The 69,692-nt window shown below is 35.3% G+C and overlaps 7 protein-coding genes and 5 pseudogenes across 21 annotated transcripts; 5 read left to right on the top strand and 7 right to left on the bottom strand.

Moving 5' to 3' along the window:
• The first annotated feature begins 12,220 nt into the window (after nt 1-12,220).
• Nucleotides 12,221-18,223, top strand: LOC148589763 (uncharacterized; annotated as a pseudogene).
• A 132-nt stretch (nt 18,224-18,355) lies between these two features.
• On the top strand, nt 18,356-22,199 carry LOC148589762 (uncharacterized; annotated as a pseudogene).
• Nucleotides 22,200-25,399: 3,200 nt separating this feature from the next.
• On the bottom strand, nt 25,400-29,617 carry LOC132171809 (uncharacterized). Of its 8 annotated transcripts, XM_088510526.1 has the most exons (6): nt 28,661-29,617; nt 27,225-27,453; nt 26,897-27,126; nt 26,201-26,444; nt 25,728-25,758; nt 25,401-25,623 (listed from the first exon to the last, which is right to left on the bottom strand). In XM_088510526.1, the coding sequence occupies exons 1-3, from the start codon at nt 29,377-29,379 to the stop codon at nt 27,115-27,117; spliced, it is 960 nt and encodes a 319-aa protein (XP_088366652.1). In that variant the 5' UTR covers nt 29,380-29,617; the 3' UTR covers nt 25,401-25,623; nt 25,728-25,758; nt 26,201-26,444; nt 26,897-27,114. The 8 variants fall into 8 exon arrangements, with proteins under 8 accessions (XP_088366654.1, XP_088366652.1, XP_088366646.1 ...); XM_088510528.1 differs by lacking the exon at nt 26,201-26,444 and having other exon boundaries at nt 25,400-25,623; XM_088510520.1 differs by having other exon boundaries at nt 25,401-25,758.
• A 7,930-nt stretch (nt 29,618-37,547) lies between these two features.
• LOC148589761 (pentatricopeptide repeat-containing protein At2g35130-like) lies at nt 37,548-39,151 on the bottom strand. The gene is made up of 4 exons (XM_088515578.1): nt 39,038-39,151; nt 38,314-38,490; nt 37,840-37,870; nt 37,548-37,735 (listed from the first exon to the last, which is right to left on the bottom strand). Exons 2-4 carry the CDS (start codon nt 38,462-38,464, stop codon nt 37,687-37,689), a joined length of 231 nt encoding a protein of 76 aa, XP_088371704.1. The 5' UTR covers nt 38,465-38,490; nt 39,038-39,151; the 3' UTR covers nt 37,548-37,686.
• Nucleotides 38,219-41,723, bottom strand: LOC148589760 (uncharacterized). Of its 3 annotated transcripts, XR_015911897.1 has the most exons (4): nt 40,765-41,723; nt 39,348-39,568; nt 39,012-39,241; nt 38,219-38,557 (listed from the first exon to the last, which is right to left on the bottom strand). XR_015911897.1 is itself a non-coding variant. In XM_088515518.1 (3 exons), exons 1-3 carry the CDS (start codon nt 41,481-41,483, stop codon nt 39,156-39,158), a joined length of 1,026 nt encoding a protein of 341 aa, XP_088371644.1. In that variant the 5' UTR covers nt 41,484-41,723; the 3' UTR covers nt 38,219-39,155. The 3 variants fall into 3 exon arrangements, 2 of the variants coding, with proteins under 2 accessions (XP_088371644.1, XP_088371671.1); XM_088515518.1 differs by having other exon boundaries at nt 38,219-39,241; XM_088515545.1 differs by lacking the exon at nt 38,219-38,557 and having other exon boundaries at nt 39,148-39,241; nt 39,340-39,568.
• A 2,078-nt stretch (nt 41,724-43,801) lies between these two features.
• LOC148589759 (uncharacterized) lies at nt 43,802-44,549 on the top strand (annotated as a pseudogene).
• A 4,974-nt stretch (nt 44,550-49,523) lies between these two features.
• On the bottom strand, nt 49,524-51,197 carry LOC148589758 (pentatricopeptide repeat-containing protein At2g35130-like). The gene is made up of 4 exons (XM_088513068.1): nt 51,084-51,197; nt 50,360-50,536; nt 49,886-49,916; nt 49,524-49,781 (listed from the first exon to the last, which is right to left on the bottom strand). The coding sequence occupies exons 2-4, from the start codon at nt 50,508-50,510 to the stop codon at nt 49,733-49,735; spliced, it is 231 nt and encodes a 76-aa protein (XP_088369194.1). The 5' UTR covers nt 50,511-50,536; nt 51,084-51,197; the 3' UTR covers nt 49,524-49,732.
• LOC148589757 (uncharacterized) lies at nt 49,524-53,770 on the bottom strand. Of its 3 annotated transcripts, XR_015911392.1 has the most exons (4): nt 52,812-53,770; nt 51,394-51,614; nt 51,058-51,287; nt 49,524-50,603 (listed from the first exon to the last, which is right to left on the bottom strand). XR_015911392.1 is itself a non-coding variant. In XM_088512984.1 (3 exons), the coding sequence occupies exons 1-3, from the start codon at nt 53,528-53,530 to the stop codon at nt 51,202-51,204; spliced, it is 1,026 nt and encodes a 341-aa protein (XP_088369110.1). In that variant the 5' UTR covers nt 53,531-53,770; the 3' UTR covers nt 49,524-51,201. The 3 variants fall into 3 exon arrangements, 2 of the variants coding, with proteins under 2 accessions (XP_088369110.1, XP_088369176.1); XM_088512984.1 differs by having other exon boundaries at nt 49,524-51,287; XM_088513050.1 differs by lacking the exon at nt 49,524-50,603 and having other exon boundaries at nt 51,194-51,287; nt 51,386-51,614.
• Nucleotides 53,771-55,848: 2,078 nt separating this feature from the next.
• On the top strand, nt 55,849-56,596 carry LOC148589756 (uncharacterized; annotated as a pseudogene).
• A 4,971-nt stretch (nt 56,597-61,567) lies between these two features.
• On the bottom strand, nt 61,568-62,554 carry LOC148589755 (pentatricopeptide repeat-containing protein At2g35130-like). Its single transcript, XM_088516695.1, has 3 exons — nt 62,404-62,554; nt 61,930-61,960; nt 61,568-61,825 (listed from the first exon to the last, which is right to left on the bottom strand). Exons 1-3 carry the CDS (start codon nt 62,552-62,554, stop codon nt 61,777-61,779), a joined length of 231 nt encoding a protein of 76 aa, XP_088372821.1. The 3' UTR covers nt 61,568-61,776.
• Nucleotides 61,568-65,814, bottom strand: LOC148589754 (uncharacterized). 4 transcript variants are annotated; one of them, XR_015912131.1, is made up of 4 exons: nt 64,856-65,814; nt 63,438-63,658; nt 63,102-63,331; nt 61,568-62,580 (listed from the first exon to the last, which is right to left on the bottom strand). XR_015912131.1 is itself a non-coding variant. In XM_088516664.1 (3 exons), exons 1-3 carry the CDS (start codon nt 65,572-65,574, stop codon nt 63,320-63,322), a joined length of 960 nt encoding a protein of 319 aa, XP_088372790.1. In that variant the 5' UTR covers nt 65,575-65,814; the 3' UTR covers nt 63,238-63,319. The 4 variants fall into 4 exon arrangements, 1 of the variants encoding a protein (XP_088372790.1); XR_015912132.1 differs by having other exon boundaries at nt 63,128-63,331; XR_015912136.1 differs by lacking the exon at nt 61,568-62,580 and adding an exon at nt 62,628-62,647 and having other exon boundaries at nt 63,128-63,331.
• Nucleotides 65,815-67,892: 2,078 nt separating this feature from the next.
• Nucleotides 67,893-68,640, top strand: LOC148589753 (uncharacterized; annotated as a pseudogene).
• Nucleotides 68,641-69,692: the final 1,052 nt, after the last annotated feature.

Genomic DNA, 69,692 nt, shown 5'->3' with positions numbered 1-69,692 from the left:
ATCATTACCTTTGTGGGGCGCAAATCCAGAGGTCGACGCGAGCATGGCTTCAAGCTGGCAGAAACGGGCCTCAAAGATGGCATCTTTCTCTGCTATTTGAGCTTTTTATTCTTCAATCTGCTTGGCCATCTCATCCATCGCACGTCTTTGTTGTGCCCGCTCCTCTTCAAATTCTCTAATCCTATCTGTCATCTGTGAGAACGAGGAGCTCCCAGGATTCTGAAACCGTGCTTGGGACGGTGTATAGTACGAATGTATGCTGCCCCACACTGGCAGAACATTCAGACCCACCTGTCGGACCCTGCCAGCGTACTCCGGCTTATTTCCGTGCGCCTGAGCATACACATTATTAGGTGTCCACCATACCGTCCCTTCAGTCACGCTCGACGTCAATGCCGAGTCAGTGGTTATCAATTCCTTCATCCTCTCCTGTACGTTAAATAACAAGTTAGTATCTCATATAAGAAAGGTTAATCACAAATAATTTATTAAAATATATATCAGTGAGTACTTACACATCTCTCCCTGACCACTTCATTTGGACAGCAACCATCCTTCTTCGTGTGTGTCGAGATGTAATTTTGCGCTCGAGTCGGAGTTGTGCCCAATGATAAGATCTACATTAATATATATATATATATATATATATATATATATATATATGTGTGTGTGTGTGTGTGTGTGGTAAATAAGACAAATACCTCTTGATATGTCACCCTAGCAAAGCTCATCGACCCAGTGCATTGAGGTGTGTTATTTTTTGCTTGCAATGCCTTCATGTAGGCAGCATACTCCTACACAAATACCACAATTAATATGTCAACCCTAACATAATTACAATTAATGAAACTACACAATTACAATTAACGAAACTACACTCGTGACCTACCTATTCTTGGGGTCACACCATTTAGCCAACAACACATTCAAGTCGTCGGCGTTGTGTTGCAAAACAGCATCTTGACCCATTCTTGCCTTTACTGTATCAGGAATATCGTCCGACTTAATTTTTAAGGCGTCTTTCACTACGTGCCTCCAACTCTTTAGCTTCATGCTCATGTCTCTAAACGCGTCCTTTTTAATCGCCTCGAGATTGTACTCAGGTGGGATGTAGAAGTCAGCCTGCACAAGGTGAAAAAGTTAGGCGTATAATTAACCCATTAACAACGTTTAAAATAATGAAATGCACATGCTAAAATAGAAGAAAGAGTTTAACCATACCATCAAAGAGTCCCATATATCCTCCTTCGTATGGGGCGGTACATCCTTCCACTCGTCCCGCAGTCTAATATAATTTTCGCTCCTTATGACTTTGCCGATCATCTTTCGGAATTTCATCTCGCTAAATCCTACGGGCTGCCACGCCTTATTGTACTCGCACACGACCTTTTGCCCGGTGGGGACATCCCACATCTTGTTCGATGGTGGGATGGTCACCACCTGAATATGGATGTGCCCGTCTCGCCCAAAGCCTAACACATTAATAATTGCAAATGTTAGATTTATATAGAATTTAATAGTAAGTACATAAATTATATACGTATTTAATATTGGTATTTGAAGCATATATACTTATTGTCTGGAGCTGGAGATTGCCATCGCCATGTGCACACATCCCTAACTCACTCATCGTAGACAGCAGAGTAAGGGGATCATATGGGTGCTCCGTGTCGTACGGAACCACCTTTGACTGATAGGACTGAGACCCTTCCACATGCTCAGGAAGTACTGGTCTATACCCCTCGTCCTCTACATGTGCGGACCTCCGTCCTCTACTCTTCCCCCTAGTACTCATCTGAACCTGTGAAACACATAACGCACCCAATTAATTATGTATACAATAGATAAAATATGCATCACAATAACCAATCAATGTAGAAAGAAATAACAGAAAACAAGTCAATTAATATGAACTACATATATTATTAGAGCAAATTGTTTTTTAACCACATACGATTATATTGAATCTAAGTCTTGTTGGACGTAGTCAATGTCATCATGTGGATCCACTTCATTATTGCTGGTTAATAGGAGCAGCTCACACTCGTGGTAGTTGGCACATTCAACATCAGGACCTTCACCTTGACCAACGTCGTATACATTTCCAGATTTAGTCCTGACAACGCAAGCCGAATCAGGGTCCCTTTCATCTTCGACGTAAAAGACTTGGTCAACTTGTGACGTTAGCACATACGGTTCATCAGTAATTTCCTAGCCCCGGTGGACATGGTTTTTTAAGCTTACAAGCATCATGCCATACTCGTCTACCTTGTACCCCCTGTCCCTCGTGTTATCCTCTCAATCGTACTTGAACAAAATGTACTTGGTCCTGTCAAAGTACTCCACCTCAATTATTTCCGTCAACTTTCCATAGTACATTTCGCTATTAACAGTCGGCATGCACACGCCGTTGTTCAGCGTCCTCTTTCCAACATCGAATGCAGGAGTGCGAAACAGCTTCCCGTTAACCACATATTTGTTATATCTGGTAGCTGTCTCCTTCGGCCCTTTACAATGCATAACCAGTTTGTCACCTATTTCCTTCCTGCGTCGATCGTCCAATCGATCGACCTGCGAGTATATTATGTACAAATGACCATAAAGAAGTTAGTTTTGTTAGTTGTTATGAACCAATAAATAAATATAATCGGACTGTAATAGTTAAATATCACGGTAGTCTTACATAATCACGGTACCAATCGCAGAATAGCCCATGATGTTGGGTTTGCAACTGATCTTCTGTTGTTCGCCCCCTATCGCATGATCGTCTAAGTGTATCTATGTGCACCCTATAATATGAAATTTAAATTCTATTATAATTCACAACTAAGGGTGCAAGGTGATGTTGAAGTTGCATAGACTACGAATACGACTTACGTCCGTAGTTGAAGGAACTCGTCTGAGTTAAACATAATGTATCAGTGAATTTGTGTCAATGTGACACGGTCGAGGATGACTCGTGTTCCCGCTCCTTTGAACCATCCGGGTTTCTTTGAGCCCTATTGTGAAATGTTGGTGCATTGTCTAAATACCTCGAGCAGAATGCCACCAACTCAGTTGATATGTAGCCCTCTGCAATGCAGCCCTTAGGAGCCACTTTATTGCGAATATTAGATTTGAACCCCCCAAGGCTCCTACATATGAACATAATTCATTCATTATAGTTAGTGACGGTTTTATAATGGAGGAAAAATAATTTGATGAATAATCGAAAAGTTATTTTACCTCTTTACCGGATACATTCACCTATACTATACCGGTTCACCGAGTCGGCATTCATGGACAAGATGCACGACCAAGTGAACCATTATGGTAAAAAAACTTGGGGGGAAGACCTGTTCCATTTGGCACAAAGTGATATAAATGTCACCCTCTAGTAGGTCCATATCCTCTTGTGTCAATGTCGTTGAACATAGGCCCCTAAAGAATGCAGGCATCCCGACAAGTGGTCTAATCACGTTACCTAGCAATGATCCACGCAATGCAATAGGGTGAAGTTGTTGCATAATGACGTGACTGTCATGGCTCTTCAAACCAGATATCGTACGATCACTAAGTCGTACACATCGGGAAATGTTCGAGGCATATCCGTCTGGCACCCTTACATTTCGAAGCACTTTCAAAAAATGTGTTTTCTCGTCCTTAGACATCGTGTGGCAAGCTGCGGGTATATATGTTTGACCATCCTTGGCCGCGTATGGATGAAGTGTATGTCTCAACCCCATTTCTTGCAAGTCTGTGCGGGCTTGGAGGTTGTCCTTCGTTTTTCCTGAATTGTCCAGTATTGTGCCAAGTATGTTGTCCATCACATTTTTATCAATGTGCATGACATCAAGGTTGTGCCGCAATAGATTATCTTTCCAATATGGCAACCTAAAGAAAACACTTTTCTTCTTCCACAATACGTTAGCAGTCTCACCTCCTCTTTCTGTAGGCCCACTCTTCTTCCGTTTCTTGTCTTTTTTCTAAGTATCCGTCCTTGCCTTACAGGCATTCTCATCCCCAAATGCCATATCTTCTAATTGTCCAAGGATTTCATCTCCACTTGGCACATCGGGGGCACATTCTAATTCTTGCTTGCCGTCAAATGTTCGTTTGTTCCTCCTCCATGGATGATCCATGGGCAAGTATCACATGTGCCCCATATAACAATATTTTTTGCCATGTTTTGACCTTCTGGACCTTGTCGAGTACATACAGCAAAGACATGCCTTCTCACCCCTGTTAGGCGACCTGGACAAATCTGCGTATGCCGGGAAGTCATTAATTATCCACGTCAATTGCGCTCGCAACACAAAGTTCTTTTTCTTGGAGACGTCAAATGTGCGTACACCTACAGTCCATAGTTCCTATAACTCCTCAATTAAGGGTCGAAGGTAGACATCTATATCCATTCCAGGTGACTTTGGGCCCGGGATTATCAGGGATAGTATAAATGACATTTGTTTCATGCACGTCCAAGGAGGCAAGTTGTATGGTACAAGCATTACAGGCCAAGTGCTGTGGGATGTGCTCATGTTCCCAAATGGATTAAATCCATCCGAGGTTAGTCCAAGCCTGACGTTCCTGCTATCTGCTGAGAAGTCTGGATGTAAATTGTCGAATGCCCTCCATACTTCACCATCGGCTGGATGCTTCAATACACTGTCCTTAATCTAGCCTTCTGCATGCCACCTCATATAGGGGGCAGTATGCTCTGACATAAACAGTCTCCATAGTCGTGGTATAAGTGGAAACCACCGTAACACCTTGACCGGGCGTTTCTTAGTCGATGATATGGGTTGACCATCCTCATCCAAATGAATTTCATCCTTCCACTTAGATACTCCGCAAATAGTACATGTATCCAAATCCTTATTGTTCTTCCAGAATAACATACAATCATTACTACATGCCGGCATCTTCTCATACCCGAGGCCCATGTCCCTTAGAAACTTTTTCGCCATATATGTATTAACCGGCAAAGCTTCATCACTCGAAGGCAGCAACTGATTGATGAACTCAAGGAAAAATGAAAATATTACGTTACTAAGTCCGCCAACACACTTCAAGTTGTACAGATGTACAGTAGCACTAAGCTTGCTATGTTTGGTCCCATCATGAAGTGGCTTCTCTGCCTTCTTAAGCAAGTTGTAGTACTTTAGTATGTCACCATCGTTGGCTTCTTCATTCACAGTTTCTTCATTCCTCTGCACCACCACTTCTGGCTCACAATTGTCTTCCATGACACCGTGCATGCCGAATAGATCACGCAACATTAACTGCATGTTTTCACCTTGTGTTGTGCTTATACCCTCATCTGTGATCGTGGTAGTCGAAGTAGAGATTGCAACAGGAGACTGGACAGGCTTTTCACCGTGATAATACCAGTTTCTGTATGCAGTCATTATTCCTTTACCCCCTGTCAAGTGTTCAAATACGAAACTCAGCGGGTGGCGCTGCTTATTACGACACGCCTTATAGAGATAGTGAAGTTTTCCATCAGGGATTGTACAGTTCTTAACTACGAACTCCACGAACAATCTACACCCGTCTCTGTATTCCCTCGTACCTCTAGACTTTGTCATCCAACTCTTGTCGATAGCTTTAGTTACTGGAACCCTAATTGAATAAAATAAATCTTAGTTAGTTAAATGTTATTTTTTTTAGTGTATTTATTTAATTACATCGTTTCAATTTTTTGTTTATTTTTAACAAATAAACACATACATTTAGTGTTAATTATAACATCTACATAATATAAGTTTGCAAAACCTAAACAAAATTAAGGTCCAAATTTAAATACATTTGTTATACATGGGGACCCTAGATAAAATAGATGTAGCTATCTTATTTGTTGTAATTTTTTTGTTTTCGTTTTTTATGACATTTACATAATCTAAATTTGTGAGACCTAAATTAATTTTTTTTATATGGGGACCCTAGATAAATTAGATATAGCTAGCTAGATTAAATGTTGATTTTTGTTTTTTCCGTTTATTATAACATTTATGCATTTGTTATATATGGGGACCGTAGATAAAATAAATCCAACTAACTATGTTATTTGTTTTCTTTTGTTTTTTACTTTGTTTTTCGTTCTTAACATTTACATACTTATTCTAAATTTTCAAAATCTAAACATAAATTAACGACCAAAATGGATATGCATTTGTTATTTGTTTTGTTTTTTTGTTTTTTTTGTTTTTTTTTTTCGGTTTAAGCAAGTTTTATGGTTTTTTGGTTCTGATAATGTGCAAAGCAAAACCTACACAAAATATGGGTCTAAATCTACATGCAAAAATCTGCACAAAAAAACCTAATTTCAAAAAATTAGCGTACATAATTTTGCCTGCATGCAAATACATTAAACAATATTCTCACCATACAAAACATATATGTCAAACAAATAATACAATACATATATCTCAAACAAATAAATTAATTAGCTAACATGTAAAATTAATTTGCTAATATAACTACATCAATAATATATAATAATATACACTGTAAATTATATATTTATATAATTTATTTATTTATATAATAGATAAATAAATAAATCAATTAGTATATATATATAATCTATTTAATAACCCACTGTGTATATATATATACATGATTTTCAAGAGCCGGAGAACGCGTGAGAGGCCGTCGGAGTTTGAGCTCGTGCTTGCCGGAGGGAGCAGCGACGGTGATGGTCGGTGAGAGAGAGAGAGAGCCACTGAGAGAGAGAGAACGTGAAAAAGAGAACGGCCGGTAGCGAGCTATGTACGTAGTGCAAGAGAGAACGCGGGTAAGAGAAATGTGGAGGGGAGGGCTGTGTGAAAAACGGCCGGCCGGAGCTGAAAAAAAAACTAGCAGAGGGGAGGGTCTAGTAGCGTGGGGGAGAGAAAGAAAGAGAGGAAAAAAAAAAAAAAAAAGGTGGGGGAGGGGGGGGGGTGGGAAGGCGCTACCAGCTGGAGTTGCGCCTTCCCGAGGAGCTTCTTGATGTGTCAATACAGACACGTCAAGAAGCTCTTGATGTGCCACATGGCACATCAAGAATTATACTGAAAATTAAAATGAATTAATGAAAAATCCTCTTGATTTTTTAAATTGGACATTAACACAATTATAAATTAGAAGAATATTAACAATAAAATAGTAATTTGTAAAAGTATGTGTACTTTTTCCAAGAATATAGTACATGGCACGTCAAGAATTATACTGAAAATTAAAATGAATTAATGAAAAATCCTCTTGATTTTTTAAATTGGACATTAACACAATTATAAATTAGAAGAATATTAACAATAAAATAGTAATTTGTAAAAGTATGTGTACTTTTTCCAAGAATATAGTAGTGCATTATAATTTTGAACCTCCTTTTTCTTTACCCTAGCTCAATATTTCGCAATCTATACAATTAATTATCTGAAAATAGATGTGGATTAGGTAGAACAAAAACTGATAGTAGTGGTGCAGGACTATGAGGGCTTTAGTTATTGCTACTTAATATTATAATATTTCTCAATGAACATTAAAATAGTGATCTGTTTGCTTGGAGTAGGAATCAATTAATGCACTAAAGATCTTTGCTTCTTTAGACAATTTTTTTTTTTTTTTTTTGCTTCTTTAGACAATTAACACCAAGGCTTTTGACAATTAACACCAATTCTTCAAGATATACATTGACACCAAGGCTTTTGACAATTAACAGATTGTCTTCTATATTTAGTTCTTAATTAATTTGATTCCATAAAGTAAAGGAAAAAAAAAAAAAAAAAAAAAAAACATCATCCCTTCTGTCTGTAATAAGCTATGGCTAGGTTTAGGTGGTCACATGGAGGATTAGAGAACCTTTTATTTATTTTACTTAATGAACTTAGTTTGCCTTCGAATAACACATACAAAGCACCCAATCATGTTATTGCTAATTAAGTAATTGATTAATTAGCTATGTTTGCAGGTCCACAGGGCCAACCTGCCAAGCCTGCTACAACTAAAAAGGTTCTCTTTGCATCAATGGAAAGTTGACAATCCTCACGTTGCATGGCACTCTAGTAGATTAGGATATATACTTTCCATTTTCTCTTATATAACACATCATACATACAATATACTTAAAACTAATTAAAGAATAAATAAATTAATATTCTAGATGTATAGATAATAAAATTCATTTTTTCATGAGGGCTCAATAATCCACTCATCGAATATTGTATTTTGTGTTGGCCGAGTTCATGTGAGGTTTGCGGGTCATATAAAATAAATGTATTATGTATGTCCTATATATTTTTAAAAAATTAATATGGCTATCACATTAATATTACTAGAATGATTCATGCATGATAATATCATATCATATTAATGAAATGTTTGATTCATATGCATGTGATAATATTAATTGTACAATAGTATGATTATGATACTAGCTAATTGGCATGCATGTGATATATACGTATATACTAATTAATTTATACTAATATGATAAAATTAATTTTTCATACCAATTCAAATTAATTTACTACATAATTAATTTTAATTAATTATAATTTTTGACGTGTCATAACGCCACGTCAAAAAATTTTGACGTGTCTAAACCCAACACATCAATAAATTGTTTCTTGACGTGTTTATTTAGACATGTCAAAAAGTATTGACGTGGCAAACTTCAGTTACTGTTTGCCACGTCAATAATGTGTAAGTTTTTTGTAGTGATACAATATTACTTTTAAAAAAAAAAAGAAAACTACAGGAAGCATTCCGTGCGATTTTTTTTTTTTTTTTTTAATTTTTAACTTTCTTTTGTATCTTTTCTCCACAAATAGAGTATATGTAATGTGTATACTAATATTTGTTTGGTTTTTATTGAATATCTTGAAGAATCCTTATGCAAGACTTTTATGATAACAGGCTATCACAGGGATTGCACTTCTTGAAAGAAAAAGCTTTACACAGGCAGCAGTGATAGAATAGTTCGGATTTGAGATTGTCATACAAGACAGTGTGCTCGTGTCATTGAACTTGGTGTCGATATAGGATCAATGATTAGTGAATGTGTTTGGGTGCTCATTGGCATTCCAAATGTTGTTAAAGTAAGCTCTGCCCTCAATATGTTTTGCTTTGTTATTGTTAATATTTTGTATGATTGTTCAATATGTATGCTCCATTTAGCATTTTTGATGATGTTGCAGGCATTGAACACTAAGTCAGGTGCCAAATACGATCTCAATGGAAAGCAATTGAGACTATCATGATTGTGTTTCTTCACTTGATTAATTGAGTTTCACTATGGAAATATTTGCAAAATATTTTGATAAAGCTATTTGACTTAATGTCAATATAAGTAGTTGCTTCACTGTTTCTTTTATCATTCTTCATATTATCTCTATTTCGTGTTACAGGTTTGGGATCATAAAACTTTAGAGTGTGTTATGACACTCTGGTTCTTTGGACCGCACAATAAAGGCTTGGGCTCTGAGTGAAGGGGGTAATTTGAAAGTAATCTATACACACAATGAAGAAGACGTAAGTTATTTAAGGATTGTGGTGCTTGAATAACTTACGTGTTCTTCATTGTGTGTATAGATTGCTTCCAACTTAACCCCCTTCACTAAGAGCCCATGCCTTTACTGTGTGGTCCAAAGAATCAGATAATAGAAACTCATTCCAGCAGATAAGAGACGTCACAGTATCAGCATGAGCATCCAGTGTCATAACACATCTCTGCATAAATATTATTCACTGCCAACTGGAAAAAGAAGAAAGGTGATGTGCATTTGCTGTGTCTTTCTTGTTTGAACAATTAGTCATTAGTGAATTAAATGTACAATTCATTTACAATATCGTAACAAATTTTGTAATAACCCTTATACGATGTATTTCTTCGTTAATAGAAAAGAATGATTCACAGGAATAATTATATGATTTAACTCCTGTATTTTTCTTCTTCTATTTAGTCATTCAGTTTATTATCCATTTAACCATCAATGCACGTGAGGGAAGATATATATATTCTAAAGAAACTATCAATGGCCTGACTTTTTAATATTTATGTTAGAAAAATTATACATTATTGGAGATTGATATTAAATGGCCTTATAAGGGTATGACTGGCCATCATACCCTTTTTTTCTCTTCTTTTATTATTATTATTATTTGCACTTTGTAACGTTAGGATCCAGAAAAAAAAAAAAATGTATATTTAGGATTTTAAAATACCTTTTTTTTTTTAAATAATTAAAAAAAAAAAATCTGATTTGTGAATTTGCAAAATAGCTCAACAATTTGCATTTGCTTTTTTTTTTTTTTGCGATTGTTCATTGTCATTCTATATTTAGATTAATTTAGATTTTATATTTACATTGTTTTTTTAAATTAATTATTTATGAATATAAATTTTTGTTACATATTTTAAGGGTATAAAATATATAATTGTAGTTAATAAGATATCGAAAACAACAATGTTTCTATTGAGTTTCAATCAAATTATAAACAAGCTTGTACTGAGATAAATTTTGCAAATCTGCCAATAGATCATTTCTTAAGAAAAAAAAAATTATGATTACTTTCATAGCGATAGAGATCAAATCCGAAGAGTATATTTATACAAACGACATTGTCAACTAGTTAACCATGATTTTCCACAAACACAATTTGAAAAACATGGTATCGTTTTAATCCAACATAGTTTAAAGAATATCCTGATTGGTTGGAATACATCATTTTAAAAGATGTATATTACTTAAAGCATTTACAATGGAAGAGTCAAATGATACTTTTATATAAAATGGCTAATCAGATTTGTAAAAAAAGCCAATTTTGGATTAGCCAAAAAAGTGCAAAATGGATATTTGATTGGATTAGCGAAAAAAAAAAAAAAAAAAACCATACATATAACAGCATTTTTCAAGGGAGCCATTTTTGCTTCTACAATCGACAAACTATTATGCTCAAACTATTGTTCGATATTTTACAAATATTGAGTTTAAATCATTCAATGAATCCACCAATTTTTACAAATCACAACAAATATCCGATTTGAAATTAAATCATCCTATGTATCCGTTTGGTTAACGAATCACAACGGATATCCGATTTCAATCAAATGATTTGATGTATCCGAAGGATGAAACACATCAAATATCCAACTCCAACACATAAAAGTTCATAACATTCAATTAAAAGAGATGAATCAACCAATTGAATGGAAAACTACAACATTCTTATTCAAAGTCAGAATTGTATGAACAAAATACAAGAATATATGATTTTGTCAATGATGAAGCTTCATCTTCAACCTTAGTTGAAGGATTTAGCCTCTCATGACTAAACGCAACATCATGAATTCAATTGAAAGCATAAAATTAATCACACTTACAAAAGAACGCAAAATAGGAGCTTGAAAAGTGTGAAATTTTGACAATAGTCAGAGAACGACGCCCCCCATCATCTTTTACAAGAGAAAAATGCGTTATTTATAACCTAAACCAGGGTTTCGGCGCTGTCAGGTCAGCCTGGGTGCACTCGGTCACACCTTAGGTGCGCTCGAGCGCAATCAGGATTTCATCAGATCTTCCATGGTGCAGGCGTGCGCTCGAGCGTGCCTTGCGTGGGCTCGAGCGCTCAATCGCTCTTCCAGAGGACTTCAACTTCCTTGCAATTTCCAACTTCAAACTGCAGTTTTCTCTCAATGACTTGCAAAACACTAAAACACCAAAACTATCAAAAAAATCAAAAAATAACAAGGCTAAGAGCTTAACAAATACAAGTTAAAGAGCTCAAATATACAATATTTAGCACTCATCAATTATCTTGGGGTAGAGACTCGGTCTTTGGCTTTGTTTTGGTACTCTTTAATATTTGTCCTGCTGTTGTGCATTGCTATTGTGATTGAGAGAGGTCTCTCCTTTACAGTTGTGGTTATTAGATTCTCTAACAGTAAAATTATCCATGCTGTCATCACGTGTCTCTCGTCTGCCGCTACCTTTAGTGAAGCCCAAACTGCATTTCAAGCTGTTCAAGATTGTACTTTTGTAGCTTCAAGCATTTGGTTTTGTCTCCAAATGCAAGATTACATTACCTTCTTTTCTAAAACGCTAGGAGATTCACCTTCCGTTTAGGAAACCAAGTGGTATTTAACTTCCGCTCTCTCTAGTAGAGTATCTCTGAACCTCTGGTTTCCTTCTAGGTTCTCTTCTTTTCCTTTCTCTCCTTGATTATATCTCTTCTTGCTTCCTGTTACTCCACCTTAGTCATGGAGAATACTATCCCTGACTTAGTAGATTTGATCAATCATACTGCAGCTCTTGATTGGTTTGATACTCCACCCACCCGAACCATTCCCACTGTCAACCCTGGTCCGTCCCCTTTTTTCATTCTCGTGGGAAAGATTCTCTCGTCCCAACCTCTCTAAAAAATTATTATCAAGAATAATATCTTGCAAACCTGGAAATTTTTAAAGTCCCTAGTTTCTGAAGATAGAGGGGATAATATGATGGTTTTTATGTTTGAAAATTTAGATGAGCTTAACAGAGCGTTGGATTACTCTCTGTGGAACATCAAAGGGGCTCCTCTTAAGAGGTGGTCTGATGAGGATGCTATTGAAGATTTGGATTTTACCAAGGCTACTTATTGGGTGCAAATTCACAATCTTCCGTTAGAGCTGATGACGGTTGAAAATGTAAGGAATATTGATGCAAGTCTAGGAGAGCTATTGGAAGTTGATACTTTTGATAATCTCAAACTTGCTAGGAAAGGTTTTCTTCGGTTTAGGGTGGTTATTAATCTTTTGAATCCCCTCACTCCAGGCTTCACTCACCATAGGCCTCCAAAGGCTCTACTATGGATCCAATATATGTATGAAAGGCTCTCTGATTACTGTTACACTTATGGAAGAATAGGGCATCTTTCTTATGCATGTATCGTTGAACCTCGTCCCCTTGATCATGGGAGGTATGGTGACAAGCTGAAGGCTAGTTCTCCAAAAGCTAGCAGGGTTGTTCAGCTTATTCTGCCAAGGAGTCAGATTTCTAATGCTCTTGCCATAGTTTCAGTTCATAACAGGTCCTTCCCTAACTCAACTCAGTCGAGTTCTTCCAACTCAACTCAGCCGATTTCTCCGAGATATTTCCCAAGCTCCCCAGGTAACAGTCACATCCCTTTGAGCCCCTCTGTTACTACTCCTGCATTAATAGAAAAGTCTTCATTTGTCAAAAATCAGCTGCACCACATTAACTCGTCCTTATTGCTTACCAACATTGAGAAGTTAAACTCCCTTAAACTTCACTTCCCAAAAAATACGTGGCCTGCCTTTGTCAATTCCTCCTTGGAAATTGGTTCCTCTAGCTCTTTATTGGCTACTCCTAACTCCAAGTTGGATTCTGAGCAATTTAGTTCTACCTCAACTATTTTACTAACTAACCTTTTCCTTCCTTCCACGTGTCCTCTTGTTTCAAACAATCCTTCCACCTCCTCGTTACCTCCTATCTTTTCCTCCAATCTGTCCCCCATTGAAACTCCTTCTTTTTCCAACTTGAAACCTCCCCGCCCTCCAAACAGCCCTTCTTCTAGGAAAAGGTTTCATCCTTAGACCAAAGCCCTTCACACTAAAAAACCAAAAACCAATTTTCGGCATTCCAGTAATATGATTGAAGATGATGATGGTCAAGATGATATTGTGCAGAGTGGTTCTGAGTTATGCAAGACAGCAAGGGTTGAAGGTTTTAATTTCCCCCCACTAGACCAATGAAAATTCTGGCATGGAATTGTAGGGGGTTGGCTCGAGGCCCTACAATTCGAGCTCTTCAGGCTTTGATTAGAGCTCATCATCTTGATCTTCTGTTTTTATCTAAGACTAAAGTGTTGTCTTCTCGTTTTCAGCCTTCTTTGTTTGGATTGGGTTTCTCAGCTTGGTTAGAAGTTCCTCCTTCTGGTCTTCAAGGTGGTCTCTACATGGCTTGGAAGCAAGGTGTGGATATTGAACCTGTCCGTATTAACAAGAATTGTATTTCTTGTTTAGTTTTTTATGAACCTTCTAGTAGTCCTTGGTTGTTCTCTGATGTGTATACTCCTCATAACAGTCCAAGACGAATTGAATTTTGGTCTTTTTTGTCTAATTTGTGGAACTCCTTTTGAGGTGCCTGGTTGTTGTTTCGAGATTTTAACTCCATTTTGTCCTCTTCTGAGAAGAGTGGTGGCCGTGATTTTGGTTCTTCTTCTCATGGCAATTTTGTTGATTTTGTTCACTCAATGCTCTGGTGGATCTTGGCTTTGTGGGTAACAAGTTCACTTGGAGCAACTGTAGGATTGGTAGGGCGAATATCAAGGAGAGGCTTGACAGAGGTTTGGCTAATCAAAGTTGGGTCAATCTTTTCCCCAATTCTTTGGTTCATCATTTCCTTGATACTCAATCTGATCATTGTCCCATTTTGATCTCCATTGTTGGTAGTTATAAGAATATTCCTAAACCTTTCCGTTTTGAAGCCTTCTGGACTAGGGATCAGTCCAGTCACTCGGTTGTGGCGCAGGCTTGGTTGGCTAAGGAGGAGGGTTCTCATGCTTTCTCTTTGAGTAGGAAGTGGAAGAGCATGAAGTGTGCTTTGAAATTTTGGAACCAGCATCATTTTAGGCGTATTCAACACAGGATTAAAGCTCTGATGTCTGATATCTATGCGATTCAATCTAGTCCTCACTCCTTTGTGAATGCGGAAAGAGAGATAGAGTTGCAGAATGAGTTGCATGAGCAACTTCTGAGGGAAGAAGTTCTTTAGAAGCAGAAGTCTAGAAAGTTGTGGCTTACCTGCACAGATCTCAACACAAAATTCTTTCATGCTTCTACTGTTTGTAGGCGAAGGTATAACTCTAACTCTTCCTTAAAGACTAGTGATGGTTCTATGCTGGGGGGGAGGGAGAATATTGGTAATTACTTGGTGTAGCATTTTAGTTCTATGTTTTCTTCAACTATGCCTATTTTAGATGCTAGTCTTAATAGTTTGGTTGACAAGGTTGTTACTGAGGAGGAGAATGTTGCCCTCTATTTAATTCCTAATGAGAGTGAAATTTTCTTGGCTATTTCTGATTTGGGTTTGAATAAGGCCCCTGGTCCTGATGGTATGACAAGGTTGTTTTATAAGACTTATTGGCCCATTGTGAAAGTTAGTGTAGTGGATTCGGTTCAATCTTTTTTTAGGGGTGGTTTTTTGCTTAAAGAGTTCAACCATACCAATATAGCTCTTATCCCCAAGATTGACAATCCTTCTTTGGTGCATCATTTTAGGCCTATTAGTCTTACTAATTTCAATTACAAGATTATCTCCAAGATTCTTTCTAATAGGTTTAAACCTATCTTGCACAAGATCATTTCTCCTGTTCAGTCAGCTTTCCTTAAAGGTGGGTCTATTCATGGTAATACCATTGCTCATGAGTTATTTCATACCATGAAGCAAAAGAAGGGGAATGGTGGTTTAATGGCTTTGAAGCTTGACATGGAGAAAGCCTTTGATTCTATGGAATGGGAGTTTTTGTTAAAAATCCTCAAGCTTTTGGGGTTTCATCCTATTTGGATTCAATGGATTAGGCATTGTATTACCACCTCATCTTTCTCTATTCTTCTTGATGGTGCTCCTTTTGGCAAGTTTTTACCTTCTCGTGGTTTAAGGCAGGGAGATCCTCTCTCTCCTTTCTTGTTTATTTTGGGTTCTGAAATTTTGTCTAGGTTGATTGTCAGAGAAGAAAACTTGGGGCTTCTTCAGGGTATCAAAATGGCAAGGATGTGCCTTCCTATCACTCACCTTTTGTTTGCTGATGATATTATTTTTTCTAGGGCTAAGGCAAGTGAAGCTGGGGTGATTTCAAAGTGTCTTAACACTTATTCTTCTTAGTCAGGGTAGCATATCAATTTGTCCAAATCTGCTATTTTCTTTAGCAGAAATTGCAGCCCTACCACTAAAGATGCTGTCAATAGGATTCTTCACTTGGCCCGGCTACCTTCTCGGGTCAAGTATTTAGGCATTCCGCTTTTAATGCATAGGAGGAAGAAGGATTCCTTTATTGAGCTCAAAGATAGAATTCTTGCTAGAATTTCAGGTTGGAAAGCCAAGCTCTTATCTCAGGCTGCAAGAACCACCTTGGTGAAATCTGTGGTTAATGCTATTCCAACCTATCTTATGTCCTTGTTTCTTCTTCCTAAGTCATTATGTGTTTCTATCAATTCCAGCATTAGGAAGTTTTGGTGGGATATTCGCAGGACAAGAAGCATTGCTTATCTCTTCTTTCTTGGGATAATATTTGTAAACCGAAGTCCTTGGGTGGTTTAGGTAATCGGACTATGGAAGTTATTAATAATTCTCTTCTTGCTAGGATTGGTTGGAAGATGGCTTCTAATCAGCCTCATCTTTGGGTTGATTCTCTCAAAGCCAAGTATTTGTAGCATGGGGTCTCCTTCTTGAATGCTCCTTCTAATGCTCTTGCTTCTTGGCTTTGGAAAGGGTTGTTAAAGAATAGAAAAGTTGTGGAGCAATGTATTTCCATTTCTATTGGTCTTAATGTTGATATTTGGAATTCTCCTTGGATTCCTCTCATGCCTTCTTTTAAGCCTATTCCAAATGTTAACTTGGTGGGGCTCCCTTCTTATGCAGTTGCTGATCTTATTTGCCCTATTAGGAGAATTTGGAGCTTGTCCTTGCTGCAGGATCTTTTTGATCCCCTTACGGTGGAAAACATTCTTAGCATTCATTTGCCTATTTGTGTGTTTCTTTTGATAAGTGGGTTTGGGCTCCCTCTCCTTCAAGGAATTTCTCAGTGAAGTCAGCTCATGATCTCTCCTTGTCTTTGGGGGGCAGGTTTCCTCCTCTTGCCATAGAAGCTTGGGTTTCCCTTTGGGGGTTAAAAGTCCAAGCAAGGTTGAAACATTTGCTTTGGAAGGTTGCCTGGGATATTCTTCCTTATAGGCTAAGATTGGTAGGTTTGTGGTTAGTGAAGATCCAGATGCTTGGCTTTGCCTCTTCTGTAAAGGGCCTTTGTAGACTTTATCTCACGTTTTCTTGGAGTGTGATTTGGCTAGAATTTTGTGGAGATCTTCCCCTTGGCCTATCTCTTTTTCGGCTTACTCCTCCATGCCTATTTCGGATTGGATTCTTGCTATTTTGTCCCCTGTGAATTCTTTTGGTATTCCTAAGTCTGATGTTAGGAAATTTCAATTGTTTGTTGTTCTCATGTTGGATCATATTTGGAGGTGCAGGAACCTCTTAATTCATGAAGGTCTGCAGCCCTCTCCCATTAAAGTTATCCATCAAATTTCTTGCAGCTTCAATTATCATCTTGTGGCTTGGAATGATCTTGCTCTTCCTGCCTTGTGGATGCCGCCAGCTACTGGTTGGTTGTAAGGAAACTTCGATGTTGCAGTGAAGGGCTCTTTTGCTGTTGCAGCAGCCGTGATTAGTGATAAAAGGGGTGATATTGTTGGTGCAGCCACTCAGAAGCTCCTGTGTACAAATGCCCTTCAAGGTGAAGCTCTTGCAGCCTTGCTGGCTTCCGTTTAGTCTCTTCTCTGGGTTGCAATTTACTTGCCTTGGAAGGGGATGCTCTTCTAGTGGTTTTAGCTATAACCAATCCTTCCTTATTTTCCTCTTGGAACTTTGCTCATTGTATAGCTGATGTTCGTTTGGTTTTATCTTCCTTTCAAAGTTGGAATATTTTGAAAGTGTCCCGTAGTGCCAATTTTCGGGCATATGCTTTAGGTAAATGGACCTATTCTCATCTTGTTTTTGGAAGCATTCCCACAGGATCTCCTATTCTCTCTTCCATCCAGATAAAAAATGGGAAAGATCTTCCACTGTATCCCTTTCCTTATTCAATTAGGGAAAAAAAAAAAAAAAGATTGTACTTTTGTTTTTCTATTTTGTTTTGTTATTTGCCTTAAACTAAATTAACAAATATAAAACAAATGGACAAGCACAATAGAACTAAAACGAACAAATCCATTTAATCCACACAAAAAAAAAAAAAAAAGCCTAAAAAAATCTGCAAAAACAAATACGGACTAATAAAAACTTAATCCAATGTAAAATCTAAGAAGTTAAAGAAAATAAGGACCCAAATGAAGTAAAACATACAATAATCAGCATCTCAAATAGGACATAAAATTTGTAAAAAGGAAAAAAATGAAAATTTAATAACACGAATGCAGACCAGATAGGAAAACATAAACTTTTCATGCAGAAATATAATGGAAGACCGAATGGTCCAATACTGTGAATAAAGAGAGTAGAAATTTTAAACCCAGAAAGCAAAACGTACCAAATGCGCAGCAGGCAAAAGGACAGATAGAATATGCGGAGAAAAAAAAAAAAATGGAAGTTAAAGGCTTATTGACAGAACTCACCCGTCAGCAATGGAGGACTCAAAGCAAAGCCTCTTGAAGATTCACATTTCTCGCCAAACCCATCATCTACCAGGAATCAAACGCTGCAGAAATGATAGACCGAGAGTGAGAGGGAGAAATACACTTCGGAGTTAGGAGAGGGAGAGAGAGAGAGGCTAATTAATAAATAGTATGTGGGCCTTCAGTTTGATTATAATTAAGCTGATATAATATAATGTATTTTAAGTTAAATGAGTGAGATAAATGGAAACATTAATTACTCGTATGAATTTGTAAGATCTACATAAAAAAAAATATACATTTTTCCCTAGCTAATAAGATATGTATACGAATTATTTGTAGAATAGCATGAACAAAATTTAGGATTATAACGGAGAACAAGGACCAAGTAGAACTTTTATTTACTCGGACATGGAATGTTTCGTCCCATGGAAAAGGACGTTTATGAGCACACACTATTTTATAATTAATAGAATAGTCAACTTTCTAATTCGGTTATTCATACTCAGGAGTTCATATTGTATCCTACCCATAGGCAATTCTTTTGACAAATGCAACCGATCCTACACTTGGAGGAGAGGTGGACGACAAGTACCAGTACTAGTCAGATGTGAAAGACACCAAAGTTCATGGGTGGATATCCCTTGACCCACCCGTTAGATTCTGGATCATAACACCCAGTGAAGAGTTTCGTTAAGCAAGAACTCACCTCTCATGTCGGCCCCACTTCCCTCTGTGTAAGTCCACCTATCCATATGCATAATAAGTGCTAATTCAATTACTTATTTCCACTATCACATCGTCAAGTTATATGATAGTCATGTAATAATCTACTAAATAAGATTACTCTTTAAACAAATACTCTCTAAAATGATTAAGTGTAGATGACAAATGGTGGGATAATGTTTAAAAGGAAAACACTTGACTACAAATTTTAGTATAATTTCTAAACAAATTCACATCACATTTCATGAGTATCATGTGACATAATATGAATAAAAAAAATTAAGTACTAAAATTTAATAGACACATTTAATTGTTGAGTAACTGACATAGTAAATAACTAAATATCATGTAGATTGTCATGTCAATTTATAGTGGACTTATGTTAAATATTGTAATACTCCTAACAACATTCAAAATTAAGCATAAACTCTATTCGTAGTAAAAACAGTTAGGCATTCATAATTTTTTTTTTCTTTTATAATTAATAGAATAGTCAACTTTCTAATTCAGCTATTCATATTCAGGTGTTTATGAGCGCACACTATTCAGGAATGGACCTTGAGATTAAATTCAAAGATGGAGAGTCATGGAAAAAGGTCTTTGGACCTATATTTGTTTATATGAACTTGATTTCTCATCAAAATGATTATCAAAAGCTTTGGGTAGATGTTAAGGAGAAGGTATGTTTAAATTGAGGTACTCTTTTCTCTAAATCTGAACTAAATTTTGAATTGACTCACAATTGATTTTTATCTAGATGTTGTGTGAGGTTGATAGCTGGCCATATAATTTCAATGAGTCAAGAGATTTCCCTTCTGTTGATCAAATGGAACTATTGCGTGTCAACTGCTAGTTAGTGACCAGTATGTCCCTTCTCTACTTTCACATAATTTTTTTTAGACGGGTTAAGTTCGGATTCAGTTCTAGTTAAATTTAGATTCGTTAGAATTGAAACACTTGTTCAAAATAAAAGGGTCACGTGTCTTGTAACAAAACACAATAAACATGTGTTCCAATACAAATAATTTGAATTCAAGCTAAAATCAAACATGAGCTGAATCCTTTTTATATATAAATGATTTTAATTATCTTGCTTTATCAAGTATATCAGTAAGAGTTTAATTTGGGGGTGATCTGCTTATGTTGGTTTGGCAGTCGTGGTAAAGAGAAATCAAGGTATTTTTCTCCTACATAATTTCACTTTCAATTAATTATATTTATGAATGTTGATCAGACGCTGATTAGCTATAAATTTTGTTTCTTTGTTTATTTCTTTTAGGTGTATCAATTCTGGACCCAAGCTGACGATTAGGGACATTTCGTGATTAAAAAAGTTAGACCCGGGGACTATAATTTCTATGCATGGGTCCATGGTGTTATTGGGGATTATGAAAATGACACCAAAATTACTATTAAACCAAGTAAGCATATAAATGAGAATGTGTTATATATTGTTTACCTAAAGACCAAATCATAACCCAAGAGACATGTCAACCTTTTTTTACCTTGAGAAAATGAGTCCATAATATTATAGTAAAATTTTAAGGATAATATAGCTTTTGTAACAAATTTTTTCAAACCGACTTAATAGTTCATAATTCATTAAATAGTTAAGCAAAATATATGAGTTGTCACATCAAATTGAAAAGAGATTGTCGTAAAATACATAGAATCCCAAACATTTTCCAAGTGCTGAACCAATAACTGTTTTTTACTGTCATATCATCAAGTTGTAGGATATATAATAGTCTACTAAACAAAGTTACTTGATTTGGGTGGGTCGCATCATTATATCACATGTGGCATGTAGATTATACTTTAAATATTATCATAGAATATCTTACACCCAATACTAACTAATTTGACTTAATCAAGAGAGAAGTGTACTAGCTTTCCATGCAACTTGGTGATTGATATAGATTTATTGACATCCAATGCAGGATTGGAAGTCAAATTGGGAGCCCTTGTGTATGAGCCTCTGAGACATGGTCCACCCCTATGGGAAATTGGCATCCCTAATCGCACCGCTGCAGAGCTCTATGTACCAGACCCATATCCAACACTCACTAACCGACTATACAACCACTTAGAAAAGTTAGTTACATGCACTAACATCACAAATTGTTGCTGCAATCTTAATTAAATTTTATTGCTTAGTTTTGAATAATTTATATTTGTAGGTTCAGGCATTATGGTTTGTGGGATCAATATAAATGTTAGCGATTATCATAAAGATTGGTGCTTTGCTCATCTTAACATGTATATATATTTATTTCACCTTTCTTAACATGCTTTTTAAAAATAAAAATAAAAATAATAATAATGAAATGTAAATCCTTCAAGGTAGAGGTATTTTTGTTGAGTAAACCTTGGATACATGACACCACCCACAAGAACTGTGTATCGATTGAGTGAGGACTTGAATAATCGAACTTCTTTATTTCTTTTATCATAATTCTTAGTTCTAATAATACTTTACAAGAATATAAATAATGTGACATGTGAATCAGCAACATGGCATATCAAATTGGAACTTGTTAATGTGACCAAGAACAGAAATTATACATTCCAGTTGGCCTTGGCATTAGCCCATTATGCGGTAATACATGTACAAAACACCGATCCCGATCTGGTACAATAAGTTTTCCTGCTGCACTATAATATATAGGGCAATCCATGTGAAAGTGAGGAATAGGCTCTCCTTGCTCTAACAGGCCTTTGAACTGTCTGAACAACTGCCTGAACAGATTGGGTTTGTTCCTACTTTCATGTGGGTTTGTCATTGCTTTGGATCCAATACCTTTACAGAGTCCATCAAATGAGATAACTTTTTTTTTTTCTTTTTGTTAATATTTTGCTTATGATTTGATGATTGGATTGTAAGGTTTGATTCAACGATGCACGTGCTAGACCTGCTCACTTTTCAACAGGACATATTGGAAGGGACAACGCCATCGCGAGGCAGGGAATCCATGGGTTGTATTGGCTTTACAGCATTGATGTAAAAGGCAATCTACTCCATGAAGGAAACAACACAATCTATCTTAGACAGGCAAAAAGTGAAAACTATTTTCAAGGAGTCATGTACGACTACCTTCGTCTAGAAGGACCTTCAGAAGAAGCCTGATCATTAATTTACAAGATTCTAGATCTTGCTTCCCCATTTGGCAACATTTAGTCACGTATGGTTATCACGTACAATTGTATATAGCTATAAGAACAAATTTATTTGCTGTGTTTTAAGGCTAATTAAGCTTCAACCTTGATTTCTTAGTTCAAAAATGAAATGAAATTTTTGTGGTTATGCTAGTTCAAAAATGAAATAAAATCTAAAAAATGTTTTGAGCCTACTTAAGCATCAATCTCTAAAAAAATTTCATATGCTTTTTAATAGCATTAACTAAATTTTTTTTGCATATTCTTCTCATATGCTCTAGGAATACATGACATTCTTAAATGCTAGTTCAAAAAATTCCTTCAACCCAGTTTGTAAGAAATTTATATCCTTTATAAAATAACATATGAATTATAGAGGACAGTAATATCCAATTCGACACTCCAAAATAAAACTTCATAAGTGTCATCACACAAAAAGATTTAACGAGAAATCAAGTGCTTAATTGTGCATGTGAACTTTTGACATTCCAAAATGCATTGCATCATAAGGTTCATCATTCTTATGTCTTCACCTAATACTTTTTAAAAAAAAAAAAAAAAAAAAAAATCATCACCAGATTTAACCAAGTTTTAGGGTTAGTTAAAAAATGACGATATTTCAACACCCTCCTTATTGCCTACCAAGGTTTAATTTATGAAATTGAATGCGTTACTGCTTTGTGGCCGAGTCACGGGGGCAACCTATAGGATGGATTAAAATATCTTGGTACTGTGTATGAATATAACATTAACTCATTGAATACTGGTAGATAAAAAGAACCACCAAAATATAAAGTCCTACCATCAAATTAATATCGATAGAGTGGGTTGTTGTAGATGTTGGTTACAGAGCATAATGATATGTTGCGATTCTTAAATGTCGCATACAGCTTAAGAATAAATTATACCTAAGATTTATATCAATCCGCCTTCACAAAATATCTAGATTTAATTTATTTTTATCTTAATGAGTTGCTATATATAGACCCCTTGTCACCCATGGGAGGATCTCCTTTGAGTATTAGGCATGCAGGTAGAGTAGGCTTCCTTTAAAACTTAGTTTAGATTTCATTCATCCATGTAATTAAGGGAGGGGAATTGACGATGCTTCAGCAATCACATGCACCTCCTTTCCTTTACATAATTGTAAGATATTTTACTCCCTAATATATTAAAAAAAAAAAAAAAAGGCTACTATCACCGATGGGGGCATGCAATTTTTGTTGTTGTGAGTTTTGAGGACATGCAATCCCACATATTAATGAATTATGAAATACCTTGTCTGTCGTTGTTAATTTGTTAGACAAAGAGAATTAATTCTTTAGGTTGCCGTTAATGCAAGTTACTTTCAATTATTTTCTTGCCTATGACAACAATTCTACCATCCCCAAGAGCAGGGACAGAGCCAGGAAATTTTATGGAAGGAGGCCCGCCAAAAAAAAATTTCGGTTCTTTAAAATTTTTTTAATTAAAAAAATTATTTTTGCTGTTTTTTATGAACTAAAGACTGCCGTAAGGGCAAAATACAGTGAGCATTTGAAAGTAAAGGCAAAAAAAGTAGACATTTGAAAAAAAAGGGCAAAAAATAAAAAAACTTAATGGGTATGGCCCAAAAAAATTAAGAATATGGCCAAAAAGTTTTTATTGGATATGGCCAAAAAATCTAAAAATATGGTCAAATTTTTATTTTTTTAGGGGGGCCAAATGACTAAAATTGAAACTTAATTAACTTAACTTTTTCTTTTTTAACCTTTTTTTTTTTTTACTTATAAATTTTTTTTCCCTTATTTTGGAGGGGACCATGGCCTACCCCGGTCCCCCCCTCTCTCAGTCTCTGTCCAAAAGGTAACTCAATCGGTTGGAATCACGCCTAATAAATCGGAAGTCACTAGTTCGAATTTCCCTCCCCTTTCTTGTGCGGACATCTCAAAAATAAAAAATAAAAAATAAACAACAACAACAACAACAATTTTACCAAGAAATTTGTGATTAAGATTTTCTTCAATTTCAAATAAATTGTAAATTCTTCAATTACAAAAGTTAGGTAGTTTCTTAGCATCAAAATACTTGAAAAATGTCACGTATTAAAAACCTTAAATCTTATTAAGGCAACCAGAAAGAATTTTCCTTTCAAAAGGTTTTTTTTTTTTTTATCACTTTTAAAAAGATGCTTATTGTTTAGAAAACCAAAAGACAATTTTTACCCGAAAGCTTTTAAAATAGTTTTATTTAGAAAACAAAGCGTGTGGTTTCATTACATCTTTATTTCCTGAAAAAATAAAATATTCTACTTTATTAGAAGTCTTATGTATTACGTTTCATCCTCGAGTAATATGAATAATTAATTATAATTACTTATAAAAAAATAATTAATTATATATTAAGCAAATAGTCCTATAATGACCAAAATGTATTGCACTTCAAAAGTTGATCAGCTGGTTTCTCTTTAGAGCAAAAAAAAAAAAAAAGACATGTATTTTGTTAAAGAATTCCCAAAATTAAAATGTATATATATAATTTTAGTTGACACATCACTTTTTTGACGTTTAGACTGTGTTCTTATCAATGAAATGGCAAATATGAACCTGCTAAATATAGTGTGGTGTGTTTCTTTTTTTTTTTGACATTTCTGCACAAGAGCGGGGAAGAAGATTCGAACTAGTGTGGTGTGTTTCTAATGTAAGCTAGTTGATTGGATTGTTTGGACGCGTGTTCCCTTTTTATTTGATATGACAGTCTTGATGGCCATGTATCACTCATCACAATAAAAGATTTAACAAAAGAGGTATAGAGAGAATTATTTAAAAACGGTGCGATCCTCAATGAGTCATTAGATAAATTTTAAACCTTAAAACAATAATTTGATAAAAGAGAACCTCAAAGATCACTAGAGCATTTTCTCAAAATATAGAAAAGAAGACAATGCTATAAAATTTTGATTTTACTGCGAAGGTGCGCAGCTGAAAAATTATTAACCATACCAAGTATCTTCAAAACAACAACAGAATTATATATCCAATTCTGAAGTGAATAATTATATACTCAGTTGAACATTTTGGTTCACTGAAGAAATAGTTCTCATCTTTTAAACTTCAGCCCTTACCCATCTCAATCAAAATTAGTATAAACCATAGGGACTCAGATCAAATTATCAATATTGAATTAACTAGAATTATCTTAATACAAAGAAAATGATTAAGCTTGCAAATGCACAATTCAATTGATGCACATCAAATTGGTCTACCAATTCACAACAAATTAGTGTACATCAAATTGATCAGTAAATGCAACATAAATTTGATAAATAATCTCTCTTCAAAGCTATCTGACAATAGCAACCAGCAAGCTACTTCACTTCAGGTAAATAATCATCAATCTCAGGTGGGATTAGTACTCTGCAAAACATTAGGATATTCTCCAGTTGATATAAACCGGAAAATATCAAGTTCGTTATCTTTAAAATGTACTTTTGCCCCCTTAAAGTGAAAGGACAAAATACCTCTCAAATATACCTCTCAATCCAGTTCCCTCTGCCAAAAGCAATGCACAAGAGAATTAATTTAGCAACACAATTTAAAAAGGTCACGACTAGAGAATCATTAAGGACTAAGAACCATTAGAAAATCAGAAGTCAATGAGGGTATACAGTATAATAGATTGAGATTTTTGGCAGAAAGCAGGCAATTAAAGAGGAATAGGAAGAAGCTTATGTCGCCACTCTGAAATTACTCATGACAAAGAAGCAGCATACATTGTTATTCTGAAATAAGTTGAAGAATTTCTGAGATTTTAAGGATATTGCCCCTTTGAGAGCATTCTTATAGTTGTAGTTATTATGCTAAAAGAATACTGGCTGCATAGATAGAAACAAAAAAAGATCATGAACTCAATAATTGAATTCTCAAAGTTGTTGAAAATTTACAACAAATTTTCTCCAAATATAAACAGCTATAAGTTCACACAGAGACTAACTTGGGGGAAGGCCAAATTTTCGCATTTCAGCAAATACGGCTTTCTCTAGCAGCACAGATGTGCAGTAAGCCTTGAGAAGAAGGGCATAAGTATCTTCAGTAGGGATGCACCAGCTTTCAATAAGTTCTAAATATGCAGATTCTGTATCCTTATACGGTGATTTCTTCCTGTAAGCATCTATAAGCAAATTGTAGCAGATAACATTTGGTTTGAAGGTAGTCTTGTGCAAAACCCATTCATAGATCTGGTAATATGTTCATAATTTTACAGTAAAAAAAGTCAATTAAAGTCAAATGTAAGTATAGATAGCAAGAAAAAGGGCGGGTGTGCTAAGTTTAGTTATGAAAATGCAATTGCTAAGTTTGCTTTATACAGGATCCTATGAACAAATATTGAATCGGAAAAACATGAAGATTCCAATGTGGATTTATTGAAAATACCAGGATTGACAATGTTGAGCTAGTCTAGAGAGCTAACAGAAACCAAGTAAAATGACAAAGTTATTGGTGCGAAAGAAATATTATCAACTCCATTCTATAAGCAGTTTGAAGAATTCAAATACTTAGCCTTTTAAAATTCAACTAAAACCAAAGCCATAGAAACAAAAAAAATCAACTACAGATAAATTCTTTCTGGGTCTTTGTGTCAGGAATTAGAAAAACAAAATAAAATAAGAAAGAGGTACTAAATTCTCACCAACACAATTGAATCATATTGTTTACCAAGATGAAGTTGAACTACATTGATGACAGCTTCCCAAGTGGTATGAGAGATTGGGAGAGTGTCGAGAGAACCCTGGAGTTTATTGGGATCCAGGTTATTCTGTGCAAACTGCAAAATTTACTGAGCAATGGGGCTCAGTACTGGAAAAATTTCATCAACAAAACCAGATCCATATTTCCATCCTCGTCCTCTTAAAGAGCCACCTGTAAAAAGATGATGCATCAAATATTTGAATACTTGTTTCTAATTTATACTTGAATACTTTGAAGCACATAAATATAAGTGTAAAGTTTTGCATTACATCGTTGCCTAGACAACTTCTTGGGATTAAAGCCTGTCCATTTGCCACATTTGTCATATAAAGACCTTCACGTTTGCTTTTCGCAAAGGCCTCAACACTTGAATTCTTGGCTACGTGTTTGCTTTTCGCAACAGCCTCACTACTTGAATTCTTGGCTATGCATTTGAAACTACTCTTATAGCTTCTTGGATCTATGAATATATAGCTATATGGACAACCAAAAATCAACCTACAAAAGTTCATTCATGGTTAATTAAAATTTCACAAATATAATCTCCCAAACATGTTCTCACAATGTACACTTTTCATCAAAAGCCATTACCTCATAAAAGGCAACAGTAGAACCATGCAAGGCATGGTCTTTGGTGCACAAACTGAATTAAAAGAGGTTCTAAAACCTCTTTCAAACTAAAAGGCAAATATGTGGCAATACAAGCCATAATTCATATAAATGGAAGCTCCTTATGTCTGTATTCGTAAGTCTTAACTATTATAAGACCCGCAGTTAGATAAGTATGATTATTTATTGTTTTGAGAACTCAATTACAATTCTTTTAAAATCACATGCAAAGGAAAAAAAAAAAAAAAAACACTGAAGTATGGCAACCAATGAAGATAAATTCTTGAAACTTCATTGCATGTGTACTTGTTTCTGTGATAATTATAAGGACCCATGTCCTGAAACCAATCAAAATGCTATAAAATGATCAAAAACAGTGTAGAAAATAAGTGAACTTGACATGAAATCCATTGTGTACCTTACAGTGTGTGAGTGTGTTACTTCAAGCACAAAATGGATAAGCATAAAAGCCACTATAACACATGTGTCTGGAGAAACTCTTTCTTGCTTATGTTGTGTACTATTTCGCAAAAACACATCTCCGAATTGATGCGAATGCCATAAAAACCAAAAAACAGAGCAAGACTAACATATCAATTCAACAAGAAAACTGCCCAGAAAGAATCAACATAAAATTGAGAACAGAAAATCAAGAACACGATACAAACACAGACCCGTTGAAATGCATAGACACAGTGAGGATTAGACTTATGAATGCATGGAAGTACATGTTATATTATACAAAGACAAACAATAATAAGACTCAACAGCAAATTGCAACAAACACAAAATCTTGAACTTTCTGGAAAACTGTACGATTTTATTAGATTGTTCAAATAATTTGGGACTCACTTTGAATCCAACATCAAAATTGTGGTTTACAAAGAACTAATAACAACTAATCATTAAAAAGAACAAAAAAGAAGACGAAACCCTAATAAACAAACAAAAAATTGAGAGGAAAAAAAATTATATCCGTATAAAAAAAAAATTAATAAAAAATGAAACCCTAGATAAGAAAAAAAAAAAAAAAAAAAAAAACAAAACAAAACAAAACAAAACCTGAGCAAGAAATTAAAATCCTTCCCCATCTCACCGAACATAGGGCAATGGGTAGCGGCAGAGGGGACAGCGATGACTCTTCTCCAGCCACTTGACAATGCAATCTCCATGATAGACATGGGAGCACGGCAGCCGCGTGAGTTCGAGCCCACCCTCAAATTCCTCTGTGCAAATTATGCATTCTCCGATCGACCGAAGCCCATCTTCTTCAAAGGTTACCTTCTTCAATCCCTCAATCGCAGATCGAGTGGCCGGGATGGGCCTCGCCACATCTACCGCCATGGACTCCCTCAAACCCATATCCATCTCATCGTACTCTTCATCATCATCATTCACATCATCCACAACCACAAGCGTGGTGTGTTGAAAGGTTACCGCGATCGGCGACGTTCCCATCCCGACAGATCGAGCCGCGGCGGCCGATGAGATATCTCGCGCTACCGCTTCCTGATGCTCTGCGGGGGCACCCACGTCCGAAAGCAAGGATAGCATGCGCGCGCCACCATCGCACAACAGAGCCACGCGTTTGGGGACCCAGAAGGTTTTTGATCGCGTGCGAGATCGCGCTTGTGCGACGGACACCTGACGATCGTCATTGCCGATGATGGATTTCTTTATTTTAAGGACCTCAGTCGCGCGAAATTGGATGGGAACCTCATCCGGCGCGTGTGGGCGCGAGTCGGAGAGATCTTCGATTCTTCGAAAATCCCACACTCTAAAGCTGAAACCGTAGGAGCTGCCGCTTGACGGCATTATTAGGGTTTGCAATTGGAGCGAAAATCGTGAGACGATGGCAAGAGGATGGCAGAAAATAGGGTTTGCAAGAGGATGGCAGATCTTCGATGGGTGGGATTCCGCGGAGCTGTTGCCGCTTGACAGTAGGGCAAACCAAATTAGCGAAAATACGATGGCAACAACTGGGGAGCGAAAATCGATTTGAGAGCGACAGAACACTCAAGAGAAACGCAATCGTGAGAGGATTGCAAAAGTATTGAAAAGAGTAGCCGTAGGGGAAAATAGGGTTTGCAATATATATAGAGTTTTCTTCTGGGTATGGGCTGTCTGGGTAGGTGCAGAACTTATGGGCTGGGTTAGTTTGAGTTCTAGGCCCATCTATAAAATAAAATTAAAAAATTAAAAAACATGATACACCATTTTGTGCACTTGAAATCAGCCTTTTTCTCTTCCTTGTTGATTGAAGTGTATGATAATTTAATTTGCCAACTTTTCTTCTGTCTAAGAGCCGCCGACCCAAAACGCACGTATGAAGCATCAAAAGCTCGTTTCAGCCAAAATACGGTTGTTTGGTAAAATGGTTGTGAAAGGGAGCATCAAAAGCTCGTTTCAGCCAAAATACGGTCGTTTGGTAAAATGGTTGTGAAAGGACTTTTGAAGTTTCAAACGTTCAAACCCACGTTTGAGTGTAAGCTAGGTAATGAAGCTTCTGCTCAAGCGGACGATTAGAAGAAAGGCGCGCCACAATTTTGTGATTAATGAAATATATGCACAGACAAATATACCCTTACAAATTTCACAAAATGCCAACCAAATCCATATATAAGCATCTCTTCCCACCCTTTGATAAATCCTTCTCGTTGCCGCAGCTGGAGCTGCTCCAGAGTGAGGGAGATCCAGGCAGTTGAGCTATAGCTCCGTTTAATTTTGCTTTTGCTCATCTCTTTTTTTTTTTTCAATAAAACACATATCTTGACATTTATTACATAAGACATATAGAAAAAATATAGATGAACATCGAATAGTGTAGAGAATAGATCAAAGGGAAGAAGATAAAGGAGAGATAACTCACCTGCCTAGATGGTTTTGGGCATCGTGATAGAAGATGGGTTTGAGAGTGAGACAGTGATAGAAGATGGGTTTGAGCGTGGAGTGGGAAAGCCCCCATGTGGGTTCTTCTGCCCAAAAAAACAATATGAATTATCCACCACTGCAGCACGCTACGTGCAATATTTAAAAAATAAAAAAATAAAAAGTAAAAAAAATAAAAAAAAAACCCCACCCCACTTTGCTTCATATTTATCCCACATGGGTTTGAGTGTGCAGTGGGAAAGCCCCCACATGGGCTCGTGTGTACAACATGCTCATTATATATATATAAAGCTTATGATGGGAGTGAAATAATTAGTTTACGTGAACTATTTAATGTTATTCCTGTTGCAGGAATAGAAAGAAATGAATTCAAATCGTTAGTTAACATTTGAGTCGTATTTGTGATGTAATAGAAAGTAAGAATACAGTGACATCTAAAAGCTACGATAAACGTGGATGTAATATTGAAGAGGTTATGGATGTTGTTTGGGGGATTGCTGAAAGAGAAAATGACATTGACATCCTTAAGTTTGCAACAGAGATATTTCTTAAGAGATCACATAGAGAGATGTTTTGTTACTATTAAAGAGCCATGGTTGCAGATTGACTTTATCAAGCGAATGGAAAATAGAAAAATTAATCGTCGTAGCATGGAATAATGTTGTTATTTTTTAATGTTATTTTGTTATGAACTATTTGAAAAGCTATAAGGATTTATTTGAACGTTTTTTTTTTTTTTTTTTAATCTCTTTTTCTTATTTTTATGGGTGCTTATATATTTATTTTGTGTTTATTTCTTTTCTTTTTTTTCCTTACAATAGTGATTATAACACTCAAGATAATATAAGTGATAGTGATTATAGTGAAGAGGAAAATGAAAATGAAAATGAAAATGTAAATGATTTTTATTCTAGCAGCTGCAGCAATAGAATTTGTTAAGAACCATTATATGCCATATATTGCAAAGGAACCTTGTAGGACTTCTTCTCAAACAAGTTATAAGTGGGTTATGAAGATTTTACAAGGTAATCTTGATAGGTGCAAACAAAATTTCAGAATGAAAATGCACGTATTCATTTACTTGTGTAAAGAGTTGAAGGAAATATATCATTTAAGAAGTACTAGGAAATTAACTGTTGAAGAGTTTGTGGCTATATTTTTGAATACTTTAGGCCATGGGTTTGGGAATAGAATAGAGCAAGAAAGGTTTCAACATTCAGGAGAAACAATTAGTAGACATTTTACTAGTGTTTTAATGGCCGTTTCAAAAATTGTGATTGACATTATTAATCCTATTGATAGGGAGTTTAGGGATGTTCCAAGTAAAATTCGTGATGATGGGCGGTATTGGCCATACTTCAAAGATTGTATTAGAACCATTAATGGAACCCATGTACCAGTTAAAATTTCTCCATCAAAACAAATACCATATATTGGTCGAAAAGGTACTCAAAATGTTATGGCTGTTTGTGATTTTCATATGTGTTTCACATTTGTTTGGGCAGGATGGGAAGGTACTACACATGATACACGTATTTTTTTGGACGCTATTCGAAAGGAAGAATTACGATTTCCACACCCACCTAGAAGTTTGTATTTAATAAAAATAACAATTATGAATTATACATGAAAAAAATATACTTTTCAATATTTTTTTATGACCGTTATTCAACTTATTCGTATATTTTTTGAAGGAAAATATTACTTGGTAGACGCAAGATATCCTCACATGAAGAGATACATGGGGCCATAAAAAGGGGAACAGTATCATCTACCAGACTTTTGTCGCGGAAGCTAACCGAGGGGTATGCATGAGATTTTTAATCATGCACATTCATCACTTAGATGCACTATTGAAAGAACATTAGGAGTTTGGAAAAATAAGTGGAAGTTATTACATTGCATGCCGAATTTTTCTTATGATAAACAAGTGAAAATCGTGGTGGCATCTATGGCTCTTCATAACTTCATTAGAAAGCATGCAATAAAGGATGTTGAGTTCCAACTATATGATAATGATAAATGATGCTTTGCTTTGGCCACTGAATAGCCAAAAGGAGGAATTCGGAGTAGGAGATGAAAAAACAATTTTATTTCTCTTTTAAAATTTTAGCTTTTACCCATCTTAATCAAAATTAACATAAATAAAAAAAAAAAACTTAGCTGTGATTTGGCTACTGGGGCCAATAAACTCAAAAGAAGCTACCAACATTGAATTAGCTTGAATAATTTTAGTACTAAGAAACTGGAAGGGGACAAACTCAAACACAGATCTTTCTCTTTTTCCATTTCTATTTTTGTTTTTGGGACTGCATGGAAAAGCCATTTTTTAAATTAAGTTTTGGCATTCAAAACAAAGGACAACAACAGTCTAAGTTTGCTGCTCCAATTCAATTCTAGGAAGTAACTTAATCCTATCAATTCAAAACAAATTAGTTTACATCAAATTGATCACCCCTCCTACAATCCAACACAAATTTGGTTAAAAATATCTCTTCATGGCTGTCTGGCAATAGCAGCCAGCAAACTACTCCACTTCAGCTAAATAATCATCAATCTCAACTGGGGTTAGCACTCTGCAAAAAGCAAGGCACAAGAGAACTAATTTAGTAACACAACTCTTAAAAACATCACGATTAGAGAATCATTAAGGACTAAGAACCATTAGAATAGAAAATCACAAAATCAATGAGGACGGTATAATAGATTGAGACTTTGCAGCAAGAAGGCAATTAAAGAGGAGGAATAGGAAAAAGCCATTCTGAAATTACTTATGACAAAGAAGCAGCATACATTGGTATTCTGAAATAAGTTGGCCAAAAATAGTAAATCATTTGAGAATTACTGGCCATATCCATAGATTATTGTACCAATATATAAACATTGTTACCAAACAAGAGGTATGATCTAAAACTGCAACAAAGTTTGTGGTGTTTTGTCATTTTGAACTATTTTAAGCATTCCACCAGAAACAATTGGCTGTTTGGTGGCCCGTAACGAGGGATGAATAATCAATAAGAGCGATAGATTTTGGTAGGATAATTCGAGGAATCCTAGGCCTCCCAATTTTTGGGTAATTCGAGGAACCCTAGACCTCATAAAACAACTACTAGAGATGAATATTAAAGTTCTCATATTTTTTATTGATCACTTTTAGGTTTATATAGATTATTACATGGCAAAAATAGAAATACACGTAAATAGAAAATATAATTCTAATAGGAGACAAAGCCCATATTTCCTACTAGAGATATTGCTTTATGAGCAAGTCTCGTATTTTCCTAATAAGGATAATAATATATCATTACCTTATTTAATAATAATTCTAATATGCTATTACCGGATCATAGACCCGTAACAAACATATAGTCACATATGGTTAACATGTACAATTGTATATAGCTATAAGAACAAATTTTTTTTTTTTTTTTTTTTTTTTTTTTGAAGAGGAAAACATTCCAGTCACATTCATTCAAAGATAATACGAGCATAAAGCTCTTACAATATAGAGCAAAAAGCTCTGAAGCAACCATAGCCGAAGCTACGAGGTTACAAAACGTTGAAGATGACGTCAAAGATACAACCATCCCGATCTCAAACAAAATCCGCAAACCCATGACTAATCTTCAGATATAACAACAGATCTGCTCCAGACAGACTCATTCCAATGCATAGGTAGCTCTTATTCCTTTACCTAGGAGTAGAAAACCGTCATGCCGAAACTCTTCTTCATCGACCCGAAAGCTAGAATATAGATCTCATCCACAACTCAAAGGTTTGGACCATAAACAAATACCTCACGAATCAACAAGAGAACATAGCCTTATGACAAGCAACAAAACAACAGGAAATATAAAATAAGGAACAAATAACAGGGGAAAAAACAACATAAACGAAAAAATGCAGGGAAAATGAAAGCAAAAAAACCAGAAAGCCAAAAAACTGGAGCACACTAGGCGAATGACGATGGCCAGAAGAAAGGCTGATCGCGTGCTTGTTGGAAATTGAAGCTGGTGTTGGAAATGAATAGGGCCAGTGAAACACAGTGGGGGGCGCGATAACAGACCCGGCAGTAGACGGTGGACGAAAAAGCGGCGCAGAGGAGATCAGTGGCGCACTCAAAAAACTAGGGGTAGTTTGAGTGAATCCCCCAAGAACGGAACCCACAAAGTGTGCCAAAACCAAACAAATAAGTAGAAAACAAAGACAAGCAAAGGGGAAAAAGAGGGGGAGGGAAGGGGAAGAAAAACCAGGGAGGAAGAGGGGAGGCGGGGGAGAACAAAAGTTCTCCCCCTCTAGGTGGCGCTCTCTACTAGGAGAAGAAACCCTAGCAGAATTGTAGGCGGCGCTCTATTTGATGTGTTTTAAGGCTAATTAAGCATCAACCTTGATTTCTTAGTTCAAAAATGAAATTAAATTTTTGTGGTTATACTAGTTCAAAAATGAAATGAAATCTCAAAAATGTTTTAAAGCTAATTAAGCATCAATTTCAGAAAAAAAAATTCACATGCTTTTTAATAGCATTAACTAAAAAAAAATTACAAGTTCTTCTCATATGCTCAAGGACTACATGACATTTTTAGATACTAGTTCAAGAAATTCCTTCAACCCAGTTTGTAAGAAATTTATACCCATTGTAAAATAACCTATGAATTATAGAGGACAATAATATCCAATTCAACACTCCAAAATAAAACTTCATAAGTGTCATATCACACAAAAAGATTTAACGAGAAATCAGGAGCTTAATTGTGCATGTGAACTTTTGACATTCCAAAATGCATTGCAATGTAAGGTTCATCATTCTTATGTCATCACCTAATACATTCTTTTTTTTAAAAAAAAAAAAAAAAAAAAAAAAAAAAAAAAATCATCACCAGATTTAAAAGTCGTAGGGTTAGTTAAAAAAGGACGATATTTCAACACCTTCCTTATTGCCTACCAAGGTTTAATTTATGAAATTGAATGCGTTACGGCTTTGTGGCCGAGTCACGGGGTACAACATATAGGACGGATTAAAATATGGTACTATGTATGAATATAACATTAACTCATTGAATACTGGTAGATGAAAAGAACCGCGAAAATAGAAAATCCTACCATCAAATTAGTATCGATAGAGTGGGTCATTGTAGATGTTGGTTACAAAGCGTAATGATATGTTGCAATTCTTAAATGTCGCATACGGCTTAAGAATAAATTATACCTAAGATTTATATCAATCCGCCTTCACAAAATATCTAGATTTAATTTATTTTATCTTGATGAGTTGCTATGTATAGACCCCTTTTCACCCATGGGAGGATCTCCTTTGAGTATTAGGCATGCAGGTAGAGTAGGCTTTCTTTTAAGCTTAGTTTAGATTTCATTCATCCAAGTAATTAAGGGAGAGGAATTGACGATGCTTCAGCAATCACATGCACCTCCTTTCCTTTACATAATTGCAAGATATTTTACTCCCTAATATATTTTTTTTTTTTTTAAAAAAAAAAAAAAAAAAAAAAAAGGAAAAAATATAAAATGACCCCTCAAACTACCAGTTATTTGTAATTTAGTCCCCTAATGTTCAAAATGTGATAAAGTAGCTCTCCAAACTACCAACATTTTGCAATTTGGCCACTCCGTTAGGCAACACCGTTAAAATGGATGGAAAAGTTAAAACGACGTTGTTTTGTTGAGATAAAGTTACTGAAATGCCCTTTTTAGAAGATAAAGTTACTATCACCGATGGGGGCATGCATTTTTTGTTATTGTTGTGAGTATTGAGGACATGCAATCCCACATATTAATGAAGTATGAACTACCTTGTCTGTCGTTGTTAATTTGTTAGACAAAGAGGATTAATTCTTTAGGTTGCCGTTTAATACAAGTTACTTTCAATTATTTTCTTGCCTATTGTTGCCGCTTAACAACAATTCTACCATGGAAATTTGTGATTAGGATTTTCTACAATTTCAAATAAATTGTTGATTCTTAAATTACAAAAGTTAGGTCGTTTCTTAGCATCAAAACACTTGAAAAATGTCACGTATTAAAAACGTTAAATCTTATTAAGACAACCAGAAAGAATTTTCCTTCCAAAAGGTTTTTTTCTTTTCTTTTTTTCACTTTTAAAAAGATGCTTATTGTTCAGAAAACTAAAAGATAGTTTTTAGCCGAAAGCTTTTAAAATAGTTTTCTTTAGAAGACAAAGCGTGTGGTTTCATTACATGTTTATTTCCTGAAAAAATAAAATATTTTACTTTATTAGAAGTCTTATGTATTACGTTTCTTCCTCGAGTAATATGAATAATTAATTATAATTACTTATAAAAAAATAATTAATTATATATTAAGCAAATAGTCCTATAATGACCAAAATGTATTGCACTTCAAAAGTTGATCAGCTGGTTTCTCTTTAGAGCCAAAAAAAAAGACATGTATTTGGTTAAAGAATTCTCAAAATTAATATGTATATATATAATTTTGGTTGACACATCACTTTTTTCAAGTTTAGACTGCCGTTCGTATCAATGACATGGCAAATATGAACCTGGCAAATATAGTGTGGTGTGTTTCTAATGTAAGCGAGTTGATTGATTGTTTGGATACGTGTTACCTTTTTATTGGACATGACAATCTTGATGGCCTTGTATCACTCATCACAATAAAAAAGTTAACAAAAGAGGTATAGAGAGAATTATTTAATAATGGTGCGATCCTCATGAGTTATTAGATAACTTTTAAACCTTAAAACAATAATTTGATAAAAGAGAAAACCTCAGAGATCACTAGAGCATTTTCTCAAAATATAGAAAAGAAGACAATGTTATAAAAAAATTGATTTTACTGCAAAGGTGCGCAGCTGATAAATTATTAAGCATGCCAAGTATCTTCAAAACAACAACAGAATTAGATATCCAATTCTGAAGTGAAAATAATTATATACTCTGTTGAACAGTTTGGTTCACTGAAGAAATAGTTCTTATCTTTTAAACTTCAGCCCTTACCCATCTCAATCAAAATTAGCATAAACCATAAGAACTCAGATCAAATTATCAATATTGAATTAACTATAATTATTTTAATACAAAGAAAATGATAAAGCTTGCAAATGCACAATTCAATTGGTGTACATCAAATTGGTTCACCCATTCACAACAAATTAGTGTACATCAAATTGATCAGGAAAATGCAACATAAATTTGATAAACAATCTCTCTTCAAAGCTATCGGACAATAGCAACCAGCAAGCTACTTCACTTCAGGTAAATAATCATCAATCTCAGCTGGTATTAGTACTCTGCAAAAAATTAGGATCTTCTCCAGTTGATTTAAACCGGAAAATATCAAGTTAGTTATATTTAAAAGGTACTTTTGCCCCCTTAAAGTGAAAGGACAAAATACCTCTCAAATATACCTCTCAATCCAGTTCCCTCTGCCAAAAGCAATGCACAAGAGAATTAATTTAGCAACACAATTTAAAAAGGTCACGACTAGAGAATCATTAAGGACTAAGAACCATTAGAAAATCAGAAGTCAATGAGGATACACAGTATAATAGATTGAGATTTTTGGCAGAAAGCAGGCAATTAAAGAGGAATAGGAAGAAGCTTATGTCGCCACTCTGAAATTACTCATGACAAAGAAGCAGCATACATTGTTATTCTGAAATAAGTTGAAGAATTTCTGAGATTTTAAGGATATTGCCCCTTTGAGAGCATTCTTATAGTTGTAGTTATTATGCTAAAAGAATACTGGCTGCATAGATAGAAACAAAAAAAGATCATGAACTCAATAATTGAATTCTCAAAGTTGTTGAAAATTTATGACATATTTTCTCAAAATATAAACAGCTATAAGTTCACACAGAGACTTAACTTGGGGGAAGGCCAAATTTTCGCATTTCAGCAAATACGGCTTTCTCTAGCAGCACAGATGTGCAGTAAGCCTTGAGAAGAAGGGCATAAGTATCTTCAGTAGGGATGCACCAGCTTTCCATAAGTTCTAAATATGCAGATTCTGTATCCATATACGGTGATTTCTTCCAGTAAGCATCTATAAGCAAATTGTAGCAGATAACATTTGGTTTGAAGGTAGTCTTGTGCAAAACCCATTCATATATCTGGTAATATGTTCATAATTTTACAGTAAAAAAAGTCAAATAAAGTCAAATGTAAGTATACATAGCAACAAAAAGGGCGGGTGTGCTAAGTTTAGTTACAAAAATGCAATTGCTAAGTTTGCTTTGTACAGGATCTTATGAACAAATATAGAATCGGAAAAACATGAAGATTCCAATGTGGATTTATTGAAAATACCAGGATTGACAATGTTGAGCTAGTATAGAGAGCTAACAGAAACCAAGTAAAATGACAAAGTTATTGGTGCGAAAGAAATATTATCAACTCCATTCTATAAGCAGTTTGAAGAATTCAAATACTTAGCCTTTTAAAATTCAACTAAAACCAAAGCCAAAGAAACAAAAAAAAATCAACTACAGATAAATTCTTTTCTGGGTCTTTGTGTCAGGAATTAGAAAAACAAAATAAAATAAGAAAGAGGTACTAAATTCTCACCAACACAATTGAATCATATTGTTTACCGAGATGAAGTTGAACTACATTGATGACAGCATCCCAAGTGGTATGAGAGATTGGGAGAGTGTCGAGAGAACCCTGGAGTTTATTGGGATCCAGGTTATTCTGTGCAAACTGCAAAATTTACTGAGCAATGGGGCTCAGTACTGGAAAAATTCCATCAACAAAACCAGATCCATATTTCCATCCTCGTCCTCTTAAAGAGCCACCTGTAAAAAGATGATGCATCAAATATTTGAATACTTGTTTCTAATTTATACTTGAATACTTTGAAGCACATAAATATAAGTGTAAAGTTTTGCATTACATCGTTGCCTAGACAACTTCTTGGGATTAAAGCCTCTCCATTGGCCACGTTTGTCATATAAAGACCTTCACGTTTGCTTTTCGCAACAGCCTCAACACTGGAATTCTTGGCTATGTGTTTGCTTTTCGCAACAGCCTCACTACTGGAATTCTTGGCTATGCATTTGAAACTACTCTTATAGCTTCTTGGATCTATGAATATATAGCTATATGGACAACCAAAAATCAACCTACAAAAGTTCATTCATGGTTAATTAAAATTTCACAAATATAATCTCCCAAACATGTTCTCACAATGTACACTTTTCATCAAAAGCCATTACCTCATAAAAGGCAACAGTAGAACCATGCAAGGCATGGTCTTTGGTGCACAAACTGAATTAAAAGAGGTTCTAAAACCTCTTTCAAACTAAAAGGCAAATATGTGGCAATAGAAGCCATAATTCATATAAATGGAAGCTCCTTATGTCCGTATTCGTAAGTCTTAACTATTATAAGACCCGCAGTTAGATAAGTATGATTATTTATTGTTTTGAGAACTCAATTACAATTCTTTTAAAATCACATGCAAAGGAAAAAACAAAAAAAAAACCCTGAAGTATGGCAACCAATGAAGATAAATTCTTGAAACTTCATTGCATGTGTACTTGTTTGTGTGATAATTATAAGAACCCATGTCCTGAAACCAATCAAAATGCTATAAAATGATCAAAAACAGTGTAGAAAATAAGTGAACTTGACATGAAATCCATTGTGTACCTTACAGTGTGTGAGTGTGTTACTTCAAGCACAAAATGGTTAAGCATAAAAGCCACTATAACACATGTGTCTGGAGAAACTCTTTCTTGCTTATGTTGTGTACTATTTCGCAAAAACACATCTCCAAATTGATGCGAATGCCATAAAAACCAAAAAACAGAGCAAGACTAACATATCGATTCAACAAGAAAACTGCCCAGAAAGAATCAACATAAAATTGAGAACAGAAAATCAAGAACACGATACAAACACAGACCGGTTGAAATGCATAGACACAGTGAGGATTAGACTTATGAATGCATGGAAGTACATGTTATATTATCCAAAGACAAACAATAATAAGACTCAACAGCAAATTGCAACAAACACAAAATCTTGAACTTTCTGGAAAACTGTACGATTTTATTAGATTGTTCAAATAATTTGGGACTCACTTTGAATCCAACATCAAAATGGTGGTTTACAAAGAACTAATAACAACTAATCATTAAAAAGAACAAAAAAGAAGACGAAACCCTAATAAACAAACAAAAAATTGAGAGGAAAAAAAATTATATCCGTATAAAAAAAAATTAATAAAAAATGAAACCCTAGATAAGAAAAAAAAAACAAAAAAACAAAACAAAACAAAACCTGAGCAAGAAATTAAAATCCTTCCCCATCTCACCGAACATAGGGCAATGGGTAGCGGCAGAGGGGACAGCGATGACTCTTCTCCAGCCACTTGACAATGCAATCTCCATGATAGACATGGGAGCACGGCAGCCGCGTGAGTTCGAGCCCACCCTCAAATTCCTCTGTGCAAATTATGCATTCTCCGATCGACCGAAGCCCATCTTCTTCAAAGGTTACCTTCTTCAATCCCTCAATCGCAGATCGAGTGGCCGGGATGGGCCTCGCCACATCTACCGCCATGGACTCCCTCAAACCCATATCCATCTCATCGTACTCTTCATCATCATCATTCACATCATCCACAACCACAAGCGTGGTGTGTTGAAAGGTTACCGCGATCGGCGACGTTCCCATCCCGACAGATCGAGCCGCGGCGGCCGATGAGATATCTCGCGCTACCGCTTCCTGATGCTCTGCGGGGGCACCCACGTCCGAAAGCAAGGATAGCATGCGCGCGCCACCATCGCACAACAGAGCCACGCGTTTGGGGACCCAGAAGGTTTTTGATCGCGTGCGAGATCGCGCTTGCGCGACGGACACCTGACGATCGTCATTGCCGATGATGGATTTCTTTATTTTAAGGACCTCAGTCGCGCGAAATTGGATGGGAACCTCATCCGGCGCGTGTGGGCGCGAGTCGGAGAGATCTTCGATTCTTCGAAAATCCCACACTCTAAAGCTGAAACCGTAGGAGCTGCCGCTTGACGGCATTATTAGGGTTTGCAATTGGAGCGAAAATCGTGAGACGATGGCAAGAGGATGGCAGAAAATAGGGTTTGCAAGAGGATGGCAGATCTTCGATGGGTGGGATTCGGCGGAGCTGTTGCCGCTTGACAGTAGGGCAAACCAAATTAGCGAAAATACGATGGCAACAACTGGGGAGCGAAAATCGATTTGAGAGCGACAGAACACTCAAGAGAAACGCAATCGTGAGAGGATTGCAAAAGTATTGAAAAGAGTAGCCGTAGGGGAAAATAGGGTTTGCAATATATATATAGTTTTCTTCTGGGTATGGGCTGTCAGGGTAGGTGCAGAACTTATGGGCTGGGTTAGTTTGAGTTCTAGGCCCATCTATAAAATAAAATTAAAAAATTAAAAAACATGGTACACCATTTTGTGCACTTGAAATCAGCCTTTTTCTCTTCCTTGTTGATTGAAGTGTATGATAATTTAATTTGCCAACTTTTCTTCTCTCTAAGAGCCGCAGACCCAAAACGCGCGTATGAAGCATCAAAAGCTCGTTTCAGCCAAAATACGGTTGTTTGGTAAAATGGTTGTGAAAGGGAGCATCAAAAGCTCGTTTCAGCCAAAATACGGTCGTTTGGTAAAATGGTTGTGAAAGGGCTTTTGAAGTTTCAAACGTTCAAATCCACGTTTGAGTGTAAGCTAGGTAATGAAGCTTCTGCTCAAGCGGATGATTAGAAGAAAGGCGCGCCACAATTTTGTGATTAATGAAATATTTGCACAGACAAATATATCCTTACAAATTTCACAAAATGCCAACCAAATCCATATATAAGCATCTCTTTCCACCCTTTGATAAATCCTTCTCGTTGCCGCGGCTGGAGCTGCTCCAGAGTGAGGGAGATCCAAGCAAATGAGCTATAGCTCCGTTTAATTTTGCTTTTGCTCATCTCTTTTTTTTCTTTTTTTTTCAATAAAACACATATCTTGACATTTATTACATAAGACATATAGGAAAAATATAGATGAACATTGAATAGTATAGAGAATAGATCCAAAGGAAGAAGATAAAGGAGAGATAACTCACCTGCCTAGATAGTTTTGGGCATCGTGATAGAAGATGGGTTTGAGAGTGAGACAGTGATAGAAGATGGGTTGAGCGTGTAGTGGGAAAGCCCCCATGTGGGTTCTTCTGCCCAAAAAAACAATATGAATTATCCACCACTGCAGCACGCTACGTACAATATTTAAAAAATTAATTAATTAATTAAAAAAAAACCCCACCCCACTTTTCTTCATATTTATCCCACATGGGTTTGAGTGTGCAGTGGGAAAGCCCCCACATGGGTTCGAGTGTACAACATGCTCATTATATATATATAGATAAAGCTTATGATGGGAGAGAAATAATTAGTTTACGTGAACTATTTAATGTTATTCTTGTTGCAGGAATAGAAAGAAATGAGTTCAAATCGTTAATCAACATTTGAGTTGTATTTGTGATGTAATAGAAAGTAAGTATACAGTATCATCTAAGAGCTACGATAAATGTGGATGTAATATTGAAGAGGTTATAGATGTTGTTTGGAGGATTGCTGAAAGAGAAAATGACATTGACATCCTTAAGTTTGCAACATAGATATTTCTTAAGAGATCACATAGATAGATGTTTGTGACTATTAAAGAGCCATGGTTGCAGATTGACTTTATCAAGCGAATGGGAAATAGAGAAATTAATCGTCGTAGCATGGAATAATGTTGTTATTTTTTAATGTTGTTTTGTTATGAACTATTTGAAAAGTTATAAGGATTTATTTGAATGTTTTTTTTTTTTTTTTATCTCTTTTTCTTATTTTTATGGGTGCTTATATATTTATTTTGTGTTTATTTCTTTATTTTTTTCCTTACAATAGTGATTATAACACTCAAGATGATACAAGTGATAGTGATTATAGTGAAGAGGAAAATGAAAATGATTTTTTATTCTAGCAGCTGCAGCAATAGAATTTGTTAAGAACCATTATATGTCATATATTGCAAAAGAACCTTGTAGGACTTCTTCTCAAACAAGTTATAAGTGGGTTATGGAGATTTTACAAGGTAATCTTGATAGGTGCAAACAAAATTTCAGAATGAAAATGCACGCATTCATTTACTTGTGTAAAGAGTTGAAGGAAATATATCATTTAAGAGGTACTAGGAAATTAACTGTTGAAGAGTTGGTGGCTATATTTTTGAATACTTTAGGCCATGGGTTTGGGAATAGAATAGTGCAAGAAAAGTTTCAACATTCAGGAGAAACAATTAGTAGACATTTTATTAGTGTTTTAATGGCCGTTTCAAAAATGGTGATTAACATTATTAATCCTATCGATAGGGAGTTTAGGGATGTTCCAAGTAAAATTCGTGATGATGAGCGGTATTGGCCATACTTCAAAGATTGTATTGGAACCATTAATGAACCCATGTGCCAGTTAAAATTTCTCCATCAAAACAAATACCATATACTGGTCGAAAAGGTACTCAAAATGTTATGGCTGTTTGTGATTTTCATATGTGTTTCACATTTGTTTGGGCAGGATGGGAAGGTACTACACATGATACACGTATTTTTTTGGAAGCTATTCGAAAGGAAGAATTACGATTTCCACACCCACCTAGAAGTTTGTATTTAATAAAAATAACAATTATGAATTATACATGAAAAAAAATATACTTTTCAATATTTTTTTTATGACCGTTATTCGTATATTTTTTGAAGGAAAATATTACTTGGTAGACGCAGGATATCCTCACATGAAGAGATACATGGGGCCATACAAAGGGGAGCAGTATCATCTACCAGACTTTTGTCGCGGAAGCCAACCGAGGGGTATGCATGAGATTTTTAATCATGCACATTCATCACTTAGATGCACTATTGAAAGAACATTAGGAGTTTGGAAAAATAAGTGGAAGTTATTACATTGCATGCCGAATTTTCCTTATGATAAACAAGTGAAAATCGTGGTGGCATCTATGGCTCTTCATAACTTCATTAGAAAGCATGCAATAAAGGATGTTGAGTTCCAACTATATGATAATGATAAATGATGCTTTGCTTTGGCCACTGAATAGCCAAAATGAGGAATTCGGAGTAGGAGATGAAAAAACAATTTTATTTCTCTTTTAAAATTTTAGCTTTTACCCATCTTAATCAAAATTAACATAAATCAAAAAAAACTTAGCTGTGATTTGGCTACTGGGGCCAATAAACTCAAAAGAAGCTACCAACATTGAATTAGCTTGAATAATTTTAGTACTAAGAAACTGGAAGGGGACAAACTCAAACACAGATCTTTCTCTTTTTCCATTTCTATTTTTGTTTTTGGGACTGCATGGAAAAGCCATTTTTTAAATTAAGTTTTGGCATTCAAAACAAAGGACAACAACAGTCTAAGTTTGCTGCTCCAATTCAATTCTAGGAAGTAACTTAATCCTATCAATTCAAAACAAATTAGTTTACATCAAATTGATCACCCCTCCTACAATGCAACACAAATTTGATTAAAAATATCTCTTCATGGCTGTCTGGCAATAGCAGCCAGCAAACTACTCCACTTCAGCTAAATAATCATCAATCTGAGCTGGGGTTAGCACTCTGCAAAAAGCAAGGCACAAGAGAACTAATTTAGTAACACAACTCTCAAAAACGTCACGATTAGAGAATCATTAAGGACTAAGAACCATTAGAATAGAAAATCACAAAATCAATGAGGACGGTATAATAGATTGAGACTTTGCAGCAAGAAGGCAATTAAAGAGGAGGAATAGGAAAAAGCCATTCTGAAATTACTCATGACAAAGAAGCAGCATGCATTGGTATTCTGAAATAAGTTGGCCAAAAATAGTAAATCATTTGAGAATTACTGGCCATATCCATAGATTATTGTACCAATATATAAACATTGTCACCAAACAAGAGGTATGATCTGAAACTGCAACAAAGTTTGTGGTGTTTTGTCATTTGAACTATTTTAAGCATACCACCAGAAACAATTGGCTGTTTGGTGGCCCGTAACGAGGGATGAATAATCAACAAGAGCGATAGATTTTGGTAGGATAATTCGAGGAATCCTAGGCCTCCCAATTTTAGGGTAATTCGAAGAACCCTAGACCTCCCAAAACAACTACTAGAGATGAATATTAAAGTTCACATATTTTTTATTGATCACTCTTAGGTTTATATAGATTATTACATGGTAAAAATAGAAATACACGTAAATAGAAAATATAATTCTAATAGGAGACAAATCTCATATTTCCTACTAGAGATATTGCTTTATGAACAAGTCTCGTATTTTCCTAATAAGGATAATAATATATCATTACCTTATTTAATAATAATTCTAATATACTATTACCGAATCATAGACCCGTAACAAACATATAGTCACATATGGTTATCACGTACAATTGTATATAACTATAAGAACAAATTTTTTTTTTTTTTGTAGAGGAAAACATTCTAGTCACATTCATTCAAAGATAATACGAGCATGAAGCTCTTATAATACAAAGCAAAAAGCTCTGAAGCAACCATAGCCGAAGCTACGAGGTTACAAAACGTTGAAGATAACGTCAAAGATACAACCATCCTAATCTCAAACAAAATCCGCAAATCCATAACTAATCTTCAGATATAACAACAGATCTGCTCCAGACAAACTCATTCCAATGCATAGATAACTCTTATTCCTCTACCTAGGAGTAGAAAACCCTCATGCCGAAACTCTTCTTCATCGACCCGAAAGCCAGAATATAGATCTCATCCACAACTCAAGGGTTTGGACCATAAACAGATACCTCTTGAATCAACAAGAGAACATAGCCTTATTACAAGCAACAAAACAACAGGAAATATAAAATAAGGAACAAATAACAGGGGAAAAAACAACAGAAATGAAAAAATGCTGGGAAAATGAAAGCAAAAAAACCAGAAAGCCAAAAAACAGGAGCACACTAGGCGAATGACGACGGCCGGAAGAAAGGCTGATCGCGTGCTTGCTGGAAATCGAAGCTGGTGTTGGAAGTGAATAGGGCCAGTGAAACACAGTGGGGGGGCGCGATAACAGACCCGGCAGTGGACGGTGGACGAAAAAGCGACGCAGATGAGATAAGTGGCGCACTCTAAAAACCAGGGGTAGTTTGAGTGAATCCCCCAAGAACGGAACGCACAAAGTGTGCCAAAACCAAACAAATAAGCAGAAAACAAAGACAAGCAAAGGGGAAAAAGAGGGGGAGGGAAGGGGAGGAAAAACCAAGGAGGAAGAGGGGAGGCGGGGGAGAACAAAAGTTCTCCCCCTCTAGGTGGCGCTCTCTGCTAGGAGAAGAAACCCTAGCAGAATTGTAGGCGGCGCTCTATTTGATGTGTTTTAAGGCAAATTAAACATCAACCTTGATTTCTTAGTTCAAAAATGAAATTAAATTTTTGTGGTTATACTAGTTCAAAAAAGAAATGAAATCTCAAAAATGTTTTAAGGCTAATTAAGCATCAATTTCTGAAGAAAAAAAAATTCACATGCTTTTTAACAGCATTAACTAAAAAAAAAAAAAAAAATTACATGTTCTTCTCATATGCTCAAGGACTACATGACATTTTTAGATACTAGTTCAAGAAATTTTTTCAACCCAGTTTGTAAGAAATTTATACCCTTTGTAAAATAACCTATGAATTATAGAGGACAATAATATCCAATTCAACACTCCAAAATAAAACTTCATAAGTGTCATATCACACGAAAAGATTTAACGAGAAATCAGGAGCTTAATTGTGCATGTGAACTTTTGACATTCCAAAATGCATTGCATTGTAAGGTTCATCATTCTTATGTCATCACCTAATACTTTTTTTAAAATAAAAAAATAAAAAAAAATCATCACCAGATTTAAAAGTCGTAGGGTTAGTTAAAAAATGACAATATTTCAACACCTTCCTTATTGCCTACCAAGGTTTAATTTATGAAATTGAATGCGTTACGGCTTTGTGGCCGAGTCACGGGGTACAACATATAGGATGGATTAAAATATGGTACTATGTATGAATATAACATTAACTCATTGAATACTGGTAGATGAAAAGAACCGCCAAAATAGAAAGTCCTACCATCAAATTAGTATCGATAGAGTGGGTCATTGTAGATGTTGGTTACAAAGCGTAATGATATCTTGCAATTCTTAAATGTCGCATACGGCTTAAGAATAAATTATACCTAAGATTTATATCAATCCGCCTTCACAAAATATCTAGATTTAATTTATTTTATCTTGATGAGTTGCTATATATAGACCCCTTTTCACCCATGGGAGGATCTCCTTTGAGTATTAGGCATGCAGGTAGAGTAGGCTTTCTTTTAAGCTTAGTTTAGATTTCATTCATCCAAGTAATTAAGGGAGAGGAATTGACGATGCTTCAGCAATCACATGCACCTCCTTTCCTTTACATAATTGCAAGATATTTTACTCCCTAATATATTTAAAAAAAATAAAATAAAAAAAAAAAAGGAAAAAATATAAAATGACCCCTCAAACTACCAGTCATTTGTAATTTAGTCCCCTAATGTTCAAAATGTGATAAAGTAGCTCTCCAAACTACCAACATTTTGCAATTTGGCCACTCCGTTAGGTAATACCGTTAAAATGGATGGAAAAGTTAAAACGACGTCATTTTGTTGAGATAAAGTTACTGAAATGCCCTTTTTAGAAGATAAAGTTACTATCACCGATGGGGGCATGCATTTTTTGTTGTTGTTGTGAGTATTGAGGACATGCAATCCCACATATTAATGAAGTATGAACTACCTTGTCTGTCGTTGTTAATTTGTTAGACAAAGAGGATTAATTCTTTAGGTTGCCGTTTGATACAAGTTACTTTCAATTATTTTCTTGCCTATTGTTGCCGCTTAACAACAATTCTACCATGGAAATTTGTGATTAGGATTTTCTACAATTTCAAATAAATTGTTGATTCTTAAATTACAAAAGTTAGGTCGTTTCTTAGCATCAAAACACTTGAAAAATGTCACGTATTAAAAACGTTAAATCTTATTAAGACAACCAGAAAGAATTTTCCTTCCAAAAGGTTTTTTTTTTTTTTTTTTCTTTTTTTCACTTTTAAAAAGATGCTTATTGTTCAGAAAACTAAAAGATAGTTTTTAGCCGAAAGCTTTTAAAATAGTTTTCTTTAGAAGACAAAGCGTGTGGTTTCATTACATGTTTATTTCCTGAAAAAATAAAATATTTTACTTTATTAGAAGTCTTATGTATTACGTTTCTTCCTCGAGTAATATGAATAATTAATTATAATTACTTATAAAAAAATAATTAATTATATATTAAGCAAATAGTCCTATAATGACCAAAATGTATTGCACTTCAAAAGTTGATCAGCTGGTTTCTCTTTAGAGCCAAAAAAAAAGACATGTATTTGGTTAAAGAATTCTCAAAATTAATATGTATATATATAATTTTGGTTGACACATCACTTTTTTCAAGTTTAGACTGCCGTTCGTATCAATGACATGGCAAATATGAACCTGGCAAATATAGTGTGGTGTGTTTCTAATGTAAGCGAGTTGATTGATTGTTTGGATACGTGTTACCTTTTTATTGGACATGACAATCTTGATGGCCTTGTATCACTCATCACAATAAAAAAGTTAACAAAAGAGGTATAGAGAGAATTATTTAATAATGGTGCGATCCTCAATGAGTTATTAGATAACTTTTAAACCTTAAAACAATAATTTGATAAAAGAGAAAACCTCAGAGATCACTAGAGCATTTTCTCAAAATATAGAAAAGAAGACAATGTTATAAAAAAATTGATTTTACTGCAAAGGTGCGCAGCTGATAAATTATTAAGCATGCCAAGTATCTTCAAAACAACAACAGAATTAGATATCCAATTCGGAAGTGAAAATAATTATATACTCTGTTGAACAGTTTGGTTCACTGAAGAAATAGTTCTTATCTTTTAAACTTCAGCCCTTACCCATCTCAATCAAAATTAGCATAAACCATAAGAACTCAGATCAAATTATCAATATTGAATTAACTATAATTATTTTAATACAAAGAAAATGATTAAGCTTGCAAATGCACAATTCAATTGGTGTACATCAAATTGGTTCACCCATTCACAACAAATTAGTGTACATCAAATTGATCAGGAAAATGCAACATAAATTTGATAAACAATCTCTCTTCAAAGCTATCGGACAATAGCAACCAGCAAGCTACTTCACTTCAGGTAAATAATCATCAATCTCAGCTGGTATTAGTACTCTGCAAAAAATTAGGATCTTCTCCAGTTGATTTAAACCGGAAAATATCAAGTTAGTTATATTTAAAAGGTACTTTTGCCCCCTTAAAGTGAAAGGACAAAATACCTCTCAAATATACCTCTCAATCCAGTTCCCTCTGCCAAAAGCAATGCACAAGAGAATTAATTTAGCAACACAATTTAAAAAGGTCACGACTAGAGAATCATTAAGGACTAAGAACCATTAGAAAATCAGAAGTCAATGAGGATATACAGTATAATAGATTGAGATTTTTGGCAGAAAGCAGGCAATTAAAGAGGAATAGGAAGAAGCTTATGTCGCCACTCTGAAATTACTCATGACAAAGAAGCAGCATACATTGTTATTCTGAAATAAGTTGAAGAATTTCTGAGATTTTAAGGATATTGCCCCTTTGAGAGCATTCTTATAGTTGTAGTTATTATGCTAAAAGAATACTGGCTGCATAGATAGAAACAAAAAAAGATCATGAACTCAATAATTGAATTCTCAAAGTTGTTGAAAATTTATGACATATTTTCTCAAAATATAAACAGCTATAAGTTCACACAGAGACTTAACTTGGGGGAAGGCCAAATTTTCGCATTTCAGCAAATACGGCTTTCTCTAGCAGCACAGATGTGCAGTAAGCCTTGAGAAGAAGGGCATAAGTATCTTCAGTAGGGATGCACCAGCTTTCCATAAGTTCTAAATATGCAGATTCTGTATCCATATACGGTGATTTCTTCCAGTAAGCATCTATAAGCAAATTGTAGCAGATAACATTTGGTTTGAAGGTAGTCTTGTGCAAAACCCATTCATATATCTGGTAATATGTTCATAATTTTACAGTAAAAAAAGTCAAATAAAGTCAAATGTAAGTATACATAGCAACAAAAAGGGCGGGTGTGCTAAGTTTAGTTACAAAAATGCAATTGCTAAGTTTGCTTTGTACAGGATCTTATGAACAAATATAGAATCGGAAAAACATGAAGATTCCAATGTGGATTTATTGAAAATACCAGGATTGACAATGTTGAGCTAGTATAGAGAGCTAACAGAAACCAAGTAAAATGACAAAGTTATTGGTGCGAAAGAAATATTATCAACTCCATTCTATAAGCAGTTTGAAGAATTCAAATACTTAGCCTTTTAAAATTCAACTAAAACCAAAGCCAAAGAAACAAAAAAAAATCAACTACAGATAAATTCTTTTCTGGGTCTTTGTGTCAGGAATTAGAAAAACAAAATAAAATAAGAAAGAGGTACTAAATTCTCACCAACACAATTGAATCATATTGTTTACCGAGATGAAGTTGAACTACATTGATGACAGCATCCCAAGTGGTATGAGAGATTGGGAGAGTGTCGAGAGAACCCTGGAGTTTATTGGGATCCAGGTTATTCTGTGCAAACTGCAAAATTTACTGAGCAATGGGGCTCAGTACTGGAAAAATTCCATCAACAAAACCAGATCCATATTTCCATCCTCGTCCTCTTAAAGAGCCACCTGTAAAAAGATGATGCATCAAATATTTGAATACTTGTTTCTAATTTATACTTGAATACTTTGAAGCACATAAATATAAGTGTAAAGTTTTGCATTACATCGTTGCCTAGACAACTTCTTGGGATTAAAGCCTCTCCATTGGCCACGTTTGTCATATAAAGACCTTCACGTTTGCTTTTCGCAACAGCCTCAACACTGGAATTCTTGGCTATGTGTTTGCTTTTCGCAACAGCCTCACTACTGGAATTCTTGGCTATGCATTTGAAACTACTCTTATAGCTTCTTGGATCTATGAATATATAGCTATATGGACAACCAAAAATCAACCTACAAAAGTTCATTCATGGTTAATTAAAATTTCACAAATATAATCTCCCAAACATGTTCTCACAATGTACACTTTTCATCAAAAGCCATTACCTCATAAAAGGCAACAGTAGAACCATGCAAGGCATGGTCTTTGGTGCACAAACTGAATTAAAAGAGGTTCTAAAACCTCTTTCAAACTAAAAGGCAAATATGTGGCAATAGAAGCCATAATTCATATAAATGGAAGCTCCTTATGTCCGTATTCGTAAGTCTTAACTATTATAAGACCCGCAGTTAGATAAGTATGATTATTTATTGTTTTGAGAACTCAATTACAATTCTTTTAAAATCACATGCAAAGGAAAAAACAAAAAAAAAAACCCTGAAGTATGGCAACCAATGAAGATAAATTCTTGAAACTTCATTGCATGTGTACTTGTTTGTGTGATAATTATAAGAACCCATGTCCTGAAACCAATCAAAATGCTATAAAATGATCAAAAACAGTGTAGAAAATAAGTGAACTTGACATGAAATCCATTGTGTACCTTACAGTGTGTGAGTGTGTTACTTCAAGCACAAAATGGTTAAGCATAAAAGCCACTATAACACATGTGTCTGGAGAAACTCTTTCTTGCTTATGTTGTGTACTATTTCGCAAAAACACATCTCCAAATTGATGCGAATGCCATAAAAACCAAAAAACAGAGCAAGACTAACATATCGATTCAACAAGAAAACTGCCCAGAAAGAATCAACATAAAATTGAGAACAGAAAATCAAGAACACGATACAAACACAGACCGGTTGAAATGCATAGACACAGTGAGGATTAGACTTATGAATGCATGGAAGTACATGTTATATTATCCAAAGACAAACAATAATAAGACTCAACAGCAAATTGCAACAAACACAAAATCTTGAACTTTCTGGAAAACTGTACGATTTTATTAGATTGTTCAAATAATTTGGGACTCACTTTGAATCCAACATCAAAATTGTGGTTTACAAAGAACTAATAACAACTAATCATTAAAAAGAACAAAAAAGAAGACGAAACCCTAATAAACAAACAAAAAATTGAGAGGAAAAAAAATTATATCCGTATAAAAAAAAATTAATAAAAAATGAAACCCTAGATAAGAAAAAAAAAACAAAAAAACAAAACAAAACAAAACCTGAGCAAGAAATTAAAATCCTTCCCCATCTCACCGAACATAGGGCAATGGGTAGCGGCAGAGGGGACAGCGATGACTCTTCTCCAGCCACTTGACAATGCAATCTCCATGATAGACATGGGAGCACGGCAGCCGCGTGAGTTCGAGCCCACCCTCAAATTCCTCTGTGCAAATTATGCATTCTCCGATCGACCGAAGCCCATCTTCTTCAAAGGTTACCTTCTTCAATCCCTCAATCGCAGATCGAGTGGCCGGGATGGGCCTCGCCACATCTACCGCCATGGACTCCCTCAAACCCATATCCATCTCATCGTACTCTTCATCATCATCATTCACATCATCCACAACCACAAGCGTGGTGTGTTGAAAGGTTACCGCGATCGGCGACGTTCCCATCCCGACAGATCGAGCCGCGGCGGCCGATGAGATATCTCGCGCTACCGCTTCCTGATGCTCTGCGGGGGCACCCACGTCCGAAAGCAAGGATAGCATGCGCGCGCCACCATCGCACAACAGAGCCACGCGTTTGGGGACCCAGAAGGTTTTTGATCGCGTGCGAGATCGCGCTTGCGCGACGGACACCTGACGATCGTCATTGCCGATGATGGATTTCTTTATTTTAAGGACCTCAGTCGCGCGAAATTGGATGGGAACCTCATCCGGCGCGTGTGGGCGCGAGTCGGAGAGATCTTCGATTCTTCGAAAATCCCACACTCTAAAGCTGAAACCGTAGGAGCTGCCGCTTGACGGCATTATTAGGGTTTGCAATTGGAGCGAAAATCGTGAGACGATGGCAAGAGGATGGCAGAAAATAGGGTTTGCAAGAGGATGGCAGATCTTCGATGGGTGGGATTCGGCGGAGCTGTTGCCGCTTGACAGTAGGGCAAACCAAATTAGCGAAAATACGATGGCAACAACTGGGGAGCGAAAATCGATTTGAGAGCGACAGAACACTCAAGAGAAACGCAATCGTGAGAGGATTGCAAAAGTATTGAAAAGAGTAGCCGTAGGGGAAAATAGGGTTTGCAATATATATATAGTTTTCTTCTGGGTATGGGCTGTCAGGGTAGGTGCAGAACTTATGGGCTGGGTTAGTTTGAGTTCTAGGCCCATCTATAAAATAAAATTAAAAAATTAAAAAACATGGTACACCATTTTGTGCACTTGAAATCAGCCTTTTTCTCTTCCTTGTTGATTGAAGTGTATGATAATTTAATTTGCCAACTTTTCTTCTCTCTAAGAGCCGCAGACCCAAAACGCGCGTATGAAGCATCAAAAGCTCGTTTCAGCCAAAATACGGTTGTTTGGTAAAATGGTTGTGAAAGGGAGCATCAAAAGCTCGTTTCAGCCAAAATACGGTCGTTTGGTAAAATGGTTGTGAAAGGGCTTTTGAAGTTTCAAACGTTCAAATCCACGTTTGAGTGTAAGCTAGGTAATGAAGCTTCTGCTCAAGCGGATGATTAGAAGAAAGGCGCGCCACAATTTTGTGATTAATGAAATATTTGCACAGACAAATATATCCTTACAAATTTCACAAAATGCCAACCAAATCCATATATAAGCATCTCTTTCCACCCTTTGATAAATCCTTCTCGTTGCCGCGGCTGGAGCTGCTCCAGAGTGAGGGAGATCCAAGCAAATGAGCTATAGCTCCGTTTAATTTTGCTTTTGCTCATCTCTTTTTTTTCTTTTTTTTTCAATAAAACACATATCTTGACATTTATTACATAAGACATATAGGAAAAATATAGATGAACATTGAATAGTATAGAGAATAGATCCAAAGGAAGAAGATAAAGGAGAGATAACTCACCTGCCTAGATAGTTTTGGGCATCGTGATAGAAGATGGGTTTGAGAGTGAGACAGTGATAGAAGATGGGTTGAGCGTGTAGTGGGAAAGCCCCCATGTGGGTTCTTCTGCCCAAAAAAACAATATGAATTATCCACCACTGCAGCACGCTACGTACAATATTTAAAAAATTAATTAATTAATTAAAAAAAAACCCCACCCCACTTTTCTTCATATTTATCCCACATGGGTTTGAGTGTGCAGTGGGAAAGCCCCCACATGGGTTCGAGTGTACAACATGCTCATTATATATATATAGATAAAGCTTATGATGGGAGAGAAATAATTAGTTTACGTGAACTATTTAATGTTATTCTTGTTGCAGGAATAGAAAGAAATGAGTTCAAATCGTTAATCAACATTTGAGTTGTATTTGTGATGTAATAGAAAGTAAGTATACAGTATCATCTAAGAGCTACGATAAATGTGGATGTAATATTGAAGAGGTTATAGATGTTGTTTGGAGGATTGCTGAAAGAGAAAATGACATTGACATCCTTAAGTTTGCAACATAGATATTTCTTAAGAGATCACATAGATAGATGTTTGTGACTATTAAAGAGCCATGGTTGCAGATTGACTTTATCAAGCGAATGGGAAATAGAGAAATTAATCGTCGTAGCATGGAATAATGTTGTTATTTTTTAATGTTGTTTTGTTATGAACTATTTGAAAAGTTATAAGGATTTATTTGAATGTTTTTTTTTTTTTTTTATCTCTTTTTCTTATTTTTATGGGTGCTTATATATTTATTTTGTGTTTATTTCTTTATTTTTTTCCTTACAATAGTGATTATAACACTCAAGATGATACAAGTGATAGTGATTATAGTGAAGAGGAAAATGAAAATGATTTTTTATTCTAGCAGCTGCAGCAATAGAATTTGTTAAGAACCATTATATGTCATATATTGCAAAAGAACCTTGTAGGACTTCTTCTCAAACAAGTTATAAGTGGGTTATGGAGATTTTACAAGGTAATCTTGATAGGTGCAAACAAAATTTCAGAATGAAAATGCACGCATTCATTTACTTGTGTAAAGAGTTGAAGGAAATATATCATTTAAGAGGTACTAGGAAATTAACTGTTGAAGAGTTGGTGGCTATATTTTTGAATACTTTAGGCCATGGGTTTGGGAATAGAATAGTGCAAGAAAAGTTTCAACATTCAGGAGAAACAATTAGTAGACATTTTATTAGTGTTTTAATGGCCGTTTCAAAAATGGTGATTAACATTATTAATCCTATCGATAGGGAGTTTAGGGATGTTCCAAGTAAAATTCGTGATGATGAGCGGTATTGGCCATACTTCAAAGATTGTATTGGAACCATTAATGAACCCATGTGCCAGTTAAAATTTCTCCATCAAAACAAATACCATATACTGGTCGAAAAGGTACTCAAAATGTTATGGCTGTTTGTGATTTTCATATGTGTTTCACATTTGTTTGGGCAGGATGGGAAGGTACTACACATGATACACGTATTTTTTTGGAAGCTATTCGAAAGGAAGAATTACGATTTCCACACCCACCTAGAAGTTTGTATTTAATAAAAATAACAATTATGAATTATACATGAAAAAAAATATACTTTTCAATATTTTTTTTATGACCGTTATTCGTATATTTTTTGAAGGAAAATATTACTTGGTAGACGCAGGATATCCTCACATGAAGAGATACATGGGGCCATACAAAGGGGAGCAGTATCATCTACCAGACTTTTGTCGCGGAAGCCAACCGAGGGGTATGCATGAGATTTTTAATCATGCACATTCATCACTTAGATGCACTATTGAAAGAACATTAGGAGTTTGGAAAAATAAGTGGAAGTTATTACATTGCATGCCGAATTTTCCTTATGATAAACAAGTGAAAATCGTGGTGGCATCTATGGCTCTTCATAACTTCATTAGAAAGCATGCAATAAAGGATGTTGAGTTCCAACTATATGATAATGATAAATGATGCTTTGCTTTGGCCACTGAATAGCCAAAATGAGGAATTCGGAGTAGGAGATGAAAAAACAATTTTATTTCTCTTTTAAAATTTTAGCTTTTACCCATCTTAATCAAAATTAACATAAATCAAAAAAAACTTAGCTGTGATTTGGCTACTGGGGCCAATAAACTCAAAAGAAGCTACCAACATTGAATTAGCTTGAATAATTTTAGTACTAAGAAACTGGAAGGGGACAAACTCAAACACAGATCTTTCTCTTTTTCCATTTCTATTTTTGTTTTTGGGACTGCATGGAAAAGCCATTTTTTAAATTAAGTTTTGGCATTCAAAACAAAGGACAACAACAGTCTAAGTTTGCTGCTCCAATTCAATTCTAGGAAGTAACTTAATCCTATCAATTCAAAACAAATTAGTTTACATCAAATTGATCACCCCTCCTACAATGCAACACAAATTTGATTAAAAATATCTCTTCATGGCTGTCTGGCAATAGCAGCCAGCAAACTACTCCACTTCAGCTAAATAATCATCAATCTGAGCTGGGGTTAGCACTCTGCAAAAAGCAAGGCACAAGAGAACTAATTTAGTAACACAACTCTCAAAAACGTCACGATTAGAGAATCATTAAGGACTAAGAACCATTAGAATAGAAAATCACAAAATCAATGAGGACGGTATAATAGATTGAGACTTTGCAGCAAGAAGGCAATTAAAGAGGAGGAATAGGAAAAAGCCATTCTGAAATTACTCATGACAAAGAAGCAGCATGCATTGGTATTCTGAAATAAGTTGGCCAAAAATAGTAAATCATTTGAGAATTACTGGCCATATCCATAGATTATTGTACCAATATATAAACATTGTCACCAAACAAGAGGTATGATCTGAAACTGCAACAAAGTTTGTGGTGTTTTGTCATTTGAACTATTTTAAGCATACCACCAGAAACAATTGGCTGTTTGGTGGCCCGTAACGAGGGATGAATAATCAACAAGAGCGATAGATTTTGGTAGGATAATTCGAGGAATCCTAGGCCTCCCAATTTTAGGGTAATTCGAAGAACCCTAGACCTCCCAAAACAACTACTAGAGATGAATATTAAAGTTCACATATTTTTTATTGATCACTCTTAGGTTTATATAGATTATTACATGGTAAAAATAGAAATACACGTAAATAGAAAATATAATTCTAATAGGAGACAAATCTCATATTTCCTACTAGAGATATTGCTTTATGAACAAGTCTCGTATTTTCCTAATAAGGATAATAATATATCATTACCTTATTTAATAATAATTCTAATATACTATTACCGAATCATAGACCCGTAACAAACATATAGTCACATATGGTTATCACGTACAATTGTATATAACTATAAGAACAAATTTTTTTTTTTTTTGTAGAGGAAAACATTCTAGTCACATTCATTCAAAGATAATACGAGCATGAAGCTCTTATAATACAAAGCAAAAAGCTCTGAAGCAACCATAGCCGAAGCTACGAGGTTACAAAACGTTGAAGATAACGTCAAAGATACAACCATCCTAATCTCAAACAAAATCCGCAAATCCATAACTAATCTTCAGATATAACAACAGATCTGCTCCAGACAAACTCATTCCAATGCATAGATAACTCTTATTCCTCTACCTAGGAGTAGAAAACCCTCATGCCGAAACTCTTCTTCATCGACCCGAAAGCCAGAATATAGATCTCATCCACAACTCAAGGGTTTGGACCATAAACAGATACCTCTTGAATCAACAAGAGAACATAGCCTTATTACAAGCAACAAAACAACAGGAAATATAAAATAAGGAACAAATAACAGGGGAAAAAACAACAGAAATGAAAAAATGCTGGGAAAATGAAAGCAAAAAAACCAGAAAGCCAAAAAACAGGAGCACACTAGGCGAATGACGACGGCCGGAAGAAAGGCTGATCGCGTGCTTGCTGGAAATCGAAGCTGGTGTTGGAAGTGAATAGGGCCAGTGAAACACAGTGGGGGGGCGCGATAACAGACCCGGCAGTGGACGGTGGACGAAAAAGCGACGCAGATGAGATAAGTGGCGCACTCTAAAAACCAGGGGTAGTTTGAGTGAATCCCCCAAGAACGGAACGCACAAAGTGTGCCAAAACCAAACAAATAAGCAGAAAACAAAGACAAGCAAAGGGGAAAAAGAGGGGGAGGGAAGGGGAGGAAAAACCAAGGAGGAAGAGGGGAGGCGGGGGAGAACAAAAGTTCTCCCCCTCTAGGTGGCGCTCTCTGCTAGGAGAAGAAACCCTAGCAGAATTGTAGGCGGCGCTCTATTTGATGTGTTTTAAGGCAAATTAAACATCAACCTTGATTTCTTAGTTCAAAAATGAAATTAAATTTTTGTGGTTATACTAGTTCAAAAAAGAAATGAAATCTCAAAAATGTTTTAAGGCTAATTAAGCATCAATTTCTGAAGAAAAAAAAATTCACATGCTTTTTAACAGCATTAACTAAAAAAAAAAAAAAAAATTACATGTTCTTCTCATATGCTCAAGGACTACATGACATTTTTAGATACTAGTTCAAGAAATTTTTTCAACCCAGTTTGTAAGAAATTTATACCCTTTGTAAAATAACCTATGAATTATAGAGGACAATAATATCCAATTCAACACTCCAAAATAAAACTTCATAAGTGTCATATCACACGAAAAGATTTAACGAGAAATCAGGAGCTTAATTGTGCATGTGAACTTTTGACATTCCAAAATGCATTGCATTGTAAGGTTCATCATTCTTATGTCATCACCTAATACTTTTTTTAAAATAAAAAAATAAAAAAAAATCATCACCAGATTTAAAAGTCGTAGGGTTAGTTAAAAAATGACAATATTTCAACACCTTCCTTATTGCCTACCAAGGTTTAATTTATGAAATTGAATGCGTTACGGCTTTGTGGCCGAGTCACGGGGTACAACATATAGGATGGATTAAAATATGGTACTATGTATGAATATAACATTAACTCATTGAATACTGGTAGATGAAAAGAACCGCCAAAATAGAAAGTCCTACCATCAAATTAGTATCGATAGAGTGGGTCATTGTAGATGTTGGTTACAAAGCGTAATGATATCTTGCAATTCTTAAATGTCGCATACGGCTTAAGAATAAATTATACCTAAGATTTATATCAATCCGCCTTCACAAAATATCTAGATTTAATTTATTTTATCTTGATGAGTTGCTATATATAGACCCCTTTTCACCCATGGGAGGATCTCCTTTGAGTATTAGGCATGCAGGTAGAGTAGGCTTTCTTTTAAGCTTAGTTTAGATTTCATTCATCCAAGTAATTAAGGGAGAGGAATTGACGATGCTTCAGCAATCACATGCACCTCCTTTCCTTTACATAATTGCAAGATATTTTACTCCCTAATATATTTAAAAAAAATAAAATAAAAAAAAAAAAGGAAAAAATATAAAATGACCCCTCAAACTACCAGTCATTTGTAATTTAGTCCCCTAATGTTCAAAATGTGATAAAGTAGCTCTCCAAACTACCAACATTTTGCAATTTGGCCACTCCGTTAGGTAATACCGTTAAAATGGATGGAAAAGTTAAAACGACGTCATTTTGTTGAGATAAAGTTACTGAAATGCCCTTTTTAGAAGATAAAGTTACTATCACCGATGGGGGCATGCATTTTTTGTTGTTGTTGTGAGTATTGAGGACATGCAATCCCACATATTAATGAAGTATGAACTACCTTGTCTGTCGTTGTTAATTTGTTAGACAAAGAGGATTAATTCTTTAGGTTGCCGTTTGATACAAGTTACTTTCAATTATTTTCTTGCCTATTGTTGCCGCTTAACAACAATTCTACCATGGAAATTTGTGATTAGGATTTTCTACAATTTCAAATAAATTGTTGATTCTTAAATTACAAAAGTTAGGTCGTTTCTTAGCATCAAAACACTTGAAAAATGTCACGTATTAAAAACGTTAAATCTTATTAAGACAACCAGAAAGAATTTTCCTTCCAAAAGGTTTTTTTTTTTTTTTCTTTTTTTCACTTTTAAAAAGATGCTTATTGTTCAGAAAACTAAAAGATAGTTTTTAGCCGAAAGCTTTTAAAATAGTTTTCTTTAGAAGACAAAGCGTGTGGTTTCATTACATGTTTATTTCCTGAAAAAATAAAATATTTTACTTTATTAGAAGTCTTATGTATTACGTTTCTTCCTCGAGTAATATGAATAATTAATTATAATTACTTATAAAAAAATAATTAATTATATATTAAGCAAATAGTCCTATAATGACCAAAATGTATTGCACTTCAAAAGTTGATCAGCTGGTTTCTCTTTAGAGCCAAAAAAAAAGACATGTATTTGGTTAAAGAATTCTCAAAATTAATATGTATATATATAATTTTGGTTGACACATCACTTTTTTCAAGTTTAGACTGCCGTTCGTATCAATGACATGACAAATATGAACCTGGCAAATATAGTGTGGTGTGTTTCTAATGTAAGCGAGTTGATTGATTGTTTGGATACGTGTTACCTTTTTATTGGACATGACAATCTTGATGGCCTTGTATCACTCATCACAATAAAAAAGTTAACAAAAGAGGTATAGAGAGAATTATTTAATAATGGTGCGATCCTCAATGAGTTATTAGATAACTTTTAAACCTTAAAACAATAATTTGATAAAAGAGAAAACCTCAGAGATCACTAGAGCATTTTCTCAAAATATAGAAAAGAAGACAATGTTATAAAAAAATTGATTTTACTGCAAAGGTGCGCAGCTGATAAATTATTAAGCATGCCAAGTATCTTCAAAACAACAACAGAATTAGATATCCAATTCTGAAGTGAAAATAATTATATACTCTGTTGAACAGTTTGGTTCACTGAAGAAATGGTTCTTATCTTTTAAACTTCAGCCCTTACCCATCTCAATCAAAATTAGCATAAACCATAAGAACTCAGATCAAATTATCAATATTGAATTAACTATAATTATTTTAATACAAAGAAAATGATTAAGCTTGCAAATGCACAATTCAATTGGTGTACATCAAATTGGTTCACCCATTCACAACAAATTAGTGTACATCAAATTGATCAGGAAAATGCAACATAAATTTGATAAACAATCTCTCTTCAAAGCTATCGGACAATAGCAACCAGCAAGCTACTTCACTTCAGGTAAATAATCATCAATCTCAGCTGGTATTAGTACTCTGCAAAAAATTAGGATCTTCTCCAGTTGATTTAAACCGGAAAATATCAAGTTAGTTATATTTAAAAGGTACTTTTGCCCCCTTAAAGTGAAAGGACAAAATACCTCTCAAATATACCTCTCAATCCAGTTCCCTCTGCCAAAAGCAATGCACAAGAGAATTAATTTAGCAACACAATTTAAAAAGGTCACGACTAGAGAATCATTAAGGACTAAGAACCATTAGAAAATCAGAAGTCAATGAGGATATACAGTATAATAGATTGAGATTTTTGGCAGAAAGCAGGCAATTAAAGAGGAATAGGAAGAAGCTTATGTCGCCACTCTGAAATTACTCATGACAAAGAAGCAGCATACATTGTTATTCTGAAATAAGTTGAAGAATTTCTGAGATTTTAAGGATATTGCCCCTTTGAGAGCATTCTTATAGTTGTAGTTATTATGCTAAAAGAATACTGGCTGCATAGATAGAAACAAAAAAAGATCATGAACTCAATAATTGAATTCTCAAAGTTGTTGAAAATTTATGACATATTTTCTCAAAATATAAACAGCTATAAGTTCACACAGAGACTTAACTTGGGGGAAGGCCAAATTTTCGCATTTCAGCAAATACGGCTTTCTCTAGCAGCACAGATGTGCAGTAAGCCTTGAGAAGAAGGGCATAAGTATCTTCAGTAGGGATGCACCAGCTTTCCATAAGTTCTAAATATGCAGATTCTGTATCCATATACGGTGATTTCTTCCAGTAAGCATCTATAAGCAAATTGTAGCAGATAACATTTGGTTTGAAGGTAGTCTAGTGCAAAACCCATTCATATATCTGGTAATATGTTCATAATTTTACAGTAAAAAAAGTCAAATAAAGTCAAATGTAAGTATACATAGCAACAAAAAGGGCGGGTGTGCTAAGTTTAGTTACAAAAATGCAATTGCTAAGTTTGCTTTGTACAGGATCTTATGAACAAATATAGAATCGGAAAAACATGAAGATTCCAATGTGGATTTATTGAAAATACCAGGATTGACAATGTTGAGCTAGTATAGAGAGCTAACAGAAACCAAGTAAAATGACAAAGTTATTGGTGCGAAAGAAATATTATCAACTCCATTCTATAAGCAGTTTGAAGAATTCAAATACTTAGCCTTTTAAAATTCAACTAAAACCAAAGCCAAAGAAACAAAAAAAAATCAACTACAGATAAATTCTTTTCTGGGTCTTTGTGTCAGGAATTAGAAAAACAAAATAAAATAAGAAAGAGGTACTAAATTCTCACCAACACAATTGAATCATATTGTTTACCGAGATGAAGTTGAACTACATTGATGACAGCATCCCAAGTGGTATGAGAGATTGGGAGAGTGTCGAGAGAACCCTGGAGTTTATTGGGATCCAGGTTATTCTGTGCAAACTGCAAAATTTACTGAGCAATGGGGCTCAGTACTGGAAAAATTCCATCAACAAAACCAGATCCATATTTCCATCCTCGTCCTCTTAAAGAGCCACCTGTAAAAAGATGATGCATCAAATATTTGAATACTTGTTTCTAATTTATACTTGAATACTTTGAAGCACATAAATATAAGTGTAAAGTTTTGCATTACATCGTTGCCTAGACAACTTCTTGGGATTAAAGCCTCTCCATTGGCCACGTTTGTCATATAAAGACCTTCACGTTTGCTTTTCGCAACAGCCTCAACACTGGAATTCTTGGCTATGTGTTTGCTTTTCGCAACAGCCTCACTACTGGAATTCTTGGCTATGCATTTGAAACTACTCTTATAGCTTCTTGGATCTATGAATATATAGCTATATGGACAACCAAAAATCAACCTACAAAAGTTCATTCATGGTTAATTAAAATTTCACAAATATAATCTCCCAAACATGTTCTCACAATGTACACTTTTCATCAAAAGCCATTACCTCATAAAAGGCAACAGTAGAACCATGCAAGGCATGGTCTTTGGTGCACAAACTGAATTAAAAGAGGTTCTAAAACCTCTTTCAAACTAAAAGGCAAATATGTGGCAATAGAAGCCATAATTCATATAAATGGAAGCTCCTTATGTCCGTATTCGTAAGTCTTAACTATTATAAGACCCGCAGTTAGATAAGTATGATTATTTATTGTTTTGAGAACTCAATTACAATTCTTTTAAAATCACATGCAAAGGAAAAAACAAAAAAAAAAACCCTGAAGTATGGCAACCAATGAAGATAAATTCTTGAAACTTCATTGCATGTGTACTTGTTTGTGTGATAATTATAAGAACCCATGTCCTGAAACCAATCAAAATGCTATAAAATGATCAAAAACAGTGTAGAAAATAAGTGAACTTGACATGAAATCCATTGTGTACCTTACAGTGTGTGAGTGTGTTACTTCAAGCACAAAATGGTTAAGCATAAAAGCCACTATAACACATGTGTCTGGAGAAACTCTTTCTTGCTTATGTTGTGTACTATTTCGCAAAAACACATCTCCAAATTGATGCGAATGCCATAAAAACCAAAAAACAGAGCAAGACTAACATATCGATTCAACAAGAAAACTGCCCAGAAAGAATCAACATAAAATTGAGAACAGAAAATCAAGAACACGATACAAACACAGACCGGTTGAAATGCATAGACACAGTGAGGATTAGACTTATGAATGCATGGAAGTACATGTTATATTATCCAAAGACAAACAATAATAAGACTCAACAGCAAATTGCAACAAACACAAAATCTTGAACTTTCTGGAAAACTGTACGATTTTATTAGATTGTTCAAATAATTTGGGACTCACTTTGAATCCAACATCAAAATTGTGGTTTACAAAGAACTAATAACAACTAATCATTAAAAAGAACAAAAAAGAAGACGAAACCCTAATAAACAAACAAAAAATTGAGAGGAAAAAAAATTATATCCGTATAAAAAAAAATTAATAAAAAATGAAACCCTAGATAAGAAAAAAAAAACAAAAAAACAAAACAAAACAAAACCTGAGCAAGAAATTAAAATCCTTCCCCATCTCACCGAACATAGGGCAATGGGTAGCGGCAGAGGGGACAGCGATGACTCTTCTCCAGCCACTTGACAATGCAATCTCCATGATAGACATGGGAGCACGGCAGCCGCGTGAGTTCGAGCCCACCCTCAAATTCCTCTGTGCAAATTATGCATTCTCCGATCGACCGAAGCCCATCTTCTTCAAAGGTTACCTTCTTCAATCCCTCAATCGCAGATCGAGTGGCCGGGATGGGCCTCGCCACATCTACCGCCATGGACTCCCTCAAACCCATATCCATCTCATCGTACTCTTCATCATCATCATTCACATCATCCACAACCACAAGCGTGGTGTGTTGAAAGGTTACCGCGATCGGCGACGTTCCCATCCCGACAGATCGAGCCGCGGCGGCCGATGAGATATCTCGCGCTACCGCTTCCTGATGCTCTGCGGGGGCACCCACGTCCGAAAGCAAGGATAGCATGCGCGCGCCACCATCGCACAACAGAGCCACGCGTTTGGGGACCCAGAAGGTTTTTGATCGCGTGCGAGATCGCGCTTGCGCGACGGACACCTGACGATCGTCATTGCCGATGATGGATTTCTTTATTTTAAGGACCTCAGTCGCGCGAAATTGGATGGGAACCTCATCCGGCGCGTGTGGGCGCGAGTCGGAGAGATCTTCGATTCTTCGAAAATCCCACACTCTAAAGCTGAAACCGTAGGAGCTGCCGCTTGACGGCATTATTAGGGTTTGCAATTGGAGCGAAAATCGTGAGACGATGGCAAGAGGATGGCAGAAAATAGGGTTTGCAAGAGGATGGCAGATCTTCGATGGGTGGGATTCGGCGGAGCTGTTGCCGCTTGACAGTAGGGCAAACCAAATTAGCGAAAATACGATGGCAACAACTGGGGAGCGAAAATCGATTTGAGAGCGACAGAACACTCAAGAGAAACGCAATCGTGAGAGGATTGCAAAAGTATTGAAAAGAGTAGCCGTAGGGGAAAATAGGGTTTGCAATATATATATAGTTTTCTTCTGGGTATGGGCTGTCAGGGTAGGTGCAGAACTTATGGGCTGGGTTAGTTTGAGTTCTAGGCCCATCTATAAAATAAAATTAAAAAATTAAAAAACATGGTACACCATTTTGTGCACTTGAAATCAGCCTTTTTCTCTTCCTTGTTGATTGAAGTGTATGATAATTTAATTTGCCAACTTTTCTTCTCTCTAAGAGCCGCAGACCCAAAACGCGCGTATGAAGCATCAAAAGCTCGTTTCAGCCAAAATACGGTTGTTTGGTAAAATGGTTGTGAAAGGGAGCATCAAAAGCTCGTTTCAGCCAAAATACGGTCGTTTGGTAAAATGGTTGTGAAAGGGCTTTTGAAGTTTCAAACGTTCAAATCCACGTTTGAGTGTAAGCTAGGTAATGAAGCTTCTGCTCAAGCGGATGATTAGAAGAAAGGCGCGCCACAATTTTGTGATTAATGAAATATTTGCACAGACAAATATATCCTTACAAATTTCACAAAATGCCAACCAAATCCATATATAAGCATCTCTTTCCACCCTTTGATAAATCCTTCTCGTTGCCGCGGCTGGAGCTGCTCCAGAGTGAGGGAGATCCAAGCAAATGAGCTATAGCTCCGTTTAATTTTGCTTTTGCTCATCTCTTTTTTTTCTTTTTTTTTCAATAAAACACATATCTTGACATTTATTACATAAGACATATAGGAAAAATATAGATGAACATTGAATAGTATAGAGAATAGATCCAAAGGAAGAAGATAAAGGAGAGATAACTCACCTGCCTAGATAGTTTTGGGCATCGTGATAGAAGATGGGTTTGAGAGTGAGACAGTGATAGAAGATGGGTTGAGCGTGTAGTGGGAAAGCCCCCATGTGGGTTCTTCTGCCCAAAAAAACAATATGAATTATCCACCACTGCAGCACGCTACGTACAATATTTAAAAAATTAATTAATTAATTAAAAAAAAACCCCACCCCACTTTTCTTCATATTTATCCCACATGGGTTTGAGTGTGCAGTGGGAAAGCCCCCACATGGGTTCGAGTGTACAACATGCTCATTATATATATATAGATAAAGCTTATGATGGGAGAGAAATAATTAGTTTACGTGAACTATTTAATGTTATTCTTGTTGCAGGAATAGAAAGAAATGAGTTCAAATCGTTAATCAACATTTGAGTTGTATTTGTGATGTAATAGAAAGTAAGTATACAGTATCATCTAAGAGCTACGATAAATGTGGATGTAATATTGAAGAGGTTATAGATGTTGTTTGGAGGATTGCTGAAAGAGAAAATGACATTGACATCCTTAAGTTTGCAACATAGATATTTCTTAAGAGATCACATAGATAGATGTTTGTGACTATTAAAGAGCCATGGTTGCAGATTGACTTTATCAAGCGAATGGGAAATAGAGAAATTAATCGTCGTAGCATGGAATAATGTTGTTATTTTTTAATGTTGTTTTGTTATGAACTATTTGAAAAGTTATAAGGATTTATTTGAATGTTTTTTTTTTTTTTTTATCTCTTTTTCTTATTTTTATGGGTGCTTATATATTTATTTTGTGTTTATTTCTTTATTTTTTTCCTTACAATAGTGATTATAACACTCAAGATGATACAAGTGATAGTGATTATAGTGAAGAGGAAAATGAAAATGATTTTTTATTCTAGCAGCTGCAGCAATAGAATTTGTTAAGAACCATTATATGTCATATATTGCAAAAGAACCTTGTAGGACTTCTTCTCAAACAAGTTATAAGTGGGTTATGGAGATTTTACAAGGTAATCTTGATAGGTGCAAACAAAATTTCAGAATGAAAATGCACGCATTCATTTACTTGTGTAAAGAGTTGAAGGAAATATATCATTTAAGAGGTACTAGGAAATTAACTGTTGAAGAGTTGGTGGCTATATTTTTGAATACTTTAGGCCATGGGTTTGGGAATAGAATAGTGCAAGAAAAGTTTCAACATTCAGGAGAAACAATTAGTAGACATTTTATTAGTGTTTTAATGGCCGTTTCAAAAATGGTGATTAACATTATTAATCCTATCGATAGGGAGTTTAGGGATGTTCCAAGTAAAATTCGTGATGATGAGCGGTATTGGCCATACTTCAAAGATTGTATTGGAACCATTAATGAACCCATGTGCCAGTTAAAATTTCTCCATCAAAACAAATACCATATACTGGTCGAAAAGGTACTCAAAATGTTATGGCTGTTTGTGATTTTCATATGTGTTTCACATTTGTTTGGGCAGGATGGGAAGGTACTACACATGATACACGTATTTTTTTGGAAGCTATTCGAAAGGAAGAATTACGATTTCCACACCCACCTAGAAGTTTGTATTTAATAAAAATAACAATTATGAATTATACATGAAAAAAAATATACTTTTCAATATTTTTTTTATGACCGTTATTCGTATATTTTTTGAAGGAAAATATTACTTGGTAGACGCAGGATATCCTCACATGAAGAGATACATGGGGCCATACAAAGGGGAGCAGTATCATCTACCAGACTTTTGTCGCGGAAGCCAACCGAGGGGTATGCATGAGATTTTTAATCATGCACATTCATCACTTAGATGCACTATTGAAAGAACATTAGGAGTTTGGAAAAATAAGTGGAAGTTATTACATTGCATGCCGAATTTTCCTTATGATAAACAAGTGAAAATCGTGGTGGCATCTATGGCTCTTCATAACTTCATTAGAAAGCATGCAATAAAGGATGTTGAGTTCCAACTATATGATAATGATAAATGATGCTTTGCTTTGGCCACTGAATAGCCAAAATGAGGAATTCGGAGTAGGAGATGAAAAAACAATTTTATTTCTCTTTTAAAATTTTAGCTTTTACCCATCTTAATCAAAATTAACATAAATCAAAAAAAACTTAGCTGTGATTTGGCTACTGGGGCCAATAAACTCAAAAGAAGCTACCAACATTGAATTAGCTTGAATAATTTTAGTACTAAGAAACTGGAAGGGGACAAACTCAAACACAGATCTTTCTCTTTTTCCATTTCTATTTTTGTTTTTGGGACTGCATGGAAAAGCCATTTTTTAAATTAAGTTTTGGCATTCAAAACAAAGGACAACAACAGTCTAAGTTTGCTGCTCCAATTCAATTCTAGGAAGTAACTTAATCCTATCAATTCAAAACAAATTAGTTTACATCAAATTGATCACCCCTCCTACAATGCAACACAAATTTGATTAAAAATATCTCTTCATGGCTGTCTGGCAATAGCAGCCAGCAAACTACTCCACTTCAGCTAAATAATCATCAATCTGAGCTGGGGTTAGCACTCTGCAAAAAGCAAGGCACAAGAGAACTAATTTAGTAACACAACTCTCAAAAACGTCACGATTAGAGAATCATTAAGGACTAAGAACCATTAGAATAGAAAATCACAAAATCAATGAGGACGGTATAATAGATTGAGACTTTGCAGCAAGAAGGCAATTAAAGAGGAGGAATAGGAAAAAGCCATTCTGAAATTACTCATGACAAAGAAGCAGCATGCATTGGTATTCTGAAATAAGTTGGCCAAAAATAGTAAATCATTTGAGAATTACTGGCCATATCCATAGATTATTGTACCAATATATAAACATTGTCACCAAACAAGAGGTATGATCTGAAACTGCAACAAAGTTTGTGGTGTTTTGTCATTTGAACTATTTTAAGCATACCACCAGAAACAATTGGCTGTTTGGTGGCCCGTAACGAGGGATGAATAATCAACAAGAGCGATAGATTTTGGTAGGATAATTCGAGGAATCCTAGGCCTCCCAATTTTAGGGTAATTCGA

The sequence above is a fragment of the Corylus avellana genome, chromosome 1 (assembly GCF_965113065.1).
Source record: "Corylus avellana chromosome 1, dhCorAvel1.hap1.2, whole genome shotgun sequence".
In the NCBI taxonomy this organism is placed as follows: domain Eukaryota; kingdom Viridiplantae; phylum Streptophyta; class Magnoliopsida; order Fagales; family Betulaceae; genus Corylus; species Corylus avellana.
The sequence above is the reverse complement of the archived record's forward strand: the minus strand, read 5'-3'. Positions and strand labels throughout refer to the sequence as shown.

What these genes read in the sequence shown, in the direction of transcription:
- LOC132171809 (XM_088510528.1), bottom strand. Translation starts at nt 29,379, where the DNA reads ATGCCGTCAAGCGGCAGCTCCTACGGTTTCAGCTTTAGAGTGTGGGAT. An exon ending in TACCCATTGCCCTATGTTCG is followed by an intron (nt 27,454 to 28,660) that starts GTGAGATGGGGA and finishes GAACTTTTGTAG; the next exon opens with GTTGATTTTTGGTTGTCCAT.
- LOC148589761 (XM_088515578.1), bottom strand. Translation starts at nt 38,464, where the DNA reads ATGGATACAGAATCTGCATATTTAGAACTTATGGAAAGCTGGTGCATC. An exon ending in AAAATTTGGCCTTCCCCCAA is followed by an intron (nt 37,871 to 38,313) that starts GTTAAGTCTCTG and finishes TGCTTTTGGCAG; the next exon opens with AGGGAACTGGATTGAGAGGT. An exon ending in TTGAGAGGTATATTTGAGAG is followed by an intron (nt 37,736 to 37,839) that starts GTATTTTGTCCT and finishes AATTTTTTGCAG; the next exon opens with AGTACTAATACCAGCTGAGA.
- LOC148589760 (XM_088515518.1), bottom strand. Translation starts at nt 41,483, where the DNA reads ATGCCGTCAAGCGGCAGCTCCTACGGTTTCAGCTTTAGAGTGTGGGAT. An exon ending in TACCCATTGCCCTATGTTCG is followed by an intron (nt 39,569 to 40,764) that starts GTGAGATGGGGA and finishes GAACTTTTGTAG; the next exon opens with GTTGATTTTTGGTTGTCCAT. An exon ending in AATCCCAAGAAGTTGTCTAG is followed by an intron (nt 39,242 to 39,347) that starts GCAACGATGTAA and finishes ATCTTTTTACAG; the next exon opens with GTGGCTCTTTAAGAGGACGA.
- LOC148589758 (XM_088513068.1), bottom strand. Translation starts at nt 50,510, where the DNA reads ATGGATACAGAATCTGCATATTTAGAACTTATGGAAAGCTGGTGCATC. An exon ending in AAAATTTGGCCTTCCCCCAA is followed by an intron (nt 49,917 to 50,359) that starts GTTAAGTCTCTG and finishes TGCTTTTGGCAG; the next exon opens with AGGGAACTGGATTGAGAGGT. An exon ending in TTGAGAGGTATATTTGAGAG is followed by an intron (nt 49,782 to 49,885) that starts GTATTTTGTCCT and finishes AATTTTTTGCAG; the next exon opens with AGTACTAATACCAGCTGAGA.
- LOC148589757 (XM_088512984.1), bottom strand. Translation starts at nt 53,530, where the DNA reads ATGCCGTCAAGCGGCAGCTCCTACGGTTTCAGCTTTAGAGTGTGGGAT. An exon ending in TACCCATTGCCCTATGTTCG is followed by an intron (nt 51,615 to 52,811) that starts GTGAGATGGGGA and finishes GAACTTTTGTAG; the next exon opens with GTTGATTTTTGGTTGTCCAT. An exon ending in AATCCCAAGAAGTTGTCTAG is followed by an intron (nt 51,288 to 51,393) that starts GCAACGATGTAA and finishes ATCTTTTTACAG; the next exon opens with GTGGCTCTTTAAGAGGACGA.
- LOC148589755 (XM_088516695.1), bottom strand. Translation starts at nt 62,554, where the DNA reads ATGGATACAGAATCTGCATATTTAGAACTTATGGAAAGCTGGTGCATC. An exon ending in AAAATTTGGCCTTCCCCCAA is followed by an intron (nt 61,961 to 62,403) that starts GTTAAGTCTCTG and finishes TGCTTTTGGCAG; the next exon opens with AGGGAACTGGATTGAGAGGT. An exon ending in TTGAGAGGTATATTTGAGAG is followed by an intron (nt 61,826 to 61,929) that starts GTATTTTGTCCT and finishes AATTTTTTGCAG; the next exon opens with AGTACTAATACCAGCTGAGA.
- LOC148589754 (XM_088516664.1), bottom strand. Translation starts at nt 65,574, where the DNA reads ATGCCGTCAAGCGGCAGCTCCTACGGTTTCAGCTTTAGAGTGTGGGAT. An exon ending in TACCCATTGCCCTATGTTCG is followed by an intron (nt 63,659 to 64,855) that starts GTGAGATGGGGA and finishes GAACTTTTGTAG; the next exon opens with GTTGATTTTTGGTTGTCCAT.